Source organism: Castor canadensis, chromosome 12 (genome assembly GCF_047511655.1).
Source record: "Castor canadensis chromosome 12, mCasCan1.hap1v2, whole genome shotgun sequence".
Classification (NCBI taxonomy): Eukaryota; Metazoa; Chordata; class Mammalia; order Rodentia; family Castoridae; genus Castor; species Castor canadensis.
The window spans coordinates 113143539-113215627 of NC_133397.1; the positions used below are offsets into that span (position 1 = coordinate 113143539).

Genomic DNA, 72089 nt, shown 5'->3' on the forward strand with positions numbered 1-72089 from the left:
CTATGTTTATCTTTTGGATCTATCTTCCACATATGAAAGAAAACATGTGGCCTTTGTCTTTCTGAGCCTGGCTTACTTTACTTAACATGATGTCCTCCAATTGCATCCATCTACCTTCAAACCACATGTCATTTTTCCTCATGGCTGAGTAAAACTCCATTGTGTGTATATTCCACAATTTCTTGATCCATTCATCAGTTGTAGGGAATCTGTGTTGTTTCTGTAGCTTAGCTATTGTGAATAGTGCTGTGATGAACATTGGTGTACAGGTGTTTCTATTGTATTCTGACTTAAATTCCTTTGGGTAGATGCCCAGGATCCATATAACTGGATAATATGGCAGTTCTATCTTTAGCTTTTTGAGGAATCTCCATATTGCTTTCCATAGTAATTATAATTATTTGCATTCCCACCAGCAGAGTATAAGGGTTACTGTTTCATCACATCCTTGCCAACATTTGTTGTTGTTATTGCTCTTGAATATAGCCATTTTAACTGGGGTGAGATGAAAACTGAGTGTACTTTTGATTTACATCTCTTTGTAGCCAGGGAAGTTGAGCACTTTTTCAAGTATTTACTGGATATTTGTACCTCTTCCTTTGAGAATTCTCTATTCAATTCATGTGCCCATTTATTCATTGGGATGTTGATTCTTTGGGTGTTGAGTTTTTTGAGTTCCCTGTAGATTCTGGATATTAGTGCCTTATCAGATGAATAGCTGGCAAAGATTCTCTCCTATTCTGTGGGCTGTCTCTTGAACCTAATAACTGTTCCTTTTACTGTGCAGAAGCTCTTTAGTTTGATTCATTATTTCTCTTAGATGCTGAGCCTTTTGAGTTCTACTTAGGAAGTTGTTCCCCATACCTACATGTTCCTACTACTTCCTGGAGTTATTTCAGAGTTTCAGGTATTTGATATACTTTGGGTTGATTTTGTTATAGGGTGAAAGACAGGGATCTAGTTTCAGTCTTCTACATGTGGATATCCAGTTTTTCTAGCAACATTTAGTGAAGAGGCTGTCTTTTTTACATCATGTATTTTGGGCTCCTTTGTCAAAGATCACTTGGCTGTAAATGTGTGGGTTTATGTTCTGGGTATTCTATTCTAATCCATTGATCTTCATGTCTGTTTTCATTCTAAAACCATGCTGTTTTTATTGTTATAGCTCTACAGTATAGTTTGAAATTGGATATTGTGATACCTCCAGCATAGGAGTTTTTGCTCAGAATGGCTTTGACTATTTGAGGTCTTTTGTATTTCTATACATTTTTCAGGATTAATTCTTCTATTTCTGTGAAGAAAATCATTGGAATTTTGATAGGGATTGCATTGAACATGTAGATTTCTTTTGTAGTATGACCATTTTTACAATAGTGAATCTACCAATCCACAAGCATGGAAGATCTTTCCATCTTCTGATGTCTTCTTCGATTTCTCTCTTCAGTGGTTTTTGGTTTTTATTGACAAGGTCTTTGGTTTCCTTCATTAAATTTATTCCAAGGTACTTTGTTGTTTTGAGGCTATTGTACATAGGATGGTTTCCCCAATTTCTTTCTCATCTGTTCATCGTTGGTATATAGGAGGGCTACTGATTTCTGTATGTTAATTTATATCCTGCTACTTTGCTGAGTTTATGATTTCTAATAGTTTTTGGCTTATAATTCATTCATTTTGGCTTGTAATGCTCTTTTATGCTGTATTTCATAGAATCATGTAACTCCCATTCTAAAAGCAACTTAGTTACAAGGTTGAATGCCATGCACAGTGTTTCACTCTGGGAATTGAGTCTGCATTTCATAGGATTTCTCCCCTCAATTTGGAGAAACATTCATTTTGGCTCATTATGCTCTATTATGCTGTATTTCATAGAATCATGTAACTCCCATTCTAAAATCAACTCAGTTAAAATGTTGAATGTCCTGCACAGTGTCCTCTCTGGGAATTGGGTCTGCATTTCATAGGATTGCTGTCATCTATCACTGTTTTCATCTTGGACAAACATTTATTTTGGCTCATAATGTTCTAATGTAGTACTATGTATAGCCCATTACACATAGTAATGGTCTCAAACTTGTGATATTCCACCTCCCAAGTGCTGGGATTACAGGCATGTGCCACCACATCTGGCTTCTTTTCATTTAAAAGATTAATTTTAACTAGTACATTAATTTTAGCTTTGAATTCTACTTTGTCATATATGAGTATAGCTGCCCTGTTTTGTAATTCTATTGCTTGATACATCATTTCCCATCCTTTCACTTTTCATTTGTGTGTGTCCTTGCCAGTGAGGTATGCACCTACAACAAGATCTTGTTTTTTAATCCAATTGGTCAGTTTGAAACTTTTAATTGGAGATTTAAAACAATTTATATTAAGAGTTATTATTGAGAGGTATTTTCTGATTCCTATAATTTTGTTTTTTCCCTCATCAATTAAGCACTATTTGTTCTTTCCTTTCTCCCTTAGTCATATTAGAAGTTTGATCATTTATTGAAATGATTATATTTGATTCATTCTTAATTCTCAGTTGTTTGTCTACTTCTCTCATGAAGTTTATTCTTTCGTGAGCTCTTGTGTTTGTGGTGACTTTGTCCCTCATCTGTGTGTAGGATTCCTTTATTATCTTCTGCAATACTGGCTTAGTGGTGATGAATTACTTTCTTTTGTGCTTATCTTGAAAGACCTTCATTTATCCTTTGATTTTTACAGCATACCATGCTGGTTATAATAATTTTGTTTGGAAGTTTGCTTTCAGGACTGGAAACATATAATCCCATGCTTTCCTGGATTTAGGGTTTCTGCTGAGAGTTCTGCTTATTCTGAGTAAGTTAGAAGCTTTCTCTGTTCTGCAGTCATTGCATTTTAACTATAATGTGTCATGTCTGGTCATGTCTACTTGAGGCTCCTAAATGCTTCCTGCACTTGGGCTTCTATATCTTTCCAAAGATTTGGGAAGTTTTCTGCTACAATTCCATTGAATATATTTCCAATGCCATTAGTTTGTGTCTCCATTCCCTATTGTGCTCCATGGATTCTTAGATTTATTCTTTTGATCATGTCCTAGAATTCTTAAAAGTTGTGGCCATGCCTGTTTACTTTTTTGCTTATTTATTTATTTTTCTGTATTGTTGTTTGAATGTAATATCACCTTGATGTAGTCTTCTTTCATTGGTGTTCTTTCTTCTGCTTGATAATCTTTGGGTGATGCTTTCAACTGTGCTTTTGACTTGATTTGAGTTTGTTATTTCCAACATTTCCATTTGTTTCTGTTTTCAGAATCTTGATTTCTTTTTTGCTTTGTTTATTTAAAATTTAATGTATAATACTTTTCAGAATCTCGATTTCTTCCTGAACTTTTCATCCAGATCTTGAATTGACTGCTTTACATTCCTCTGTTTGTTTGAATTCTCTTCCAAATCATTGATCATTTTTAAAACTAGACTTTTGAATTCTTTGATATTTCAAGAACTTCAATATGCTTGGATTTGGTTATTGAGGAGTTATATTTTTGAAGGAGTCATATTGCCTTGCTTTTTCATACCTCTTGCATTTTTGTGTTGCAATTTACACATCTGTTGATATGGATATCTTAGTGTTTTTTAATTTATGGGGGGGTCTTCTTTTTTTAATTTATGGGGCAATCTTCTGTTGGGGCTCTGACCCCCCAATACTACTCAGAGGACAGATATAGTAACAAAACTATAGTTGAATGTTGTAAAAAAAAAAAGAAAAGAAAAGAAAAAGAAAACATCAACTACACTTCCAATAAGGATAGAAAAGAAAGGAACTAGGACACGTATAGGATGAGTTAGGAGTTTAAAAAGTATTAAACTTAAAGGTATTATAATTAAGTAATTAAAAAGGAGGCATGGGGGAATGAAAAAGAGAGAAGAAGCAAAGTAAGAGAGAGATTCATCACTCGTGTGTACAATCCTAGCTATTTGGGAGACTAAAATCAGGAGAATCATGTTTTGAGGCCAGCCTGGGCCAATAGTTTGCAAGACCCTATCTCCAAAATAACCACAGCAAAAGTGAACTGTTGGTGTGGTTCAAGTAGTAGAGCAACCTGATTTGAAAGTGCAAAGCCCACCCCACTTCCACCAAACAAAAAAAAAAGAGAGAGAAAGAAGAAAGTATATGAGATGAAGGTATAAGAAATAATAGTAATGGAGAACATAGTAAATACAAAAAAGACCACACAATTTTAAAAGTCACTAGTCAATAAATATGTCTCCCTTGCCGAGAAGAAGATGGGTCCCCCTTCATCCAGGCATGTCTTTTTCAATTTAATTTGTGTGTGAGTGGAGCAACCATCTTTTTTTCTAGAATCCAAAATAGAGCAGTTTGCCTGCTGGGCCTGACTTACCTTCCCTCCTGAGTTGAATTTCTGTTTAGAAGCTGCTCTCAATCTGTTCCTGCCAGATGAACCTGAGGACCCCCCATTGAATGTCCTCTTGCACCATAAGCACCCTGCCTTTGTGGATTTGGTGTGGGAAATTCCTGAGCAGTGGCTCTTTTCCAACACTTTCTGCAGTCCTCTGATTGTACAAAGCAATCAAACCAAAGAAGTCTATGCTAGCTGGGAAAAGCACAGGACTCTGTTTGATCCTTTGTACCTTGGCTTTGCAGCTCTCTATCTTTGCACTCTGCTGGTACTCAAACATTCTCTTACCAGAATTTGGGCTGTAGCCCTGCCAATGTGTTTGCCCTTAGTTTCCTTCTGCAGTATGGTTCCTGGCTTACACTTCTCACACATGTAGATCTGTGTCCATGAATCTGAGTCCAAATCACAAGTTTTCTTGGTCAACACTGATTCTCAGGGTGGTTGCTTACTTATTTAGTGGAGGATATTTGGGGTTTAGAGATTTAAAAAAATGCAGGATCTTCTCCAATCCTCAGTGGAGTGAAAGTCCACTCCTAAAATAATTCCTCTCAACAGCCCCAATAAACAAGCTAGGAATTGTAAGAGGCCCCTTTTCTAGTGTCCATTTGCTGAACAGAGATGGAAGACCCCTTAGGTTAAATATCATTTTATGGAGTGCCAGTTTGTGTGTCTTTGGAACTCTCTGAGACTTTCCTTTTTTCTTTTGCTTGCAACCCTGCTGGAAGTAGGGACTCTCCTCCTTCCCTAACATTTTGCTTGGAACTCTCTATATAAACATAAAGTTTAATATTTCTTGATTTCATGTGGTCTCCACTCATCTTTCCCTGTAGCCACATACCTGATTTTTTTTTCTCATATTCATGGAGATTCAGGAGAGTTCTGGATGTCTCTAATCTTCCATCTTCCCCTATCAGCCCATATTTTTAGAATTTCATTGAAGAAGAATCTGCTCTTAGTAAACATATTCAGGTTTTTTCTGAGAAGGTGTCCATTTCTCCTATGTCACTTTTTTTCCTTCTTTTTCTTTTTTGGAGAGACTAATTATCCCATTTTACCCAAGCTGTTCTTTAATCACTGGGCTCAAGTGATCCTCCTACCTTAGCTTCCCAGATGCTGGGATTAAAGGTGCATACCACTACACTCAGCTTCACCTAGATAGTTTTTTTTTAATAACATGGTATCATTATGTAACCCAAGCTGGTCTTGAACTCAAAATTCTCCTACCTCAGCCTCTCAGGTGCTGGGATTACAGGCATGCACCACATACACAGCACAACCTATATTCTTGAGATAGTTTTCATTATGTATGAAATGTTATGCTGACCTTGATTTTCTCCTACTACATTAAAGTTGTGCATCTGTCATCAACAATATGTGACAGTCTTTTAACTCCTTACTATTGGTTATTGAGAAGACTGTTAACAATCTGTTGACTTTTCTGCAGTTAATTTTTTTTCAATTGTCACTGCTTTTATTTTTTAATTCTTTTAAATTGTGAGATGTAACAAAAATATGAATACAAGTATATTTGCCACAGGTTTTTTTGTTTGTGTATGGTATTGAGGATCAAAGCCAGGGCCTTACATTTGTTAGACAAGTGCTCTACCACTGAGCTACAACCAGAGTCTTATGTGTGCTATTTAACAAGTGATGACAAAGGAAACACTGGTCTTGTGTACAGCACTCAGCTCAGCAATGGAACATGTTGGTTTCCCAAAGCCCTTTGCATGTTCCTTCATGATCATAACTTGTTCCCTACCCCCACAGATGGCCACTGTCCTGACTTCCTGACTTTGCCATAGTGGTTTCCTCCCTTTTCTTTCTGATTTTATTGGCAACAAATGAATCCCTAGGTAATATAGTCAGTTTTGTCCATTTTATACACAGTAAATAGATTTTTTTATTTATTACTTTTTATTGCTCTATATTTTATTTGTACAGTTCATCTAGGTTGTTGGAAATATTTACCATTTATTTTTACTATTGTATTACATTTCTTTTTTGTGACTCTACTATAATTTATTTTTTCTTGTCATGTTGGTTATTTCTAGGTTGGGCAATCATAAACAATTCTGCTACTGACATTTTTGTGCTTTCTTTTGATGCACATAAACATGTATTTATGCTGAATGCATACATAGAGATGGAAATTATTGGGTCATGTCTGTAGTTCTGCTATATAATAGCACATTGTTGTAAAAAGCAGTTATAACTCATTTCTGCCAGCAATGTATTAGGCTTCCTAAGGCTCCGTACCCTTGGTAAAATTTGCATTATTTATCTTTTAATTATTCATTCTTCCAATGTGAATATGATGGTTTCTTACTATGGTTTTTATTTGCATTTTCCTGGTGGTTAGCAAAGTTGTCATTATTTCATAAATGGATTAACCACTTGTGTTTCCTTTTTCATGAAGTGATTGTTTCGTTCTTTTGCCCCTTTTTGATTGTCTTTTTCTCATTGGTGTATAAGAGCTGTCTTTATGTAATGTGATGGCAAATCTTTCGGCAGTTTAATATATCTTCTCTTCTTGGACTTTTATTCACATTTTTTCTAAGCTATCTTTGGCAACCTCAAAAACCTTAATTTTAATGTAGCTTAACTTCTCAAACTTTTCTAATTGATTAATGGCTAGAAACCATGGTAGAATTTGGTCAAGTCTTTGACACCTTTGTTTGAAGATGTTACATACAAAAATTATCTTTTGTATCTTTCAGTGTGGGACTCTTTCTGAATTTGGTAATCTATTCCACTTGTCTGCTAATTCTCCAAACAATACAAACTATAATGATTGTTATAACTATTATAAATATAAATTTATAATTTAAAAATATATTCATAATGTATATTCTTTGATGAAAACCTTTGTGCATCTCAGTAGTTTGGGCCCTATGTATTTCCACATACCTTTTAGAATCACCTTGTCCAAGTTCCACCAAAATATTCTGTTGGATTATTTACTGGACTTGCATTCAACCTATAATCCAACTTCAGAAGAATAGACATATAAAATTTTTGAATATTTTCCATATAATGGTCTTATATTTCTTTCTCAGTTTTAGTTTGCTTTGTGGGGGATTTTTGATGCCATTATAAATGGTGGTGTAACTTTATTTTCTGTCTATAGCATATAGAAATGCAGTTAAATTTTAGTTTATTGCCAAAACCATTGCCAAGTTCTCCTATTAATTCTCATAACAATATTATGGCAGGAATGTGGGGAAAAGGAACACTTAGAAATTGTTGGTGGGAATGTAAATTAGTCTAGCCACTATGGAAATCAATATGGAAGATCCTTCAAAATTAAAACCAGAAGTACCATAGATATGATCCAGTTATATCACTACTACCCAAAGGAATCAAAGGCAGAATACAATAGGGATACCTGCATACCCTTGTTTATTGTGACACTATTCACCTTAGCCAAACCATGGAATCAGTCTAGGTACTCATCAGTGGATGAATAGATAAAGAAAATGTGATGCATATAATTATTATTCAGAAGAACAAAATCATGTCATTGTCAGGAAAATGAATGGAACTGGAGATTATCATGATAAGCAAAATAAACCCAGACCCAGAAAGACACATATCATGTGTATTTCATGTGTTCATCTCTTACGTGGAAACTTTTTTTAAAAGATATGAAAGAAAACTATTGTGAAACGAGAAGGAGACTGGCAGGAGAGGTGAGGGGGATAAATGTGGATAGTGGGGGCAATAAATACAATTAAGGTACCTTATATGAAAATGTCATATGAAGCTACTCTTTTATACAATTATTTATACTAATTGAAACATTTAAGACAAATTTTCTTGAGTTAATTTTTGTTAGGTAAATTTTCTAGAACTTAATCATCTCATGTAAATATTCAGATTAATTGTCACAATTTATTTATAATACATATTTATATTTCACTAAATATATTTCATTAGTAGTCATAAAAGATGTTTATATCTGGTCTTTTACCTACTGGAAACATAGTTGGGTTGCACTTTGCAGTCATGTGGGGCTGTGTGACTCATTGGGACCAATAAGTTGTGAGCAAAACTGATAATTCACTTCTGGCCTGGGACATTTAGTTAATTTGAGGCTCTCCCAAGCTCTGGTACAAAGATTTCAACATTTCATATGGTAGCTCCCTCATCAAAGACTTTATTATTTTAATTACCATATGTTAATTGTACAAAGTAAGGGGTTTCATTGTGACATTTCAATGCATGCATATAGTGTTCTTTGATCATGTTCACCTTCTATTCTTTTCTTTTTTTTTTTGCATACTCGAGTTTGAACTCAGAGCTCTGTGCCTATTTCCTACCATCACTGGAATGACAGATGCACACTCCCCAGCTATTGGTTAAGATGGTGTCTCACTAACTTTTTTGCTTGGAGCTGTCATCTTCCTGATCTCAGCCTCTGAAGTACCTTTGATTACGGGTGTGAGCCACCAACACTGATTCACCCTCTAATATTCTTTCTTATCCCTCTTTCCCCTTTTCACCTCCTCTTCTACCTTCTCAGCAGTCTCCCTTTTTTTATGACCTTGTTCTTTTGTTTGTTTGTTTGCTTGTTTGTTTTTGTTTCCCTTAACTTCTACAAATGATGGAAAACAATCTTTGTGGGACTGATTTACTTCACTTAAAATGTATGGAACACTCCAGTTCCATACATTTTCCAGTAAATGATATAATTTTATTCATCTTTATGGTTGAGTAAACCTCCATTATGCAATTTTCTTTATTCATTCATCCATTGATGGGCACCTGGACTGATTTCATAGTTTGGTTACTGAGAATTGTGCCATGATAAACATATGTATGCAAGTATTTCTGTAGTAAGCTGACTTTGATTCTTTTGAGTGTACCTATACCCAGACATGGTGTGCCTGGCTCATATGGAAGTTCTATTTTTAATTTTTAAGGAACATCTATACTATGACCTATTCCATATGGCTGGACTACTTTATATTCCCACCAGCAGTTGATAAAAGTCCTTTTTCCCCTTCCACATCAATGAGGGCTTTCTGAGTGATTTAGTGAAATGACATCCTCTGCCAGTGATGGACATCTAACATAAGAAATGAACTTTTGTGGTTTTAAGCCATGCAGAATTTGTCTTTTACAGCAGCATTTTCTAGATCATTCTAGTAGAGATCCTGTTATTATCCGTTTAATGTCATTGTGGTATTATATATGGAGATTTATTTCTTCATTTCTGATATTTGCTCTTCTCACTCTTCTACCCCCACTCCCTAGTCTCACCAGAGTTTGTCAATGTTATTAATCTTTGCAAAGAAGAAACTATGTGCTTCACTTTATTTTTTAATTTTAGATTTTTGTTCTTTAATTTTTATTCCTCTGGTTTAAAAAAGGGGTTATGTGCTTTTTGTTTTGGTTTTGGTTTGTGAGATGATAGCCCATTAACTTTCAACCTTTCTTTGTCTTCTAATATATGTATTAGAAGAAAGATGACAATTTCCCATAAATATTTGTGTTATCATCATTCAGTTCAAAATATGTTCTAATTTCTGTTGTGACTTCTCCTCTGATCCACTGGGCTTCTAGGAAGTGTATTTCTTAATTTCTAAATATATATGAAGATATTTCTGTTATCTTTTTCAGAAGAGTTTTAACCTAAGTGAATTATGAACACAGGATATATTCTGTGTAATTTTAGTTCTTTGAAATTCTAGATATTTCTTACAAACAATATGTAATTGGGCTTAATTTTGATCTGTTATGACAACTTTTGTCTTTTTGACTCATTCATGTAGTAATTAAATTCATCAGTTTAATTACTGATGAGTTAGAATTTCAAAAATAATTTGTTCTTTACATTTGTCACATGTTCACTCCATTTTCTCTTCTTCATTGACTTTTTTAACTGACCACGTATTGCTTTATCTCTATTCTTTCTATTACATTACTCTATTGGGAATTTTTAGCTATTGTCTCTTCTTGTGCTCTCTACTCTAGAAATTTTAACCTGTGCACTTCACTATTCACAGAAGGAAATTAGTCAAAATATTTACCCACCTCATAGGTACAAAAGAATACTTTAATTTCATTTATTCACTTCTTAATTTCTTCTCAACAACTTAATTATCTTACAGAATCAATGTTCATTTACATTTGCCACATACTGACCACTTTTTTCTTCTTTTTGATCCTTTTAGAATTTCATATTTTGGGGAGGTGTTGAGGTTTGAATTCAGGGCCTCATTTGAGCTACTCCACCAGCCCTGTTTTGCATGGGTTTTTTCGAGATAGGGGCTCACAAAGTATTTGCCTCTGGCTGGCTTTGAACTGCAAATCCTCCTCATCTCTGACTCCTGAATAGCTAGGATTACAGCTATGTTCTCTTACAGATTATATTCTCTTCTAGTCAAATTCTCTTGACCATTAATTCTCAAAGAACATTCTTATCTCAACTTCAGCACTTTGAGTCCACCGTCTTTCAGAGGGAGTTACTTCTGATGGCCAACTTAACTATCATATTTCAAAAAATAATATCTCTGATTCTTAAGATTTTTTTCTCTACCATTGGTTTTCTACAGTTTCCTTATGATGCTTATGAGTGTGAATTTATTTTTTATCCTTCTTTGAAATAAGGTAGACATTTAAATCAACATGTTGGAGTCTTTTATCAGTCCTTTGATCTAATATTCAGATATTGTCTTTGGATTACTTGTCCTCACTCCTTTGAGGGCTCTCATCAAATGGATTCAAATTGTATTCTGTGCATGTCTTTCCCTCTCGACACTTTTCAGTATTTTTCTGTCTTTGTGTTGTATTCTCAGTATTTTCTTCTGGTCTATATTACAGGTCACAAATTTTTTTTATGTGTGATCTGTTGCCAAACATGTCTATTGAATTTTTTTATTTCATTTAGTTTCATTTGTAAGACATTGCTTAGTTATTTTGAAAGCCTATGACTTTTAATGGTTTTTAATACCTTGTAGAAACTTTAAAGCTTGTGGTTTTCTTTTATAACATTATAAGCATACTTGATTTGAAAAGTTCAACATCTGAAGTCTGTGTGTATCTAGCTCTGATGACTTTGGTTTATGTTATATGTCTTTTGCTCAAGTTATATTATTTTCTTTCAGGACTCAAACTTTGATTGCTAATTGGTCATTGCACTTGAAAATTTATTTGCATGAATTTTCTTAGGCATAAGATGAATTTTTCCTCCTTTGGAGAAGTTTTGGGTTTGCATGTCTCAGGTCTCTGGGGCATGCTTATTTGGGACCGCTTCAAACCAAGTATAAATTCTGAGTCACTAATCCAGTTAGGCCCAGTTTACCTGGTGTGCCAAGTCACAGGATATTTGGTCTATCATCAAAGGAAGTTTCCTTTGGCTTTTCCTGCCCTTTTCCCCTCTCCTTTTTGAGTTCAAAGATACAGCAGCTCATTCTGCAGTTCTCAAGAGTTTCAAGGAAGTGTGATGGGTCAGACTCTGACTCAGTTTGTTCTGACTCTGAGAATGGGTTCAATATGAAGATTTCCTCCATGGTTGCCCCCAATTCGAAAAGGTAGGTTCTGTCAAAGGCTCAAAAACCAAGTATTTGTGACATTGGCTCATCCCTTCTAGACTGAAATAACTGGTGCTCTAATATTCCACTTCTGTTTTGCCATTTTTAGACCCACAACTTACATGGATTTTTTTTTTTTGATGATTGTTCTCTGAGTTTTTATCTGGCTTCACTATAAGGCATCTAAGTGTGATTGTCTTTTCTCTCTTATGAGAGTGCTTCATTGACTTCTTTTCTGGATTGCACCTTTTATCAGTTCTGGAATATTCAGTCATTGTAACTTTAAGTATTGTGTCTATTATGCTTTATATTTTCCCTCTTTGGGCTTCCAAGTTGTACTTATGTTAGATTCCCTAACTCTTTACTCATTTCTTCAGCTACCCTTCATCTTATATGAGTTTCTAGAGCTGCTGGAACAAATTGTTAAAAATTTGATGGCTTTAAACAGCAGCAATTTATTCTTTCCAAATTCTGGAGAAATCAAGCTGTCTTCAAGGTTGGTTTCTTCTGGATGCTCTGAGGAAGAAGCCATTCATGTCACTCTCCTGGCTTCTGGTGCTTGTTAGCAGTTTGGCCTTCCTTGGCTTATAGGCCTCTGCCTTCACATGGCCTTCCCCTCTAGGTGTTCTCCTCTGTATCTGTTTTTCACTGTTTTTCCTTTCTCTTTTAATGAAAGCGGACATTGGATTTAGGGCACATCCAAAATCTAGGATGATCTCACCTCAAGATCCTTAACTTAATAACAACCACAAAGAATTTATTTCTAAATAAGGCCACATTCACAGGAACCAGATGTTTATATCTGGACACATATCTGGGGATGTACAATTTAGTCCACAATAGCTACATTTGGATTCATTTCCTCATGTAAATCCTCCTGCTTATTAATCTTTTTCAGTTGCATCATATTGGTGCTATACATCACTTAAGTTTTAAGGTTTCAATTATTATATTTTATTTTTCAAAATGCTTAATATTTCTTTAGTTTTTTTAATATACACATGTTTTAAAACTATTTTTAACTCTACAAAATATTCCTATTTTTGTATTTTGAAAATATTGCTATTTTGTAACCCTATTACCTGAAGCTTTGTGGGTCCTTTTCTGTTACTTATTGTTTCTCTTGGTTCATTGTGCCTTGTTTCTTTTTGTTTTCTTAAACCACGTACTGTGTTATGATGGGCATTCAACAAGTTGTACATATTTAATATATGCAACTCTATAAGTTTGGAGATAACTATATACCTTTGAAACCATCACTATAGTATATGACATAAAATTTATTGTCTCCAAAGTTTTCTCCTGGCCTATTTATTTATTTATTCTTCTACTTATTTGTGATAAGAACACTTAACATAGACCTACCGTTAGAAAATTTTTAAGTATGTACTACAGTATCACTACTGTGGGGATTATGCTAAAAGTGTATCTCTAAGACTTAGTCATTTTGCATCATTGAAACTTTGTGCACTTCAATTGAAACCTCCCCATTTTCTCTTTCCTGTAGTCCTTGGAAATCACTTGGAATCAGAATCAAAAACAGTGCTTCTCTCCTCTTCTGGTCAATCTGATGAATCACTTCTAAGGAGTAGAGTACAGCAGAATTCATGTCATAGCATTTTAAAGTTAGGTTATAATAGGACTGTGTCTTCTGTTTGGGGTGCTGCATCTAATACTCTGTCTTGGATGTTTCACTGTGGGGGAAACTTGCTTCATATGTGGTGATGATCTGTGGCCTGTTAACAGCCGCATGAGAGCTTGATGGTGGATTACCTTCTAGTTGAGACTTGAGATGACAGTAGCCATGGCTAACCAATTGATTGTAGTTATGTAAGAGACAATAAACCATACTCACTCATCTAAACAGCTCCCAGATTCCAATCCCTAAAACTATGAGATATATGCATGATGGTGCATACCCATAATTACAACATTCAGAAGACAGAGCAGGAAGGTTACAAGTTTGAGGTCAGCTTGGGCTCCATAGTGACACCCTGTCTCAAAATAACTCAATAGGTAAGGAGTGGAGACAAGAAAGAGTAATAGAGGGGGTGAATTTCATCAAAGTACATTATATGCATGTATGGGAATATCAAAATGCACCCCCTTTGAACAATTAATATATGCGGATAAAAAGAAAATTTAAAATGCTCTATATTTTGGGCTAACTTGTTAAATAGCAATATCTAACTAATATACTTGGCTTGCTGACAGGACAGTCAGGCTCAGTCACAGAAGAAGTGTTTGAGGTACAAGAATAGATCATAAGCTATTTTATTTATTGAAGAAAATAGCACATTAAGAAAACCTTATATGACAGAGAAATAATACCAAGACCCTTCTGAATGTGATTATCAGTTAACCCACCAGAGTTACTAGTGCTTCTGGGTTCCTTCATGGCTAGGAGACTGGCTGAAGTCATGGGAGGAATCACTGGATACTTTTCAGAAAAGACTTAGAATAAGTCAATAAGGCATTTTAATAAAGAAATTGAAATGAAACCTTGTCCTTTGAAAAAATAATATTCTGCCATTTCTGTAGCTGAGGCCCCTGGTCAAAAGGAAACAGGTTTGTGGCACAGATCTAGTGAGTCTGGCTCCAGATCTCCCTTCAACTTGTCTCTTGTATGACTTTGTAGAGTAGACGGGGCATGAATTCAGAGGCTAGAGATTGATTTGACAACATGAAGACATAAACATTCAAATCCTGGACCTACTCTTTATCTCAAGTCATTCAGTGCCACAGGTTCTTGTGGCCTTTTGTGTCTAAAAATCACTCAGGTGTGTTTTTGCCACCTTGAGGGACATGGCTGCTGCCATCAGTGAGTGAATGGCTATTGTGTGTCTGAGACAGAAAAGGACTGGCTGATACCCTGTTCTCTGATTGTGTAAGACAGGGATCCAAACAGGGAAGAGGTGAGAAGAAGACACAGAGCCAGTCCAGCAGGTGATCATTTGGGGCTTCATGCTATGAATGGTTTGGATTTGCAGAGATGAAACAAGTCTCTCCGACACAGGGCAGGTGCAGATCACAGCCCTAGGGCCTGGCTGGTTTTATCAATCTGGCAGTTCAGGGTCAGTGAAAAGGACATCCCCAGCACCTGAAAAAATAATTGGGAAAGTGTGAGGTCTTCTTTAGAGAAGCCATTTCTCTCACAATTCCAGGGATTGGCTCCAAGAAAAAGAACATACCCATCACATTTTGACCACTCCTCTCACCATCACTTCCTATTCAGGAGTTCTCTCTTTTAGCTTAAAGATAACAATGGGAGCTGGGCACTGGTGGCTCACACCTGTAATCCTAGCTACTCAGGAGGCAGAGACCAGGAGGATCATGGTTCAAAGCCAGCCCAGGCAAATAGTTTGTGAGAACCTATCTCAAAACAAACCCATCACAAAAAAGGGCTGGTGGAGGGGCTCAAGGTGTAGGCCCTGAGTTCAAGACCCTGTACCATCAATCAATCAATCCATCAATCAATAACAATGGAGAGAGACTAGAGACAATGATAGAAAGAGTGTAAAGTACAGTCATGGAACATTTTTATTTTCTTCAGAATCATGGAAGATCTGCTGGTGGTATTGTCAAATTCTGCTTACTTAACCCAGTGCAGTGAGTCACCACTGCCAATCCCTGTGTCATTTGGTTTCCAAGCAGAGAAAAAACACTTGTCTCTGAGCTTCTCGGTTAAGTCATAAATACTCGAGTATAAAAATGTTAGAAATAACACAGAGCAAAATGAACACAAAACTACCCCCAATTTGCCTCCATTTGTCAAACTAAGCGTGGAAGCAAAGAAGAAAATGATTACAATTTTCGTTACCGATTCCTCTTTAGCATACAAGATAAATTTTTCAAGTGGACTATTTCATTAATCACAGTCTTTCAAGACCAGCAAGGGACCAAAGAGAAGTTCTTGCTGGCACTTGTAATTTGACTGTGAATCTCTACCTTTGAGGGATTCATTGACCATACAGATGTCCTTACAGCATATTGTCTGAATGTCTCAAGTCAAATAACTAATAGCATCATTTGCTACTTGACTGCAGGAACTCAGGAACTAAAACAGTACATGCAGTACTGTTCTTAAACTTTTTATGATTTAATTCATTTAATCTTCAGAATAGTCCTAGGATTAAGCTCTTACCTGTATCACACATACACAGATGGTAATGATTCCAATATATAAGAAATTGGAGTAAAACCACATTTGCAATTTCATATAGCAGCCCTAGAAAAAAATTACAGATACAAATAGTACTACTTTATAATTCAACTTTATCAGGAGGATGGTTTGGAAAGATAGTTTGTATTTTTCTTTATGCAACACAAAAGACTTAAGCTAGGTATTACATTATTATTTTATTTGTATGGATCAAGAAACACGCATAAAGTACTTTTCTGGTGGTGTTATCATTATACTGGCACCTAATGCGGAAGTCCTATCTTGAGTCACTGAGTTAAACTAGCTCCCAAGAAGCAGGTCAGCAATAGATGTTCTTAGGTCCTTTGAATACTCAGTGATGATCTAAGGTTAACAAATGAAATTTTAGGTGATGCAATCCTACAATAGTTTGCATTTCGATTTCTGCTTCAAGAGCCTACCAAGCTCCAGGGAAGCTATTAGTTGGATCTTAAAAAAAGAATCTCTGGTGATTTCTCAATAAACTGAGGAGTGGGTGATGGGTGTAGGAGAGGATTTTTAGGATTTGACCTACTTGTAAGATGACTTTGGAGGCTTCTCTGAACCTATTCCAGAGACCCAAATTAAGTGAGCAAGTGCTTTCAGTTCTATCAATTCTTGCCCAACTCCTCACTCCTTCACTCATGATTCATTTCACTATGGGGATAGATCCTATCATCTATCAAGGAAGAACAGAGAAACAGGTAGAGGGATAAGCTCTTCTAAATTCTACTTTCAACCACAAGGAGACCTACTTCTTGCTCAAGAAATATCTAGACAAAACCTTCTGCCATTTTCATAAAACTCTTAATTAACTGTTACTAATAATAGTTATTAAGAATAAGCTATTAATAACTCTTAATGAAGAGCTTAATATAGCAAGAATCTTCATAGTATCTTTAGATAAATGAGTTTACTACTCGATTTCTGTTTTTAGTTATCTGAGGTTGTCATCCGGTTAATCTTTTGATGAAAGTAACATTCCTAGATCCTGTATGACACGGTTTCCAAGGTAATTAAAGTCTAAACACAGAAGTCAGTAACAAGAAATTTTCCAATAAAATTACCTTAACTTGTGGATCTTGTGGGCAAGATGCTGGTGGGCCACTCATCCAATCACTTGTGCCATTTATACCACAACAATGAAACTAAAAATCCAAGCCCCCCAAAACATAACGGTTAGAAAGTCAACAGAAAGAAATTTGGAACTTAGAGGGAAGAGTGCCATTCAGACATGACTCTAAAGCAGAAAGTCAGAATTGACCTATTACTTTTGATCCTTGGAACAAAGTTCTTTCAAATCTGTACCATTTTATTCATATAAAATCTCTTCAAAATAGACAGGGCATGTTTAATTTATTCACATTTTACAGATTGATAATTATATACCCAGAACACATTATAATGGAGAAATTAGGCTACCATATCTAGATCCACCGACTTGTCTTAAGATCACAGAAAACAAAACAATTAGAAGTTATGTACCTGCTTATATGATGCAACAGGAGGTACCAACTATGTTAGTCTTTACTATAAGGAGACCTCATCAAGCCTCTTAGATTCACAGGGCTTGAGGGAAATGAAAACTTCCTGACACCAAAGGAACTAACCATATCCAGAAAGTAGGGAAATCTAAGAGACAAACAACCTAATTTCTGTCCACAAACACATACATAAACAAAGAGGATACTGTGGCAGATTCAAAGAAAATTAGAAGCTGAGTGTGGTAGTGTACATTTGCAATCTCAGTACTCAGGAGGCTGAGGCAAGAAGATCATTAGTCTGAGGCTAGCCTGGACTACACAGCAAGACCTAGTCTCAAAAAACAAACACACAAAAACCAAAAGTCAAAAAGAAAATTATGGAGGCATATAATACAGCTTTTGTTTTTGGCAGTACAAGAGACTGAACTGAGGACCTCACTAAGCAAGTGCTCTACCACTTGAACCACACCCCAGTCCCTTCTCTAAAGAGATTTGATTTGAACCAATGAATTGAAAAGAAACTGAGAAAGTTAGGATAACTTGATTATAGACTGTTTAGTAGTTAGACTTTTAGTGGGTGAGATGGTATAATGTGTAGTATTCACTTTAAAATATTCTAGTAAATAAGTATAAGAAATAAGATGCAATGATACTTGCAAAATGTCATCTGTGCTGTGAAGCCTGTGGCATGCACTCAGAAGGTTGTTTTGCTAATATTATCTTTACTTTCATATGTGTCGAAGAATTATATGTTAAAAGAACTTTTCAACTACATTGAAAAGAATAAAGACCTGGGATCTAGAGAGGTTAAGTGACTTTCCCAAGGCTACCCAATTCTGGTCTCCACGCTCTAATTCCTGTGATATTTTTTATGGCTACACTAAGCCAGCATGTGGTTTCAGACATAGATTATGCCTGTGCACGTCTCTCTACCCTTCTTTGTCCCCCAACATACCTAGGCAGGAATGCAGTTAATATATATGTTTGCCGGTGGGGAGGAGGCATGAGGAATGGGGCACTAGAATGCTATGTAACAAGCCTAATTTGGGTAACTCAGATTTCAACATTGACTTCTTGTATTGTACAACTGCACATTTTAGTAAAAATTTGGAAGATACAAGAACTAATCCAATAGGATATATTCAGGTCTTCTTCAAATCCCATGAAGGTTCAAGCAATGAATCAGTAAAGAATGAAAGAAAGAATATAAAGAACTTTGTACCAATCAGACTGTTTTCTGTGCTTCTGTTTGTGATAGCTAAGGCATTATTCTAGACTTCAAGGCTGTGGACCTTAGAATCTGAAACTTCCAGAAAAGGAATGCTGGTTTCCAGGGTCTGAGGCTAGAAATGAAGTCTGGGCTGATCTGGGGAGGATTTCATCTGTACTCACAATTGACTGGATGGAGTCCCACGCCACCTTGGTGCTGTTGTCTGAGTTGTAGCGTTGGATGCTGTCATTCAGGCCTTGAAGCACATAGTTGTTCAGCTAGGCAGGGCACATTCCAGCAAAGGAGATATTGTAAAACTCAGGTGAATTCAAGGAAGAAGGAATTTCTGGTAAAAGTTAGTAGATGGACTTGTTCTTCCCTTCCAAGTGGTCTGCTCACAATTAGGGAAGTGAGGGCAGGGAGTGTAAATATAGAAAGAAGTGCTGAGGGTGAGGTGACATTGAAGGAAGATGAACACAATGAATTCTTGTATTTCTAAAACTGTGACTTTACAAAGGAGGAAAAGGGATGATGACAGCAAGAGCTATCCATAGGCATGGAGACAGATACAGAGGAAAGTGAACAGGACAAAGATAAGTTTGTTTTACTGTTCCTTTCACTTATCCTTGAAGGCACTCAAATACAATTTCCTTGATGGTATTTGTTCCTCTCCCCAATAAAAATTTATCTCTCCACTTCATTGCTATCTTTATTATAGTACTAGCTTCTCCACTGCACACTCCTCACTTTCAGATAAGACAATGAGCACTGCTCTTTATAACTCACCTTGTGTTCATACACGAAGAGAAGGATGGCCAAGGTCACTTCAGCAAGGAGGATAATCAATAGAAGAACAAAGAACTGAAGCAAAGCAAAGACATGCTCAGAACAGGATCCTGGTTTCTGACCTATCCCTCTCTATTCTGGCAGCATCCAGACAGGTCTTTGTACACATACAAGATTCTCCTGTTGCTGCCTCCTTGGGGCTTTGTAAGCTCTCTCTTGTTCTGAGAGAAATGTGTGTTCTTTTCTTACAACTGGACTCTAGAGGGCAGATTTAAGTCTTTTAACTTTGTGCTCTCTCACCCATCATGACTATTAGAGTAACTTGCACATAACACATAATACTATTTGTTAAATAAATGAAGGAATTTTGCATCAGCCTATGAGCCAAGGGCCAGTAAACTAAATCATGTATCTTTAGAATGTGTCCTTTTCACCATATCAAAGCTAGTTCAAGATGGAGGGTGAGTGGTGATAAAAGTTGAGAGAAACCCTATAAAGATGGGGGAAAGAAAGGTCCTAATCATCATTCCAACTTATTTTTGTCTCCAACTTTAGATACTTAGTCTCTTTATGCCATTCACAAGCAAAAATATTTTTTCATTTATTCCTTCTCCATTTTCCTTTTTACTGCGACACTAATTTTGATAGCTTATACCCTCTACCCCAAGTCTGATATCTCCTATTTTTTGTTAGCAGCTTGAGAACTATCTGAGAACACAGACTTGTTTTATTATTATTATTATTATTATTATTATTATTGCTACTATTATTATTTCTCATGGTTGATCTACAAGGGAAAAAAGAAAGAACCAAGGTGATTGGGAACCCATACCTATGGAGAGATAGGCATTATTATGACAAGCTGTGTCCCGGGCACATTAGAGAAATGTGGAACTCATTTCTCTAATGCTTCTCTCACATTAGACTCAATGCCTACAACCAAGATCCTCACCTAAGCTGGGTCACTTATGGAGTATGCTGTGCAGATATGAGTTAAGGAAGCATGCTTTGCCATTTGAGAAGGGACACCAAACTCAGAAGAGTCTTAGTGACTCTGAGCCAGATCCTAAAGTACATTCTAACATGAAAATTCAGGCAGAATTTATTTCAAACAGATAAGGAGAAAAAATAAGATGCTAGTAAGGGAAGATATAATGACAAAAGTCATTATTAACAGTGTAAAATGGATGCAAGGAAGGACAGCAATGTCCTCTCCTGCCTGTCCCTTGGATCCCAGTCAGAAGCAAAACTCCACTGATCTGGACGGACTTGGTTGATGTGAGGTTCAGCTTCCGTATGTTCCCTTGTCTATGGATAGTCTATGAAGAAACATATTGCCCTGGATTTGAGGCATCATCAACTCCCCTCCCACATTACCCTACTCAAAGCATCACATCTGCTGTAAGACAACTCACCGACATCAGCAGGCATTTGTTCTCCTTGATAGAGCCCATGCAGCCCAGGAAGGCGACCACCATGATAATGGAGCCCACGATGACAAGTACATTGCCCAGCGTGAGGAAGGGGAGATCATGGAAGAGCACCCCAAAGCTGTTGTGGATCAGGAAGTAGATCCCAAAACCCAAAATGCAACAGCCACAGAACTGAAAGGAAGAATTCCACAACATTCTAAGGCAAAATATGGTTCCTGAGTATCTCTTCACTCATATTCTTGCCTTCTTGAATCAGGATCACCTGATCCATTGGTTCAATGAACCTCTTTACCCAGCTTCCCCACGCTCCTAGAAGAGAGGCAACCCCACCTTTCTCATATGCAGTCCCACTCATATCTTTCCTACCCATTTCTAGACACCAAGAAAAGGTCTCCCTTTTGAGCCATACTTCACTATATAAAAACCTAATTTCATGCTTCAGTCATCCCAATTCTTGTCCCTCAGTTGCTCACACATGGTCTTCCCTTCGGAAACCATGACCATGTATAAGATGGCCCTGCTTGAGGAAGCTCATCTGCTAGGCAGAAATTAGAGAAGCCAAACTTATAAGCATTTTCTCATATGCTGGACATGGTGGTACATGCCTGCAATCCCAGCTACTCAAGAGGCTGAGGCAGAAGGGTGGCAAGTTTCAGGCCAGCCTAAACAAAATTAGTGAGACTGTGTCTCAAAAACAAAATAAAAACAAAAGGGGCTGGGGATACAGCTTCAGTAGTAGAGCACTTGCTTAGCAAGTGTGTGGCTCTGAGTTCAATCCCCAGTAGAGTTGGGAGGAGCAATAGAATCTTCTCACAAACACATGAGTACTAATCCATCCTATATCTGAAATTCAATTGCTAAATATGGCACAGTAAAATATCCCCAGAAAACGCCACTTCTCTTTCAACTAGCTATTCTTCCAAGGAATCCAGAAAAAAATGAAAGGAATTGAATACCCAAATTGTAGTTTGCTTCTCATCTATAGATGTCAGCTGTGAGCAGTAGTATCCTAAAGCCCCCAGAAACAACACCCCCACTAATAACTGCATTGGTACCTTTCAATTTTATAGACTTATACTGTGGCAGAATGGGAAGAAAAGAGAAAATTATTACTGCTTTGTTTCTATGTTGGGTGTGCTGAACATTACCCAGGCATGTTGGGGCTGCATTCCACACCAGACTCTTTAGTAGAGGTCAGAAAAGGAGAGCTTATCTGGTGGGGGGAGATTGCTTCAGCCATGCTCAGAAGAAACATACTTACCCAAAAGAGCAAATTGAAGACAAACAGGATATACTTCAGCAATTTCAAGGTACTCATGCCTTGGGATATTCTTGTCCTAAAAAGACGAAGGAAAAAAAGAAAGGAAGGAAGTTACTCAACTCTGCAAGTTGGCACCAGAGACTCCAAAGCACAATGTTCAAGGTTCAAGGATCATTAGTACCACCTTGGGTTTGAACTATGGTTTTCCTCTGGAAGGTGATGTTTTATGAACTGAGATACCAATTGCTTTCTCTCTCTCTCTCTCTCTCTCTCTCTCTCTCTCACACACACACACACACACACACATTCTTAGTGTATATTAATTGTACAGAAGGGTTTCATTGTGATATTTCCATATATGTATGTAATACACTTCAATCATATTTAAGATCTCAATTGGCTCATCTTGAACATTTACTTTTGCTCCAATTCAGCAAGCAATATTTGACATTGAATTAAACAGTGTAGCAGAAAACAAGAACCATTCTTGGAAGAGTATACTTCATAGTGACACAGACTAGGCCAGTGTTTTGAGCCCATGTGTTGCATTAAAGACCCATTACCGGACCAGGAACTAGAGAAAAGGTTAGATCAAAAAGAATTAACCTAGAAGGTAACACCCACGCACAGAAAATCAATGTGAGTCAATGCCCTGTATAGCTATCCTTATCACAACCAGCAAAAACCCTTGTCCCTTCCTGTTATTGCTTACACTCTCTCTACAACAAAATTAGAAATAAGGGCAAAATAGTTTCTGCTGGGTATTGAGGGGGGGAGAGGGAGGGGGCGGAGTGGGTGGTAAGGGAGGGGGTGGGGGCAGGGGGGAGAAATGAACCAAGCCTTGTATGCACATATGAATAATAAAAGAAAAAGAAAAAAAAGAATTAACCTAGAAGGTAACACACAAGCACAGGAAATTAATGAGTCAACTCCTTGTATAGCTATCCTTATCTCAACCAACAAAAACACTTGTTCCTTCCTATTATTGCTTATACTCTCTCTTCAACAAAATTAGAGATGAGGGCAAAATAGTTTATGCTGGGTATTGAGGGGGTAGGGGGGAGATGGAGGGGGCAGAGTGGGTGGTAAGGGAGGGGGTGGGGGCAGGGGGGAGAAATGACCCAAGCCTTGTATGCACATATGAATAATAAAACAATAAAAAATAAAAATAAAAATAAAGACCCATTACTTAAGAAGTCAGTCCTTGAGATCAAGGATAGTTGGGCTGAACAATTGACCAGCCATGGAGAAGACCAATGGTGTGGACAGCTGTTCCTTAAATCCCTTGATATATACATATATATAATATATAATTTGGTATTTTATATATATATATACAATTTGGTATTTTATATATATATATATATATATAAAATTTGGTATGTAAACCTCTGCATAAAAGTGAGAGTGAATTTGCTTATGCCTCACTCAATCTTTTGTTGCACAAACATCTATGGTGTCTTCTGTTCTAGATGTCCTGGGAGATGTGACCATGAATAAGTTTTGAATATTGTCCAGTAGATGTCAATCTTACAGCAGAGCTGAAACAATCCAACAAATATGGAATGCGGAAATGAAGAACAGCAATGTGAGCTTGATCTTTTTAAAGAGAATATCATTTTCTCAATGACAACATCAATGCCCCAGATCTCTGGTTCTGGTCCTTAATTCTAGACATCCAGATAGAACATATTGAGTTTTCTCCCAAAGGTAATGAGATTCTATAGAATTACTCATAATTCGAAACTGTTCATAAGATTGACATACAATGCAGAATGTCCATTTGCCATTTTTCCTATTAAAAGTATGCCATTTCTAGTGCACGAGTTGCTTGAAAAATCCATAATGTTTTTTTTGCAATGCCAAGGTGCCCAAAAAGCATATGGTCTTGAGAGAGAGTTCATCCAGGATATAAATGAGAGGTTCACAAGGGAATAAACGCTGTTGTTTGTACTTTCCCCCCTCCCCTTCTGCTTTGAACCTCAGGAGTATTCTTGAATTTATACCACTATGTCAATCACATTAAATAAAATTAATTTGATTGTAAATGCATTTGCATATACTTTCAAGATTATTTCAGAAACAAACCAAGAAAAATCAAAGATTGTAAGATACATAAAAGCAGAAATAATTTCTGACCCGTAGATCCACACTACAAGAAACATTGGAAGAAATCCCAAGTGGAAGAAAAATGAAACCATATGGAAGCACTGGTCTACGCAAAGTCCTGAGGAACACTGGAAACCACAACTGCATGAATAAGTATGCAATTTTTTTCTTGTTAAGCGTTGTGGCTTGAACCTTAAATATCACACAAGGCTCATGTGCTGAAGGTGCTGTTGGGAGGCTGTAGAATCTTTAGAAGGTGGGGTTTGGCTGGAGAAAGTCGGTAATTTGGGGTGTATCCTTGAAAGGCATATGGGAAACCCAACCTCTTCTCCTCCTCCTTCTTTTTCTTCTTCCTCTTCTTTTCCTCTTCCTCCTCCTCTTTCTGTCTCTCCCTCTCCCTCTCTGTTTTCCTCCCAGCCTCCAAGAAGTGAGGACTCTTGCTCTGCCTCATACTCCCCACCATGATATTCTGCCTCATCATTGCCCTTAAGTAATGGAGCCAAATGACCAGACTGAAACCATGAGCCAAAATAAACCTTTCCTCTTCTTAAGTTGATTTCTTCAGGTATCTTGTCACAGTGATGGAAAACTGACTAACACATTATTTAAATATCTTTAAAAGATACTGAGCTATTTAAGTAAAAATGCTAACAATATTTGTGGGGTTAGTAACAAATGTAAAAGTAAAGTTTGTGATAATACATTGAGGCGGAGGGGAGAAATGGAAGTTTATTATTGTAAAGTTCTTATATGTGGAGTAGTAAGAGCATTTGAAAATAAATTGTGATAAGTGAAAATGTGTAGTAAAAAACATATTGCAATCAGTAAACTATCAAAACAAAAAATTACAACTAATGATTCAGTGAAGAAGATAAAAATCATAAAATGCTGGATTAATCAAAAGAAGCCAGAAAAAAAAAGAGGGAAAGGAAAACAAAATACAAGAGGAAAAAATTGAAAACAAATAAGCAGGTGAACAAATAGAAAATAAATAAGCTCATAGCTAACTGCATCAATATCCCAGTAATCAAAATGTTCTAAATACTCAAAATATGAACAGAGATCACCAGATGGACTCAAAAAGCAAAGACCTAATTATGCTGCCTTTTCAAATGTGTTTGCATAGTGCCTTAAGTGACAGAGCATCTACTTAGCAGACATGAAGCCTTGCGTTCAAACCCCAGTACTGCCTCCTCTCCAAAAAACCTTTCAAATGTAAAGAAACAAATATTTATGAAGCAAAAGTGTGGGGAGATATGTACCATGTAGCATGCTAAAATTAATAAAAGAAAAATTTGAAGAGTGTATATATTAGTATATGATACAGGATATTACAGAGAAAAATTGCTAGAGATAAAGATGGTGACCTCATAATGATAAAGGGACTGATTGATTTAAAGGATAGAAAAAATCCTAAGTGTTTTTGCACCTAGTAACAAAGCCTCAAAATTTATGAAGTAGAAGTTGGTAGAGCTGAAAGAAGAAATTGACAAATACACAATTATACTTGAAGATTTAACAATGGATAGAATATTAAATGTATAATTGATAGAATAATAGATACAAATTATTTGAACAACAGTATCAATCAACTTGAACTAATTGAGTGTGATTCTCTTTCTTCCCCCACAACAGTTGAATACTTATTCTTTCCAAGGTGTATGAACAAGATAGACTGTTCTGGATCATAAACCAAGTTTCAATAAATTTAAAAGGAATTAAGTTAGAATCAATAACAAAAACATCTCAGCTGGGTACCAGTGGCTCACATCTGCAATCCTAGCTACTCAGGAGGCAGAGATCAGGAGAATCACAGTTCAAAGTCAGCCTGTGCAAATAATTCTCAAGACCCTATCTTGAAAATACCCAACACAAAAAGGGCCGGCAGAGTGGCTCAAGGTGAAGGCCCTGAGTTCAAGCCACAGTACTGCAATAAATAAATAAATAAATAAATAATGTGAAATCCCCAAAACATATCTAGAAAATCTCCCCAAATTAGAAAACTAAATAATATACTTCTAAATAGCCCATGGGCCAAAGAAATCAAAAGAATTTTGAACCAAAATAATATTTTCTTACATTGTAAAGTATTAATTTAATATAAATAATTTTATAGTTTATACAGAAGTGAATAGAAAGTACAACAAATTATTTTCACCTCTTTACAAAATTTCATACAGTTTAACCAACACATGGGTTCAGCATTCTACAAACATGGCCACATACCAAGATATGAACATATTCTTGTTTTAAACAGGTAAAAGTTAAGGCTGGGAGCCACAAACTGTGAATTAAATTAAATTCCAAGGAAATACTGCTGCTTTGGTAATGTGAAAATTTTGACTGTACCAAACAGTCCATTTTACTTTTTTAAAATTAAATAAAATTCTTCCTATGTTACTTTTCTGCTTGTTTCTGGGTAAACAGTTCCCTATGGAGCAAAAAGGAAACAGGAAAAAAAGACAAAACATAAAATTGGGATTTGCTACTTTTATATCACTTTCCCTTCCCCTCCTTCACTAGTGTTCTTTTTCCTTTCTCTTATTTATTTATTCCTTTCTCTTATTTATTGACCCTTTCTTATTCTCAACTATTTTCTTCTAGGATTACAACTTAAGTCAAAAGAATATGTCAATTTTATAGTCTTGCTTTTTTTCTCTTTTGATGTGCTAGGGATTGAATCCAGGGCCTTGTGCAAACTAGGCGGGCTCCCTACCCCTGATCCATCCCCTAAAACCAACTTTACAATCTTAACACTATTATTAACATTGCTTAGGGCTGAGAGCATGCTCAAGAGGTAGAGCACATGCCTTGCAAGCATGATGCCCTGAGTTCAGATCCCAGTGCCACAAAACAAGAACAAAACAAAAAAAATTGCTTAGCTATGCCATTCTCTAAGAAAGTTAATAGCCCAGTTAAAAGCACCTACCTAGATCCCTTTCACAACAAAGCAACAAAGTTGGCTTTAAAATAGTTTCCATGTTTCATGAATTAGCAGTCCCTTGGTAGACTGGTTTCAGAATTAAATGTATAAAGAACATTTTTTTCAAGCAACTTGGGAATTGAATTACTAGTAAATGTTAATTTAAGTAAGTATTCAAGATAATCTACTCAGAGACACAGGCAGATTTAATACAAAATGCAGGAATCAAATCTATCCTAAAAAACAAAAACAAACAAAAAAATCTATCCTAGTTCCTGCCCCATTGAAATAATTAAACAGGGGCTCTGTTTATGATAAAGGTCTTGGAATAATCCAACCCCTATTGACATCTTCACCTTGGGAAAGAAAGCCAAAATAATACAAAGGCTATAAATGGGAATGAAATTATTTTAAAGAAAAAGACTTTTTCATTTTATTTTAGAAGTAGAAGAGAATGCAAATACAAAATGGACTCACTGTGTCTTTACTGATATATGATTTTTCATCAGGGAATTGACAGTCCTTCATACTAAAGTATTAAAGACAAGAAAACCTACCTTTAGTTGTTTTGGTTAGGTTTCTTCATTTCAATTATTTGCAGGCTTTAAAACTTGCCTTCTCTTCTGACTAAATAAGCTTCTCTGGGAAGTGAATGAATAATGCAAAAATGTACTTCTAAAGAAAGTTTTCACAAATACACAATGGCCAAGCTGGGAACCTCGAGCATTCATGTGATGAAGAAATGACACATACTCCTTACTGACAGAACATTAAACCAGAGCAGATGCCGCCAGGGATAGGAACAACTTTCATCTGTAGAAGCACACATGCACATGAGCAACAGAAAACTTAGAATGAAGCTGAAAAGAGGCAGGTGCTGATAGAACATATTTCTATCGTGACTTCCAGTATCCAGTGGCTTCTATGAAGTCCTGGTCCCCCAGGCCAAGGGTCTGGCTAAGTGAATTCAGAGATGTACATGACTTATAAAATACCAAGATCACCTGCCAATCAAGTAAGCAGCTCCATGTGCTGCTTGACTGTTGTTGATTACTTGGTTTCCAAAATCAAGTGCACTTTTTAATTAGCAAAAAAGGCATCCCTAAATTAGCTCTTATAAATAATTCATGAAACAACCTTCTCTTCTGGTTTCTCTCAACAGTATCATGTTACTCCAGGAATTCAGGGTATTGGTTGAGTGGCTGCCTTGAAGTCATGAAAATGTATACTCATAAATAAATATTTGTCTAAACCTTTAAAAATTCAGTACATTTGAACAGTTTGTGTGCAGAGCTCTTGCTGTAAGAAGCAGTCCTTCAGCTTCCTTTTATGAGTGGTTACTTGAGAACCTAAATCTTCCTGCTTTCTGCTTTTCTTCATAACGCTGCACTGCTAACCAGGAAAACCACAGCAATGAGTGCAAATGAACTGGCATAGACCAGAAACTGGTGGTAATTTCTAAGCCAAGGTTACTGACACCTACTGCAGAGTGAGCAGACTCTACAGTGCCAGGGCAATGGAGGTGTTTACACCAAACCCGAGGGTGTGCAGTTCCCTGCTGAGATATGCAACAATCTGAAAGGTTGCGATTGTGATGAGTAAAATGCAGACGATTTTGAAGACAACATAGGATGTGTAGCACATCTAAATGTTACCAGCAGTGTCCATGATATATGCTGCAGTAGCAGTCAGGAGAGAACGCAGAGATAGTGTTATTTCCCCCATGTTGACCAGGATGTCTTTATCTAACCAACTCCCAGCACAGTAACAGCATCCAGTATGGTTGAAATGGCCTCCACAATACCACTGTAGATAACAGTAGAAGACATCATCTTCTCCCACAGGCCCTGTGTGTAGTTCATGACTTAGAAATAGCCATGGGCAGAGAGGCCAGCCACATGGACAAACAGAGCAGCAGGTAGGAGGAATAGCACATTAAGAAATCATTCCATAGTACCTTCAACATGAGGAGATGGTTCCTCCATCGGAGGGTCCTCCAAATTTACAGGGATTTTTGACTTAATATGCTCCCACCCAGGAAGTGGTTAGAAGCTAGGGTCCCAATTATGATGCCACCATTTTGTGCCTTGATATGATTCATTGTCTGGCAAGAGGAAGAAGCATGGTGAACGAAGAGGCTCTTCTGCGGCACTGGCAAAAGCCAGGCAACAGCAAAGCCACAAAAACACAGGTAAGACAGATGACATTCAGGATGAACAGACACTGCCTGCCACTGAAACCAGGTTTGCCCTCAGACAGCATCCACTGTGAAGTCCACCTCGGAGGCACCTCACAGTAGCTGGGATTTTCTGGTACATGCCCAAGTCTACCACATAATAGATATAAGAGAAATAGCCAATTTCAGTGGCTGTGGCAATGCTGTACAAGAATTCCAGGAACTGAATGGCCAGTCATCCCTGGCCATAGAGCAATATGAACCATGTAGCAAGAAGGCTGAGTCCCTGTAGTAGAATAATAGGTTTGTAACAGAGCTTCCTGTGGCAAGGAACCCAGGAAACCTCAGCGCCAGGTAAGAGTAAGTCCCTACTGGATAGATTTCATTGAAGACCTCCCTTTCGGTCAGGTTCTTTCTGGGTTCCAAGAGGTTGGGTGGCCAGTAAGGTCTCAGAAGGCCTGATGCTGGTGAAGAAGCAGCATTGGTGAGAATCAGCATGGACCTGAGCAGCATGCAAGAGGAAAGTGCTGCTGCCCCTAAAAATATCCTTTAAAACCATCAATTTGTCGGTGTCAAAAAAGTCACTAAATTTAGAGGGAAATTCATACCACTAAGTGTCTATATTAGAAAGAAGAATGGTCTCAACAAATGACCTCAGCTTCCATCTTAAGAAACTAGAAAATGAGGGCAGGGGATGTGGCCCAAGTGGTAGAGCACTTGCTTGGCAAGCATACCAGGCTCTCAGTTCAAACCCCCCAGTACCACAAAAAAAAAAAAGAATAGCAAATTAAACCCAAAATAAATAGAAGGAAATAAGGTAAGAACCAAAATCAATTAAATAAAAATCGGAAAATTAATGAAGTCAAAACTGGTTCTTTTAGATCAATAAAACTGATAAACTTCACAAACTATCAATGGAATATAACAAGCACAGAAATCCCAGCATTAGGAATGAGAGGTAACAACTCCACAGATCTACAGATATCAAAAGGATAGTAATTACATGGGATGAACAACTTTATGCAACAATTCAACAACTTAGACGTGATAGATAAGCTCCTCAAAAGAAATAAATTAGGGATGGAGGACTAGCTCAATTGGTAGGGCACTGCAAGGCCCTGCGTTCAATCCCCAGGAACACCAAAAAAAAAAAAAAAAGTGAAAGAAACAAATTACAAAAGCTTATTCAAGGAACAGATAGCCTTCCCATAAAACTACTGCTGAGGTGCCTTACTGATGATTTTTTTTATTAAACACAAAAAGAAGAAAATATAAATTCTATTCAAACTATATCAAAACTTCCAGAAAATAGAAAAGCAATGCACAATTCCTCAATTCACCCTGAGTCCAGAACTAAATCTAGAGAAATATAGTATTATAAGAAATAAAACCACAGACCAATATTCCTCATGAACATAGATGAAAAATCAGAAACAATAGCTGGGCACCGGTGGCTCACGCCTATAATCTTAGCTACTCAGGAGGCAGAGATTAGGAGGATTAAGATCTGAAGCCAGCCTGGGCAAATAGTTTAGAGACCCTATCTTGAAAATACCCAACAACAAAGAATTGGTGGAGTGACTCAAGGTGTAGGCCCTGAGTTAAAACCCCAATACCACACACACACACACACACACACACACACACACATACACATACACAAATATATGTATGTGTATATATATATATATATATATATACACACACACAATACTTTACTTTTTAGTTTAAAAAAATCTAGCAATATAGAAAAAGCATAAGAAATTATGACCAAGTGGAGTTAATCCTAGGAATACAAAGTTATTTTAACATTTGAAAAACCTAGAACCAGGTATGGTGGTGCACACCTATAATCAGGCAGAAGTACTCAGGAGGCTAAGGCAAGAGGATTGTGAGCTGGAGACCAGCCCAGCCTATAGAAAGTTCAAGACCAGCCTGGGATACCTAGCAAGACCCTGTCTCAAAAAAAACTATTTAGCTAACTATATTAACAAAATTAAAAGTAAGGAAAACCAATAATTATCTTAATAGATGGATAAAATTCATTTGACAAAATTCAACATCTATTTCTGATTTTAAAAACTCAGCACAAAAGGGATCGAAGGGTACTCAACTTTATAAGGGCATCTATGAGGAACAGAGCTGGCAATAATACTTAATGATAAAGACTTTCCCTTACATTAGTGGTCAGATCTATCCGCACTTACACTTTTATTCAGCCAGTGTAATAAAGCATGAAAAAAATGACATCTAAATTGTAGAGAAAAAAAGTAAAACTGACTTTATTCATAGATGACATGATTGCCTTTATAAAAATTTAAAGAAATCTATGAAACATCCACTAGAACTAGTAAGTGAGCATAGTAAAATTTTTGTACTTGATGTGCAAGATCATTAGTATCACTATACACCAGCAGCAATCAAATGAAAAATTTAAAGGCATTTAGAAGTATAAAATACTGACAAAATATGTGAAAATCTTGTATTCCAAAGCTATAAAAAACATTGTTGAGATAATTTGCAAATGATATGATAAGTGGAGAGATATATTCATGGGTCAGGAGACAATACTGTTAAAATCAATCCTCAGATATATTATCTATAGAGTCATTGTAATCCCAGTCTACAATATCACAGCAGACTTTTCTATAGAGAATAAAAAAATTAATTCTAAAATTTATTTGGGAATTCAAAGGACTTAGCATAGTAAAAAATGAATTTGATAAAAAACAAAGTTAGAGATCAAATACTACCCAAGTCCATTACTTTCCATAAGGCTACATTAAAGACAACATAGTAATGGTGTTAAGATTAACAAGTAATCAATGGAACAGAACAGAATCCAGACATATATGGACTACTGATCCTCGACAAGATGTAAAGACAATAGATTAGAGAATGAAGGATACTCTTTTCAACCAACAATACCACAACAACTGAATATCAATATGCAAAAAAATGACAACAGCCAGAAAGTCTTTCATTATATCCACCATATCTGCAATAAAGTTCAGTGCATGACTTATGTTACAGAACACTTGCTTATTGAATGCACAAGGCAAGTGCATTCTATCCCCAGTATTAAAAAACTATCTGAAAATGGGTCCCAGATCTGAATGTAAAAGCCAAAAAGTATAAAATTCCAGAAGAAAATACAAGAGAAAATATTTGCAAACTTGGCTAGCCAGAGTTCTGAAATAAGACATCAAAAACAAATGGATAAATTGGACTTCTTCAAAAGACACTGTTTAAAGAATGGAAATCACACATGAGCTAAGAAAGCTTGCGCCCAGGCCAGACATGGTGGCACATCCCTGAAGTCCCAACTACTTTGGGGGTAAAAGACTGAAGTAGGCGGGTCACTTTATCCCAGGAATTCAAGGCCAACCTGAGCAATACAGTGAAACTCCACCTCAAAAAAAGAAAAAGAGAAAAATAAAAAGATTGCATCCATAGTACATAAGGAACTCTTAAAACTCAATGATAAGGAAATAACCCAAATTAAAAATGATCAAAAAAATCTGACACTTCACCAAAGAAGTGTAGAATGGCAAGTAAGCAGATAAACAAATTCTCTACTTCACTACTCATTAGGGAAATGCAAATTAAAGCTACAATAGGATACCACTCCACACCTTCTAAAATGGCCAGAAGTTTTGTTTGTTTGTTTGTTTTAAAACTTAACCACACCAAGTGTTGGTTGCGAATAGGAAAACTGAAGCTCCTATACCCTATTGTGGGAATGTAAAATGGTATATCATGTTGAAAAAGTTTGCTGGTTTTGTAAAAAGTTAAATGTGTACTTATATGATCCAACCATTCTACTCCCAGAAATTTACCCAAAGGAAAAGAAAGCATAAGTTCATCCAAGGACTTGTATAGGAATGTTCATAGCAGCTTTCCTTATAATTGTCCTAAACTGGAAACAACCCAAATGCCCATCAACAGATAAATGCATAAGTGAACTGTAGTGTAACTGTACAATGACTAACTCAGCAATAAAGTGGAATGAAAGATTGAAGGCAAAAGTGAGTCTTAAAGTGAGCGAAAAAAGGCTAGACAAAAAAGTACACACTGTATGATTCCAGTTATATAATACTTCAGATAATGAAAACAAATCTATAGCAATAGAAAGCAGATCAATGACTGCATGAAGACATGGGGAGGGGTAGGAGAGTAGAAGAAGACTGTATGAAAGGGATTACAAGGTGAGAGATGAGGATGAGAAATTTGTTCATTGTCTTGACGGAGGTGATGGATTTATGCAGGTACACATATGTGGAAAGGCCCCTTCCTTCTTGTCCATGACTCCAAACTCATGGCAACACTCCCTGTTGTACACATATTTTAAAATTTAGCAATCAACCTTACACATTTGTTCCAGCAGCATCTTTCTTACTTTTGTTCATGGTTTTTGCTGAAATTTACTCTTTTCTCTCCTTTGAACTTCTGATCTGGTTAATCACTAGTCATCCTAATGATTCAGCTCACATGCCACTTTTCCATAATATCTTCTCATAAACTCATCACACTCAGCCCTCACTTCCCCTAAGTTGTTCCTTGGTATTACACTAGAATGTGAGCTCCCTGTGGGTGGGAGGACCTCTATTCATCTTTGAATCCTGAAGCCAAGTATAGTACTAAAAACTGTAGACTAAAAAAAAATAAGACTGTAGAATGAACAAATAACCTGACCTTAGTTCAGTAACTCCAAATAATCTGATATGGTGGAATAAATATGAAACTGCAGAGTCAGGAGCCTTGGGCTCTGATTTTTTTATTCTGCTAATATAATGTTTTAGATTTACTCATCCATAACAGAAAGAGATTGGTCCAGATACCTCCTAGAGTCTCACAAACCCCAGCATACTAGGACCCTGTGACAGCTGCTTCAGGCTCATTTAACTTCACTGTCTACCAGTGAGGAGCCCACAAATCTGGAAATATCCTCACCAATCTTGTCCTTCACAAAAGAAAATTACTCTTCTTCCTCCCTTCCGGATTTTCTGCTTCCTCAAAATCCTGCTAAGTTCAAGGAGAAAATCTGCCCACTTGGTGTCGACAGTCACTACTTTCACCACATGCAATGATGGCCCCATTTTCACAATCCCTGAGACAATGCTGGGTTTCCCCCTATCCTTTCTTCACTGTTACTGGCCAGTTATTACACCTCCCATACTTGGAACCACTGTCCAGAGGAACTGACATAACCCTTATAGTTAAAATCTGCCACTCCCAACTCCTATGACTCATGGGATGTGTTCTATGCAGAAAGCCCCTGACGTCAATTTCCAGGAAACCTCTGTGACCAAACCACACTTAGCTGTGACCACCTCCCAGGGCCCAACATGGAGGCCAGGAATGAATTTCATCCTTTAGTGTCCTCCAAGCAAAGAATTTGGGCTGGGAAACTGTCTTGTGGATTTCTAGTTTGATCTCTCTTTGATCTTTCTGTGCTTTCCTGTACTTGCAGTACTATCTAATCTAGTCCTGAACTTAATTTAGAAAGGATTAGCATTGACCACTGTGGTTCAAGCCTGTAATTCTAGCTACTCAGGAGGTAGAGATCAGGAGGATTGCAGTTTGAAGCCACCCCAGGCAAAGAGTTTGCTAGACCCTATCTTGAAAAAACCCATCACAAAAAAAGGGCTGGTGTAGTGGCTCAAAATGTAGACCCTGAGTTCAAGCCCCAGTACTGCAAAAAGCAAAGCAAAACAACAACAAACGAAATGGTTGCAGTTGGATAGACACTTCAAGAACCTCTCAGTTCTTGAGCTCCAGCCTTATCTAATCCATTTCAGAAGCCAGTCTGTAGCTATGGCAGGCAGCTTTGTTTTTATACTGACCATTATGACCAGATATTAGCAAATGCTTCTCAAAAACAAAAACAAACAAAGCTGTAGGGAATGAGAATTTTGGCAGTAAATGAGATTAAGTAAAAATAAAACAAAAATGAAAATTTTAAATGAATGACTTTAAGAAACTTGTTCTATGTTAATGTACATTATGGGTCTCTAAAAGAAAAGTCTATTTAAATAACTATAAATCTATTCTTATACTGAAGATTATTTATTCATAATCCTTGTGTTCTTATAATAATTCTTGCACATTTAAATAGATTTCTGCCTCTTCCAGTCATTGCAAGTGTTCTTTAAGGGTTAGAGAGCTTTGCTATTTAATCTAGTCTGGGATTCTGGACAGACTGGCTGGTAGCAATGCCAGATAGGCAGACGTTGGTGTGGGTGGGTTTCTCCAGTTGATATGCTCCACGCAGAGACCAGCACTAGTGTCTGCATCTCAGCCTAGAGCAGGCTGCAGGAAGGCATTGAGGATTGATGGAGTCACTGCTCTGCAGCCAGATTGGGCAGGACTAGAGGCTTCTTCCTTGGATAATTGCTGACCTGCAGCTGCTTCCTGGCCTGGGGAAACTTAACGTGAGTACTATAATTTAGTTGGTGAAGATGACTAATTAAAAGTTCAAAGAACATAGTGTTCCATGCATCACAGTCTGGTAAACACTTGGAATCAGGCAGGCCTAGTTAAGTGTGCCAGCACTGCCAAATGTCTGGCCTGAGACAACTTGCTTAACCTGTCTAACTTTCACAGCTTCCTCATCTTTTCAATGGGAATATTAACACTTATCACACATGTGGGGGGTGAGTGAGATTATTTCCTGGATGGCTCAGTAATGAGCAGTTGGTTCAGTAAATACTGACTAAAAGATCAAGTTCAAGCCATGTGTGGGTGCTCCATGCCTGCAATCCTAGCTACTCAGGAGGTAGAGATCAAGAGGATTGAGGTTCGAAGCCATCCAGGGCAAGATAGGAACAACCCTATCTTGAAAATCCGCAACACTAAAAAGGGCTAGCAGAGTGACTCAAGTGGTAGAGCACCTGCCTAGCAAGCATGAGGCCCTGTGTTCAAATCCCAGTACCACCAAGAAAAATCAAGTCCAGTGCTTATCTTTAAGTCTATTCCTAAGTGTGACCCTGAAACTTCTAACAGATTTTTTAGGAATAAAATACAACCAGGGCCAGAAGGTCTTTTGTTGTTTGTTTGTTTGTTTTTTGCAGTACTGGGGTTTGAACTCAGGGTCTACACCTTCAGCCAGCCCTTTTTATGTGATGGGTTTTTTTTGAGTTAGGGTCTCACGAACTATTTACCTGACCAGCACCTGGCTCCAGAAGGTCTTTAATAATCCTTTGGTTTTCATTTATTGGAAATAATTCTTAAGTTTTGTTTGCCCTTTATAAAAAAAATCGAGAAATAAAGGAGAGGAAAGGAGAAAAGAAAAAGTAAGGGAAAAAGACAAACGTAAATATCTTGGAGGCTCACTTCCATTGGTGAGTTTAGCAAGATGTTACTAGCACCTGACCTGTGACACAGATCTTTACAACAAGGTTACACAGTCAATAAAGTTCCTCTGTTCTTATTATCCTAAAAATATGTAGAACTTTGTAGGACAGGATCCCTCTCCTGTAAGCCTATTCAAGGCAACTTATGCTCATTTTTTTGAAAATCAGAACTTAATTCCTTTTTATTGCCGAATAATTTTCTATTGTTACCACATTTTCTTCATCAGTTAGCTGCTGAACTTTTGAGCTGTTTCTACTTTAAGGCTATTATGGGGTTTTTTTTGGGGGGGTGGGGTTTTTCCTTCCACCTATTTTTATTAGCAAATATTAATTATACAATGTAGGGGATTTCATTGTGATTCTTCCATAAATACACATAATATACTTTCATCAAATTCACATCCTTTATAACTTTTATCTTACTTCCCTTTCTCTCTCTCCATTCCCATTTAATCTTTCTTGCAATTTTTTTTTTTTTTGGTGGAAATGGAGTTTGAACTCAGGCTTCGAACTTACAAAACAGGCACTCTACACTTGAGCCACACCTCCGGTGGATTTTGGTCTGGTTATTTTGAAGATGAGGGCTCTTGAACTATTTGCCCAGGCTGCCTCAATCCAAGATCCTCCTGATCTCAGCCTCCCAAGTAACTAAGATTCCAGGCATGTACCAGCAGCGACCAGTCTTTCTTGCAGTTTTTAAATGGGTTTCATTATGACTTTTCTCACACACACATACAATGTGCTTGATCATATTCTCCCTCTTACTATGCTGATCTTAAGCAAGGAAAACCACTTCTATGGTAATTCTATCCAAAGTTTGATTAACCTGATTCTAGTCATGACAAAACATCAGACAAACCCAGAGGGGCATTGCAGAAAATAGCTGGACTTTATTTTTTTGGAACATCAATGTCATGAAACTCAAAGAAAAACTCAGGTACTGCACAAACTAAGAGACTAAGAGACCTAGCAGTGAGAGACAAGGGATACCCACTCAGAGAATTCCCTTACTGCAAAGGAAATTGATGGAGTAATTGGTGGAATCTGAATAAAATCCACATATTTTAATAGCATTGTATCAGTGTTAGTTTCTTGATTTACATCACTGTTAAGTGGCTATGTTAATAAATGTTTTTGTTTGTCAAGATGCACACTAAAGTATTTAGGAGAAAGGACCTCATGTTAGCAATTACAGTCAAATGAGAGGGCCAGGGAAGGATAAAGCAAATGTGGTAAAATGAGTATTTGGGAAGCATGAGTGAAGGGAGCTCAGAAATTCTTCATGTTCTTTTTGTCAACTTTTCGGTAAGTCTGAATATTTGTCAAAAATAAAAAGTAAAAAAAAAAGTTGAAAATGAGTAAATGATACAAAGGATTCTGATTTTAAAATCATTACAACTTGAGTTCCTAATGATACTGATGTAGTATAATAAACTGTTTTAGAGTAATGAACCATGGAGTAATTTTAAGGCCTGCATTTGTTCTTGATATAGAGTGAATATTACTCAGACAAGTTTTAAAAGACATGAAGCATAAAGGAAAGGCTACTAAAGGGTGAAGAGATGGCAGTACGCTACATGTAACATATGAAGACAGCTTAACGAAATCCACCAGACACTGTGTGAAAGAAGGAGGAGGGGAGTAGGAATATAATGGAGGGGTGAACTTGTTCAAGGTCATGGTACAAATCCCCTCATATTATTAATGTATGATAAATCCAAAAAAATTTTTAAGTCAAAAAAAGATGAGGCATAAAAATCATTTGCTATTCTTATTCTTTAATTTTCTGAAATGTCAAACAAATGTTTGGCAAATTAAATATATATATATGAAATATTTGATTTGCTAGCATACTTGTTTCACATCAGTTAGGTTTACAATTAAGTTAGCTTATGATAAAATGCACTAAAAATTTCTTTATAGAAACAAAGAACACGGTCTAATCTTGCCTGTTTAGAAAGAAATCTCTAAGAAAAGGGAATGTAGAATTATACAGTGTGGAATAAAGAACATTCCATCCAGAATCAGAAGGCATTTTAAATAGCTAGTAAGTAATTTTATGATTTTGGACAAGTCACTTTGAAAAATAAGCAGATAGGGATGTTATAACAGCTAACATTCATTGAGCTCTCACTATAAATTAGATACTTTATTTGAACAATAATCTCTGGATTCCTTCTAAGTATCAACATTAACATAGTACTCTCATTTAAAATGATTATAGAAATGTGGTATCTTTTCTCTTACAACAATTCTTGGCCATAGCTGTCATGAACAGAGAGGACTCATCACTACATTCCAACATAGAGATTCTTGGCTTCCATTCTGAGCTCTCACCCCTGGTTTTAGAAATGCATATCTTCCTCTTTCTCAAAACCTATTTTCAGACAGTCTTCCTAAACCAATTGCCCCAGCAGCCACCCTGGAGGCCACCTTTGGCCTCCAGGTCAGCTGTCTGGGTTCTCTGGATTCTTTTGATTCAGCATCAACACCTGCAGTAGCAGCTAGTCCTGGGAGCTTCCTGATTGCAGGTGCTCAGTCCATAGGGCCCAAGGTGAGCTACACAAAGTGTATGTTTCCTGGATAGATAGAAAGAAGTGCTGTGGGATGACTAATCTAAGAACACAAACCAAACTACTGTAACTAAATTAACATGGCAATTCTTAGAATGGAAGCTGAGAGAAAGAGAATGGCTGTGCCTTCATGAAAGTGCCATCCTTCTTTTTGATGTAGGGGACTCTTCACCTCATTTAAAGCCACATTCCATCAACACTGTCATGTGGACCTCTGGAGAATCACTCTGCCCAGGACTAGAGCCAGGACCTATCTGCTCAGTGATTTTGCCATCCACTTCCTTTTTTTAATTAATTAATTTTTTATTGTTGAACTGGGGGTACATTGTGACATTTACAAAAGTTCTTATATATTGAGATAAATTCACTCCCTTCATCATTCTCCTTTACCCCCCCCTCTCTATTCCTCGAATAATTTCAACAGGTCTCACTTTTCCATTTTCATACATAAGTATAAATATTTCCACCAAATTCACCCTCCTGCATGCTATCCACTTTCAAATGCCATGTACACAACAGGGCTTGTCACTTCCTGTGGTCATGCGATGTATTATCCTATTGCTTAATTTCATTTCCAACATGTTTGGGGGTTCATACTTCTTTGACCTTGCATATACAATGCCCTCTCTATCTGGAATTCCATTGCTCCCAGTTCCCAAGAAAACTCATACTTCTTCAAAGCTGAACTCAAGCAGTCACTGCCTCTCTTGGGGAGTCTTTGGCTTACTCCTACACTGCCCCTCCATTGTGTGCATGTTCTCCTTACCTTACAGAAAACAGCATGTTGTGCTGAACTTGTGTATCGCTGTGTCTGCCCTCAGTGGTAAACTCTTTGAGACTGAAAACTCCATCAGTTATCCTTCTGTCTCCAGCACTGAGCACAAAACCTGGCCATTGGCATATTGCAGGGTAGCAGAGAATGGGAAAGGAGAAAAGGAGACTGAGGGCCTTTGGGCAGTCAGAGCTTAACCAGAGGGCATAAGAAACTAAGGACCAACAGAGTTTTCTTTTCTAGTTTGTGCCTCCTGTCAATGGACAAAGCCGACTTCACCTGATGGTAGTAATGGTAGCTGTGAAGGGATATGAACTTTGGATCATTTTCTGTAGGTGTAAAGGTACCCGATCCTTTGGTTTAAAAGCTAAATACTCTTAACTGGCCTACACAGGAAACTTCACAGGAAATCATGTTTCAGTTCAGCATCTGTTCCCATTCAACCACAGTTTCAAAACAGTACAGATTCCGCTCAAGATTGAGAAAGTAAAACTTTATTCGGCCATCAGCTAAGATTCTTCTTTAGCTCAGTGTTATATCCAAAGCACGTGTATAAAGTGGTAGGTTTTGTCTCCCGTGAGAGTTCCTTAATGGCAGGACTACTGCTGGATAAAAATCCCCCTTCTACCTAACCTCTCTTCTTCCCCACCAGTACCTTGCAATGCACAGTGTGTGGCCTCAGGCGGTACCTAATCCTAGATTGTTAAATTATTTCATTGAAAAGTCTGGTCTTTCTAAATTCCAGGTTCAGTAGTCCCTGAGGTTCTTTGGGAAACTAGAACTCTCTTCCCCAGTCCCACCTATCATTCTTAGGTGAGTAGGTGTGGTCACAGGGGACTTTCCTCTTGCTCCTCCAGGACATAATCAAAAGAGAGTCTCAACAGGTCTTGGGTGGAGAAAGACCTGATAAAGACTTTCCTGTGGTGACCAGCAATTATTGTTGTGATCACAGAAAGTCAGAACTTAGAAGGCTGGCTATGACTTGGCTGCAACCTCATTAATTATGGCACATGAATTAGAAATCATCACTGTAATGCCAGGCGCCATTTACTCACACCTACAATCCTAGCTACTCAAGAGGCAGAGATCAAGAGGATCACAGTTCAAAGCCAGCCTGGGCAAATAGTTCATGAGACCCTATCTCGAAAAAAAAAGCCATCACAAAAAAGGGCTGGTGGAGTGGTTCAAGGTGTAGGCCCTGAGTTCAAACTCTAGTACTGCAAAAAAAGAAATTACTGGATCTTGTAGGTTGCCTTTCATAAGTGCATTTTGTGGTACATATATATATTTAAATTTTCATGTTTTATGTACCAAGGGTAAGTTAATTTGGGAGAGCCCTACAAATCACAGTGTTCTTCGTAAGCCTCCCTTAGGGATCTAGCCCTTCACCTCTCTCTCTCTCTTTTTTTTTTTTAATGGCGGTGCTGCAGTTGTACTCAGGGCCTCACACTTACTAGGCACAGATGCTCCCACTTGAGCCACTCCAGCCTTTTATGCTTTAGTTATTTTTGAGATAGGGTCCCACTTTATGCCAGGCTGGCCTGAAACGTGATGCTCCTGCTTATGGTTTCTGTGCAATAAGTTGAGAGACACACCCCACCACACCCAGATATTTCTGTTGAGATGAGGTCTCACAAACTTTCCATCTCTGACTCCTGAATGGTTAGATAGCCTTCACCTCTAAAGTACAGTCACTGAGCACCTCCAATGTTACAATTTTTAGCCATTCTTCCATTTAGTGGCTTTGAGGAGTGACAGTGGGATTCCCTTACTTTACTTTTGAAAATTTCTCAAATGGAAAAATCCATTTAAAACCACAAGACCAGCCAGGCACCTGTGGCTCACTCCTGTAATCCTAGGTACTGAGGAGGCAGAGATCAGCAGGATAGTGGTTCGAAGCCAGCCTGGGCAAATAAGTTCATGAGACCCTACCTCAAAAATACCTGACACAAAAAGGGCTGGTGTAGTGGCCCAAGGTGTAGGCTCTAAGCTTGCCCAGGTACCGCAAAAAAATAAAACCACAAAATCAGTTTTCTAAAGACAAAAGCAGGTAGGAAATCACCCCAACTTCATCTCACACAGAAAGCTCCAGGCATCAGAAATCGTCATAAAAAGTAATTTTAGTTGTAATTTAAGAGTGTGAATACCCACATCCAAAGAGGTATCAGATAATGGAAGTAGGTTAAGTCAAAGCGTTTATGGCCTGAATGCCTTCAGGAAGATGTCACCAGATATTGATAATCTAAATATTTGTGAAATTAGGATTCAAAAGTTACTAGAGAGGTGTACGGAGACCCTTAAGAAAACATACCCTACATAAAATGGTTCAGAGCTTTGCCCTCAAACCAGATTAAAAAGTTATTAATCTTACCTTTTTGCAGGCACTGTCCCTCTGTCCTTTAAGCAGAATTTGGTGATTATCTTTGAGGTGACCACGGCAAGGCTGGTAACACAGATGTCCGGGGCTATTTGTGTAAAAGGAGAAGTGAAGGGAGAAAAAAATATAATCTTGCCGTGACGACAGGAAGCCCAAATGAGAAGACGGAGGAAGTAAGGCTGAGTCCGCCCTTTTAGCCTCAGAAATTCAACCCTTCCCCAGTGGCTTCTTAGAAGCTTCCTTCCACAGCTCACTTTAAACTGGTTTCTGAGAAACAATGGAAAACCTGAAGAATAAGTTGGTTCAGGAACCAATCTGAGTCCTAGTGGGCTCTAGGTTGATTCCGGTGATGGGTTTTGTCTAGAGAAGATCTATGCTTCCCAATCAAGGTTGCACCTCAGAATTACCGGTAGATTTGTTCTAGAATAAATATGCCTGGCCCCACCACCAGAGTTCCCATTTAAGTAGATTGACACTGGAGTGAAACACAAGAATCATTATTTTTAAAAGTTTTCTAGGATCCCATTCTTAAGACTGTCTATCTGAAGACATTCTATTCTCAACTGACTCCCACCAGCTGGCTTCAGGTAGTCTCTTGGCTCCACTTTGGCCACCATTTTCTGACTTCTCAGTCTCAAAAGCAAGATTGTCCTAGATGGGGGTGTTGTTAGGGGCAGTCTTGAAGGCATGACCCCCATGGGGAGCCAACGGAAATGATAAAATTGGTAAAGAAAGCACCAGATTCAGAGCCCTAAGATGTGGGTTTCAATCACAGCTCTAACTTTGAAAATTGGACCCTCTCAACCTGGGTTGATTAATAGTGACATCTAATAGTAATCCTCTACTTTCTGTTCCACACCCACTTATAGGTGAAGGAACAGGAGCTCAAAGAGATTTAATAATCTGCCCAAGATTATATAATTAAGAAATGGCAGAGTCCTCACAACCTCTATTTCAAAGTTACAGAGAATGGAAACACTCTGAGAAATATATTGTAAAAAAACATGGTTCTAATTTTGACTTTGTTGCATCTGCTGGACCGTTTTTAGACTGGAAAGACAAAAGGACCTGGTGACAACTCAAATGTATTACTAGTCAGTTGTGATATTTGGAACTAAATATCAAGCACCATTTTCTTCATCTGCTACATAAATAGATGGGTGATGCTCTCCCCAGCGCTTGACTTGAAAGAACGCATCTGAAGAAGCTAGCTCTCTCCCTCATCCTGTAGCATCCAAATTCTGAAGTAACCTACTATGAGGGCTGGCTCCTGAGGAAAACTGAATTAAACATTTAAAACAAAAGTTTCCTTACTGCAGAGATTGTCAGTCCTTAGTATTCTCTGAGCAGGGAATACAATAAGCAGATTTCCCAAACTCATGTGACCATGGACTAATCTTGCATTCAAGATCCACCTTATATATACTTCAAATCCAGCTTCCAAATTCAGTTCAGTAACTTGGCTTCAGTATGTTCCTTCCCCAGTGCCCACCAGCTCAGGGAAGCCCTGAATATGCAGCTGCCTAAGTCAGAGCCCAGGTATCCTCTTAAGTTACCCTCTCACCCTCTATCTATTATCTACCACCAAGTTTTATAAATTATCCATGCTCTATTTCTCAATCAGGACAATTCCTCCAACCCCATAGACACTGTATTAGCCCTTACCTCTTACCTGGGTTACAGGATCTTCTTCTCTCTCAAAATAAGCTTGGCTATTTCTTCACTCTTCCCACAGGAGGCAAGGACAGCCTTCTAAAATGTAAATTTAACCAAGTCACTCCCCAGCTTAAAACCCTCAGCTGGCCACTCCTTCCCTCCCTCCACCCCAAGTCCAGACACACTAGATAACACTGGACAGTGATAGGACATTCCTTTGAGTTGCTTGAACAATTTACCTTGTTCCTGTCTATCTGTTTGTCTGTCTCTCTTCTCCATCTTTCCCTTTCTCCCTCTTCTTTTTTTTTTTTTTCTGGTACTGAGGCTTGAACTCAGGGCCTTCACCTTGAGCCACTCCAACTCCACCAGCCTATTTTTGCAAAGGGTTTTTCGAGACAGGGTCTCGAGAAACTATTTTACCAGGATGGCTTTGAACCATGAGCCTCCTGATCTCTGCCTCCTGAGTAGCTAGGGTTACAGGCGTGAGCCACTGGTGCCCAGCTCCTTTCTCCCTCTTCTATCTCACTTTCATGGCCTAAGACTATCCTCTCACCTCTTCACCTGACTAATTCTTACTCATCTTCCACATCATAGTTCCTTCAGGAAGCCCTTCATACAGGACTATGTAATCCTACTACATGCCCACAATGCACACACACCACCTTACCTCCCTATCGTTCATTGTCTTTGTTTCCTACTAGAATCAAATCTTTGTAGGTCCTGTGTTGCTGTGTTGCTCTGTGTATGTTGAATGATCTTCCTCATTGTTGTACATTGAGTGCCTAGTATTGTGTCTACCACATAGGCAGTAAATATTGGAATAGCTTCAGGTAAGGAGAGGCCTGAAAGTTAGAGGACAGAGGTTTGAGACAGAAGGAGAGAGCAAGAGGCAGAAAGAGATAAATAGAATGAACATTTTTGGAGGGGGAAGTGGTTGTTAAAAATGAGATCTTCAGATTATTTCAAGACGAGAATTGCTCATAGTAAAATTGAATGACCATTTTAGCAGGGAAATTTTTTTCTGTACATATTTGTTTTCATTACCAGCTGGAAAGGACTAATCGAAGTACTTGTCAACCAGAGGTGGTTGTGGCCTGTGAGTTGGGGTAGGGCAGAAAACTGTTTACTCACTTATCCCCAAACTTACCAGATTTTATTGAGAACAAATACTGTTCTGACTATTCAGGTTTGCAATCCATTTGGAGGAACGAGAACAAAAATAAATGGAGAATAAGACAATGTCAGGGCACCCCATGCTGTTGAGTAACCCAGAAGAATGCTCAAAAACCTTGAAAAAAAACTAAATTAGAAAAGGGATTTAGCAGAAGTTCAGACTCCTGTTTTGGTCTTCTCACTTCATAATAGGTTGGTCAACTATGGTAGGTGATAATGGAACCTGGAATTTAAGAGAGTTGAACTTGGCTTAAGTTTGGGAGTGTAAATCATTGATGTTCATTATCGCTCAGTAGTACCCGCCAAATGACATCCTGAATGGACAAAACACATGTGGATATGTTGAAGGAAATGGACCACTTAGGCCATTTTTCCTCCTGATCCTTTTAGATGAATGAGTCTTGTAAGTTACATTTTATGCTTTTATCATTAGAAAACAGTCACTACTGAAATATGAGGAGAACACAGAAGCTTGTTTGAGCAAATCGCAAAGGAAACAAGAATATTGGAGTTTAAGAGGCTTATGAAAATTGCAAGATTAGGAGTTTCAGATGGGAGAATAAATTTAACTTATAGCACATTATAAGGGTAAAGTTTTGAAGTGAATATAATAGAACAATTTTGTGTGTGTGTGCAATACCAGGGATTAAACTCAGGAGCTCACCTTGCTGTGTAGGTACTCTACTACTTGAGCCACTAATCTTTTTGCTTTGTTTTTTTCCTTCTTTTGATAGGGTCTCCCTAACTTTTGCCTAGGCTGGTCTTGAACCATGATCCTCCTGTCTCTGCTTCTGGAGTAGCTGGGATTGCAGGTATGGCAATTGAACATTATTTTAAAAAGCAAATTATTCATACAAATTGATTACTCTTATAAGTTGCATCTTATACAAGTGCTTAAAATTCTAACATTTCCCTTACTGAATATAACTAGTATTTTTAAAAAATTCATAATGAGAAATTAATTAAAATCTGGGTCTTAAGGATGAGACATATATTTTTGAGAGCCTATGTCATTCTTAGGGCCTAAATCAAATATCTATAACTTATCACAGACAATTGTGCCAGTAGAAGGCTACCATGAATGTAAGCTTGTATCTGTGCCACACTGGGTTAAGCCCCAGAGGCTATTGGTATTGTAGCTCTAATAAAAAAGAAATCTACCCAGAAGATAAATACTGAATTATGAAATCTTAAAACTAAGAGTACGATGTAATGGAAATAACAGAGGGTTGGAAGCCAGAAGTCATTCACAAAAATACTTTGAGAAAGTCATTTCACATTTCTGAGCATTAGTTTCTTCATCTGTGCCATGGGGGTCATTTCTAATTCATAGCCAAATGAGGACCAAATGTTGAAGTTTTGTAGAGTCCAAAGTGAAAGGTAGTGTTGCTCATTACCATCAGTTATTCCTTAGAAAGCACCTAGGCAAGATTTCTGATTATTTTCCAAATTTGGAGCCTAAGACCTAAAGTGGATAAAGAGACTCGCCCTTGACCTCAGCTCCATAAGAAATAAGCAGATATCATAGTCCACCACTCGCTTAGTGCTTAGAGGAAAGGCAGACCCCAAAAGAAGGCACAAGAAATTTTCCCCTTGTCCTGAAGGCTCAATTTCAGCATGAAAGTTGTGACTCTGAAAGTTCTATTTTCTTTGAACTCAAGTGAGTCAGACTAGAAAGAAACCACTAAGACTCGATGATATTGTAGCTCAAGTTGGATGGGCTTTCATGCCATCTTGACTGAACTCAAAGAAAGCAAAGTACAGGTCTCTCAAGAAACACAACTAATTCTTGTGATGACATCAGTGGCTCTGAAATCTCCCTCCTGTACCCCCCAATCCAGCTTTGACAGTACATCTGTATCTCTTCCCCATCCATCACCAAAAGAGTGCATAGCCATGGAACAAGAAAGAGCAACTTATAGAATGTAGCATTCTCACCTTTTGTCATCAGAAAGGAATCTGTCCATTTGTGCAGGGCTTTTTGTGCAGGGCAACCCACAACTGAGTCTGAAGACCAGATATGTCAAAGTGGGTCAGTACTAACTGGGAGTATCCAGTGTCCCATAGGGACAGACATCCTTGATAAGCCAGGCAAAGTCATTGGCAATTGTTGCTTTTAGACTGAACTTGCATGCGTGACTGGCATTCAGGAGTTTTAAAAAATACAGATCTGATTTCATATATTTTGGCTATTGCAAATAATGCCATAATAAACATGGGCATGCAGATATTTCTTTGACATGCCGATGTCATTTCCTTTGGATATCTACCCCAAAATAGGATAGCTGGATATATGGTAGCTCTATTTTTAGTTTTTAAAAAATAGCATACTATGACTAATTTACATTACTACCAACAGTTTATAAGTTCCCTTTTCTCTGTATCCCCTTAAGAATTTATTTTTTGCCTTTTTTGAGAATAGTCATTCTGACTGTAAGAGATGACATATCATTGTAATTGAAATTTGCATTTCCCTGATTAGTGATGTTGAACATTTTTTTCATTGGCTGCTGGCCGTTTGTATGCCTTCTGTTGTCAAATGTCTATTCAGATTACTTGTCCACTTTTAAATAAAATATTTGGTTTTTGTTTGGGAGATTTTCAATTTTGTCATATATTCTAGATGTTAAACCTGTGTTAGAGGAATAGTTTTCAAACATTTCTCCCATTCTATAGATTGTGTCTTTACTTTGTTGTTTCCTTTGCAGAAGCTTCTTACTTTAAAAATTTTCTATTTTTTCCCTGTGCTTTTGGGATCTTGTCTAAAATCACATATACCAATGTCTTGAAGCATTACTCATAACAGGGTTTTTTGGTGGCATTGGGGTTTGAACTCAGGCTTTACTCTTGCTAGGCAGGCACTCTACCACTTGAGCCACTCTGCCAGCCCTTTTTCAAAATAGGTTTTTTTCAAGATAGGGTTTCCCAAACTATTTGCCCAGGGCTAGCTTCAAACTGTGATCCTCCTGATTAGCTAGGATTGCAGGCATACACCTCTGGTACCCGGCTCCTATAATTTCTTGTCAGATGTTTACATGTCTTACATTTAGGTCTTTGATCTATTTTTACTTTATTTTTGTATATGGTGAGTGATAGGGGTCGAGTTTCATTTTTCTGCATATGGATATCCAGTTTTCCTAGCACCACTTCTTAAAGAGGTTGTCCTTTTTCCAGTCAATCAAGATGTCCATCAGCAGAGGAGCAGATAAAGAAAATGTGGTATATATACACAATGGAATATTATTCACCTATAAAAATAAAGAAATTTTGTCTTTTGCAGCAACACGGATGGAATCACAGAACGTTATGTTAAGTGAAATAAATCAGGTACAGAAAATCAAGTACTGCATGGTTTTACTTATATGAGGAAGCTAAACAAGTTGATCTCATAGAAGAAGAGAGTAGAATAGTGATTACAAGAGGCTAGGGTGGATGGGAGAACAGAGGGAGGCTAGACAATGAATATCAAAATATGATAATTAGGAGAAAAAAGTTCTAGTGTTCTATTGCACAGTAGGCTGATAGTAGTTTACAACAACTTATATTTTATAAGGAACTACAATAGAGAAATTCATAGGCTTCCAACACAAAGAAATGATATTTAAGGAGAGGGAAATGCTAATTAGCCTGATTTGTTCATCGCACATTGTGTACATGTATCAAATTGTCACACTGTACTCCACAAATGGGTATAATTATTATGCTTCAATTAAAAGTAAAATTGTAAAGATTGCAGTGTTGTTATAGTGCTGGTAGCTATTATTTAAAGCGTCATCTACAGAAGCTGTTCATCCGAGGAGCTGTAGCCTTCTCCAAATGCCCTCCTTATTCTCCTCTTATCTAGAGCACACCAACTATCTTTGGCTTTTCAGGGTCTTGTTTTGTATATATTTTCCAGCAAAGAAACAAGGGAAGCTATAAAGAAAAGAAAGTTTTAGTTTTATTTTGTGGGCATATATAAGAGCAGAAGTCTATTCAAATGAAGTTTTAAATGGAACAGCAATAAATAAGATAGAAAAAGCAGAACTGTTCAGAGACCACATGGGTAGGGCTCAGAGACTGCTTACCCTCCCTCCTTTTTTGGTGACTTCTTAGGTAATTTTGCCCAACTCTAAGGCTAGAAAATCACTGGCTCAGGTGGTCAGACTTCTTGATTTTTTTGTTAGTGTTTGGGATTTATTGACAATGTAGGACTTCTCCAGTCTTACAGACCTCATTAATTTGGAAGGAGCTCCCAGGCTTTGTGTTTCAATTTTTCATGTCTTAATGGAAATAGGAAACTGATTCTAACCCAAATCTTCTCTTCCCTATTTGAAGGCAGGGAGTTGTGGCTTTCTGAAAAAGGAATAGTGGGGAAATATTTCTCCCAGATGGCAGTGGTTTGCTGACCACAAAAACCCTGAGTCTTTGTAACAGGATTCCAGGCTGTGACCTGTAGGAAGAGCACATTCTTGATGTACAATCAACATAACAATTGTCTTAATGACAAATTTAATTTTAGAGAAATTTTAGGTTCACGGTGCAATTGTATAGAAAGTGTAAAGAATTCCCACATATTCTCTGACCCTATAAACACACAGCCTTTCCACCATCAAAATCCTACACCCAAGTAGCACAATTGTTATAACCAATGAACTTATCATCCAATGTCCAAATTAGCATTCATTCTTGGCATTGTATATTCATTCTGTGGATCTGGACAAATACACAATGACACATATCACTCTTATAATATCATACAAAGTAGTTTCACCACCCTGAAATTCCTCTGTATTCTTCTTATTCATCCCACCCTCCCTGCTAACACCTGGAACCACTGATCTTTATATTGTCTCCATAGTTTTGGTCTTTTTTTTTTTTTTTGGTGCTGGGATCAAACCCAGGGCCTCATGCATGCCAGGCAAGCGCTCTACCACTGAGCTACATCCCAGCCTTTGTTCATCATCTTACCATTTTTGTCCGGCATAGTGCCTTCAACATAGTAGGAGGTTCCTGCTGAATATATGAACGAGTGAGTGAGCAAACTTATCAGTTCACTTTAACTATAGTCTTTTGACAAAGAATCCGAGACTGCTGGAGATGATGGTACAGAGTCTGACTTACTTAGAAACATATACACCCAGGACATTAGTTTACTTGAGACTATTGGAACTCAGCAGTGTCTGTGACCACTCTCAAAAGCAGCTGGTCAACTGATACAGCTCTTTTCCTTTTCACATCATCTGAGGAAACCTGGCTTTTTTCTCAATAACTTCTTTAGAGCTTCATAGATGTCTCTGTTTCTCAGACTGTATATGATGGGGTTGAACATGGGTGTCAGGACAGTGTAGAGCAGAGAGAACCCTTTGCGCAAACATTGGGAAGAGTTGGCAGAAGGCACCAGGTATGTGGCAATCAGTGTCCCATAAAACACTGTGACCACAGTGAGATGGGAAGAGCAGGTGGAGAAGGCCTTTCTCCGGCCTGTGCCAGATGAGATTCTTAAGATAGCAGTGAGGATGCAGGAGTAGGAGGCTGTGATAAGGAAAAATGGGACCAGAGTGACTGCAGAAGAGGTCGCTAAGGCAATGGTCTCAGTCAGTGAGGTGTCTTTGCAGGAGAGATGGATCAGAGGAGTGAAGTCACAAAAGAAGTGATCGATTTCATTACGTCCACAGAAGGTTAGTCTACACAGCAGGACCATGGTGATTGCTGTAAGGAGGAAGCAACAGAGCCAAGAACCAGTAGCTAACCTGATGCAGAGAGAGCCAGTCATGAGGATGGGGTAGCGAAGAGGTTGGCAGATGGCCAGGTAGCGGTCATAGGACATCACAGTAAGCAAGAGACACTCTGTTGCCGCCAGAGATCCGAAGAAGTAGAACTGTGCCAGGCAGCCAGCCACAGAGATAGTCTTCTGTTCAGCTATGATAATCAGCAACATCTTGGGGACGATGTTGGATGTGTAGCAGACCTCCAGAAAGGACAAGTTCACCAGGAAGAAGTACATGGGAGTGTGGAGGGGATGATTGAAAACAATGAGGAGAACAATAAGGATATTTCCAGAAATAGTTAAAATGTAGAGCACAAAAAATATCATAAAGAGGAAAATATTTAGCAGTAGGATGGAAGAGAATCCTTGAAGCACAAATCCCACTACCATTGTTTGGTTTTCCCTGGACAGGATTACCATATTTCAGCTTTCCCTAAAGCAGAACACACAGTGATAAAATACACAAAATCTAGAAGGTTCCAGGTACATGGAGAGCACAGACAGACAGCGAATGATTTGTATTTCCCACTCTGGTTTTTGGAAAGATTTTTATTTGAGTGGAGAGAGACCATCTTTTTGTTTCAAGGCCTAAAAGAGGAAGGAAAAGAATTTGGAATAAGAATGTGTGACTAAACTCCCCTTCTTCCCCTACCATGTATGTTCATTTCATCTGGAGCAATGGCAGTCTTTGGGGACAACAGAAACAGAAAAGAGAGAAAGGATACAAAGGGAGGGAGAACCAGAGAAGGAAACTCACTCACTGCATGCCCTTCCTGAGTATACTGTGGTGATCTGGGGACTTACAGAAAGGAAGACAAGAAGACCTAAAAAAGGAAGTGGAACAGAGAGGAAGATGAGGGGTGCACTGGGTGTGTGTGGGGGGGTGTGCTTATGAACTCTGAGAACCAAGCATTGAGACAAAGAACCCTCCGACCCACCTCAAGCACTGTTTAGTGTCAGGGAAATGGCCCTTATCAGATCAATTTTATTTTGCTTTCCCAGTTTCTCAGTGAGTTGGGAGGTTCTTATTTCTGTTTTGTTTCCATGGCAGTACTGGGGGGAGAGACAGAGACAGAGAGAGAGAGTCAGAGAAAGGAAGGAGAGAGGAAGAGGGAGAGAGAAAAGGAGAGAGAGGATCAAGGTCCCATGAGTTGTTTTTATTTTTTTTTGTTTTGTTTTGTAGAACTGAGGTTTGAACTCAAGGCTTCGTGCTTGCAAAGCAGGCACTTTAACACTTGAGCCACACCCCAGTCCAAATGTGAGGTTTGAGATTTTCTGATTCTGAGGTCATTCCCTATGAGTTGTAACCCAGAGGCAGGTATACCTTCTCTTACAGTGTTAAGTACATAAAATAAGAATCATTAAAAACATTTTATCTTCTGAGCGCCAGTAGCTCACACCTGTAATCCTAATCCTAGCTACTCAGAAGGCAGAGATCAGGAAGATCACAGTTTGGATTCAACGTGGGGCAAATACTTTGTGAAACCCTATCTTGGAAAAAACCATCACAGAAAAGGGCTGGTGGAGTGGTTCAAGGTGTAGGCTCTGAGTTCAAGCCCTAGTACCACAAAAAAAGAAAAAAAAAAGCAAAACTGCAGTAAATCAGGCAGAACCAGGCAAGTGGCTTAAGGCAGTTTGTGCAAGACACTGTGAGTGTAGGATGCTTTGGGCTCTTTTGAGGGATTGAAGGAATCTCACATCTCCTCTTTAGTCCCATCTTGGTGACTATCATTCACCCCACCACAGAGCTCCTTTCAAACACTGCTGTGGCCACAGCAGGGTCTGAGGCTAAGCCCACTTTACCCACTGGTCTTAGAGCTGTACTCCCTTGAGGAAGTTAGGGAGGGCCCAGGCTGTAAGAGGGGAGAAGAGGAAAGATGAGAAAACCTACCTGCCGGTACAGAACACACTGTGTGGGTATCACAACGAGGCAGTTGCTGTGAGAAGGCAGAGAATCTTAAATAAAGCCAAGGATTCTGCTTTATGAGTCAGACTTTGAAAACTTGTTGTACTTCTCTGAGACACAGTTTATCATCTGTAAAATGGGATAAGTGTTGGATATGCCTAGCATTTATAACAACCATATAAATGAGCAGATTGGGAAATCACTAGCTATTCAGAGCTTCAGACATTACTGAAGTTTTACTAAAGAATTGCCCTTACTTTGAAGGGCCATCGGAATCAAATCCAAGTTTTCTTTGAAGTATCCTGCATTTGTGTGTTCTTGGAATTGAGTAATTAAGATGTTCCTGCCACCTTTTTCACACCAACTGTGACAATTCACTGATCAAGTTTTATTTTTTTTTATTTTTTACAATTATATTTGTCACCAAGAGATTTAATCGTTGGAATGCAGAATGAACAAGTAATACATCATCTGAAAGTAGGTCTCTGTTTTTTTTCTTTTTAAATTTTTTGTTCATTTATTCACATGTGCATACATTGTTTGGGCCATTTCTAACCCCCCATGCCTTCCCCCTCCCTGCTGTCACCTCCCTCTCCCTCCCACCCCCCTTACTTCCAGGCAGAACCTGTCTGCCCTTATCTTTAATTTTGTTGAAGAAAAGACATAAGCAATAAGAAAGACAAAGTGTTTTTGCTAGTTGAGATAAGGATAGCTATACAGAGAGATTCCTAGCATTGCTTCCATGTGCAAATGTGTTACAACCCAAACTGGTTCATCTCTACCTGACCTTCTCACTAGTTCCTGATCCCCTTCCCATATTGACCTCTGTCGCTTTAAGGTTTCTGTATCAGTTCCTCTGCAGTGGGGACATCAAACACTTTCATGGTTTGGGTTTCCTACCTATCCCCATACCTCCCGTATGTGATCCCACTTTAAAACTGATCCAGTATCTTAGGGACCACCCTGTGGAGTACTAGCTCCAACATTCTAAGTGACTTCTATAAGTCACCTGGAATCTCTGTTCCCTAGGTATCCTGGTGCCCAGAGGATGCCCAACATCTGGTGGTTCAGACTTGAGCATGGGAAAGGAGTCAAGAGAGGGCTTCTCCACCCACTGTGAAAAACATATGTGAGGTCTCAGAGAAAGGGTTTTAGTTATGACAGAACACAGCCAAACTTGAATGTTGCTGCTAACGATGGTGCTGTGACATCCCTCGTAGTCTTCTAAGAGCTCATGTAATCATCACCACAACCCTGTGTGGCGAGTACTGTTTCTACAGATGCAAGTGCACTCTAAATAGCTACCCATCCTATCAGCTAGGAAGTGTCAGTGACCAGATTTAGGCTCACCATGGATCTAGAAACTACCACTGCCTCTCCTGGGACCTGGCTACGAAGGCTGGCTCATGTGATCTGACAGAAGTAAGAAGAGGCAAGTTTCTACAAAGCAACCTTGGATCCCAGTTTTAACTTCAGGGGAGAGCGTGGTCTACTTCATTGGTGAGGCTGTGATTCATAAAGAGTTGTACTCTCTCTGACAGCCTTCTATATTACCTCCTGGGCTTGCTTTCATGACGCTAGTTTTATGTTCTTTCTTTATAATCTTAAATTTTTCAGGATAATCTATCACCTTAAAAATTATAAGCGATCTGGGCATGTGTGTCAAGTGATAGAGTGCGTGCTTAGCAAATGCAAGACTGAGTTCAAACCCCAGTGCCATCACTGCCAAAAAAATATCATTAGAATGAACTGGGTGTGGTGGTTTAAGTCTGTAATCCCAGCTGTGCTGGAGGCCTCATCTTAACCAATAAACTGGGTGTGGTGGTGAGCATGTGTCATCCCACCCACAAGGAGGCCTAGGTAGGAGGCTCTAAGGCCAGCCCCATGCAAAAAAGCAAGACCCTACCTAAAACATAACCTAAAGCAAAAAGGGCTGGAGATGTAGTTCAAGAGGTAGAATGCTTGCTTAGCAAACAGAAGGCCCCAGTATCACCAAAAAAAAATTTACAAGAGCACTTTTTTGAGAATGTGAACAGAGTTACCTCTCCCTCTCTACCAGGCCATTACATTGCTGCTACAGGACTGCTTCACCACCTGAATGCAGCACAGAGACTCCAATGGAGAAGCCAAGTAAAACACAGGAGAGACATAAGTAGAAAGACAGTGAACCTGGTTAAGAGCTTGTTTCGCTAAACAAGCTGGATTCACGTTCCTGCTCAACTACAAAAATACCTGAACAACCGCAAGCTAGATAACCTTGACGGGAGGAGCAGTGCTGAGGTTTCCAAGGACAACAGAGATGTGGATGATACTGACCTCTGCTAGCCTGCAGTCAGTTTCTTTCCCTATCCCCCGAGCAGAAATGAGGAAATCAGTCAAGTGTGGTGGTACACACCTGTACTCTTAGCACTCAGGAGGCAGAGGCAAAGGGATTGCGGCCCAAGCTACAGTGAAACTCTGTCTCAAAAAACAAAAAAAAGAAGTGAGGACATTTTTAGGGAATTGTTGAAAAACTAGCAGTGCAGGCTCTACTAATGTGCTGCTGTGTTAACTCTGCTCACACACGCTGCTTGTCTCCAAGAACTTTAAGTCCAACACATCGCACAATATGTCTTGTAAATCTTGTTTAGCAGAGCTAAGCCCAGAGAATGTGCTCAATGTGTGGTACTGCTTTTCCCCTTGCTCCTCCCTCCTCCTTCTAATCTTTTTCTCCCTCTCTTTCCTCCTTCGTCTCTTTCTCCATCACTCTCTCCTTTCTGCCCCAGTCTTGCCACTGCAGTTAGTGATGGTAGATAGAGTGTTTTGGGAAGGAATCTGCTCCCCTTCATTGGAGATGTTTAATAAAAACAGCTCATGAAGACAATTAAAGGAGACCAGAGCATGGGAGAATTATTTAATTGATGATCTCATTCATTCGTTTGTTTTCTGAGACAGGGTATCATTATGTAGTCCAGGTTGGCCTCAAACTCTTGATCCTCTTGCCTCAGCTTTCCAAGTGCTGGGATTATTATAGGCATGAACCACTCTGCATGGCTAGGATTGATGGTTTTAATATTCCTCTCAATCTTGAGGGTTTTCTTCTGATTAGGAAACATTTAATTCCTCCAGAAAACACACATAAAACAAGTTTGTGGGAAAAAAAGAAGGGGCTTACCACAAAGCAAAGTAAAAACACAAATACTCAGTGAATTATGACAGGTTTTGTTACCTTCACTAACAACCACAAAAGTAAAACGGGAAGACAGGAGGTGACTCAGGTGCTATCTGAATGAGATCCATTCTCTGAATTGAATTTCGGGGTCAAATAACAATCAGCCAATTCAAGCCACATAAAGCTGATGATAAGGACAGTTGACTCATGCCAGGTGCTAGCCTATTCAGAATTGGATAAACAACTGGATAGATACATAGTTTGACACACTAAACTGCCAGTCGATTTAGTAAATTAGGGAATTGTGCCCTGGTCTCATCTTTCAACAGACAGACTCAAAACAGAAATAAATAAATAAATAAAGTGAAGAATAAATGAGCTTTGCCTACCAGTGCCTCGGAGGGGTCCACTGCTATTTTGCTGGGCCAGAAAATAGAGACTATTAACACATCCACCTCTCCTGGATCCAAAGAACTGAGGTAGACATCTGGAATCTTGCTTTTATCCAAAAATATACCTCCCTGAGCACTTGACAAAAACTAAGTTTGGGCTGTCTCTCCCTATGAACCTGGGAGCCCAGATGAGTTTTGGCTGTATTTCTCTTCCCTTTCCTGTGTGCAAACTTCAGTCCCTCTATGGGCAAAGCCACAGAGGTGATCATGGCCATTTCCCAAATGACTCTAGCAAATTATGTGAAACCAATTCACCTTAAAGGAAATCTCTCCTCTCTTGCTTCGTGCTAAGCTTCTACTTTGTTAATGACTCTTTACAAAAAGAGACTTAACTGAAAATGCACAATTGTGTTATGTTTTAGTAGAATGGATTAAATTAATAATTTGAAGGAAGCACTCAATTTGTTCTTTTCCTCTAGAAGAACAATTACTGTTCATTTCCTTATTATGGCAGGTTTGACAAGGAACTGAAACAGTCTACAGTAGTAGACATTTGTTGTCAAAGCCAGCAATTAGGATTCTAAAGAACTTGTGTTCTCCTGGATTCTTGTCATGATGAAAAATAGCAACTGAGGCTAGTCCTATTCTAGAAAATGTGAATTTCTGGGTAGGAACTATGGAATTAAACTTAACTAAGGCATTGTCTGGCAGGCATCAACAAACTATAGAGACATTTGCTTAGTGTAACATATTAATACAGCTCTCCAATAAATGAAACAATTATAAAATAATCAACCAATTGAAACTCTTATTTGTTCTGTGAAACTGAAGCATTTTCTCTGTCAGACTCCATGTAATCTCGTTCTTATTGATGTTGGTTTGTGAAGTATCCAACATGTGCCAGGCGTTGCACTAAGTATAACTATCTGTAACCTTTACAGCTGTTTTGTGCATTGCCCATTTGATGAATGAGGAAATCCAGGCTTTGACATGAAGTAACTCATTCAGTTTCCCAGGCAGAAGAATACGTGACTGCTAGGACTGACTAAAAGCCCTTTAAGGGCAGAACATATTCCTTTCCACACTATTCTGTGCTCAACTTCCACACCAGATCCTGCCACAAAGCAACATTTTAAGTAAATACATATCAAAGGAATGAACAAATACATGAACCAATGTCTGACCTCAAATACAATGTCATTGCCATTTTAACAAGTGTCTTTCCTTTCCTCCAACCTCACAAATGGTACTGTTATGGTGTCAAGTTAAAGGAAGGACCCTAGAACCTGAATTGAGGCTGAAGAGGTGGTAAAGTGGTTACTAATGCTAATTTTTTACTGGAAAATAATACTTTCAAAAGTTCAAAGACCACTGACAAAAACGACAAAGATTATTTTACTTAGAACAAAACCATTTCAAAGGAAGCCTGCTTCAGTATTTCTGTCATTTGTTTTGCAGAAAGTTATTTTGTAATTTCTAAGAGATCATGAAATCCATTTTCTTAGAAAGCAAAGGTATTTTGTTTCTAGAAATCAAGCCACTAGTACAGATGCATTCTGGATGCAAGCTTCAAATCTATTTTGCAGCTGGCACAGATTCAGGTAAATTCTTTAGTTTATCAAACCATATAGCCCAGGACTGGAAGCAATTAGAATTCTTACCCTTTGACCTCAAGAAGAATTTAAAGTATAATCAGTATATACCATATGTCTAAAAAAGGTGAAAATTTAAAAAATAATAATAATAAAAAGGTTAAAATAAGAGCATTTTGAGACAAATGTATTAACTTTAGTTACATCATTGGGAATGTGACTTTGTGGATATAAGGAAAGTTAACTGAATTTTGACTTCCTATTACTTTTTCTTTTTTTTTTTTTTGCCTTCCCTTGTCCCTATCCCATAAGAACACCATGGCTATTGACCATTTCTCCCATTAGAATATCATCCCACAAGAGTAAGGAGTTCTTCAATCGTGTCTGATTTATATTCCAGAGCTGAGAACAGTATCTGGCACATGGTAGAAAATAACTAGTTTCAGGAAATAATGGAAATAAAAATCTATAATATTCACATAAAGTTTGCAGTTATCCTTAAGAATTGGGTTCCCATAAGGGCACTAGTGACTCACATCCATAATCCTAGCTACTTGAGAGGCTGAGATCAGGAGGATCACAGTTTCAGGCCAGCCCAGGAGAACAGTTTGAGAGCTCCCCATCTCCAAAATAACCAGAGCAAGATGGCCTGGAGGTGTGCCTCAAGTGGTAGAGCACCTGCTTTACAAGTATGAAGCCCTGAGTTCAAACCCCAGTACCACCAAAAAAAAAAAAAAAGACTCGAGTTCCCAAGACCAACCCTGTAGAGATTGATTACTTTCCTTAGGTACTTTTCACCCAGGGGAAAAAAAATTATGCTTATGTGACTAACCAGCTGAAAGCTGTAGATCACAGACAGAGGAAATGTGAACGAACCAATCATCATCCTCCTTATCTTTTCTGGAAAGTCTTATTTAAAATAGATATGCAAATATTGAATAAACTGTTTGTGTCACACAAAATTTAAGTAAAGATACAGATTTAATTATGTATTTATATACACATGTACACCAGCTATAGGTTAGTCCCACATAGGTTATCTTCATTATTATCTGGACCTCAGTGACAAAGTTCACCTGACTTTTCTTGAAATGTCAGAAAACTGTGGGTAATGTAAAAGCATTTGGGTGGCAGACTCCCTTGATAAATGACACAGTCCAGTCCTTCTTCCCTGTTTAAACACTGTGATGGAGAAGCCACAAATTTACCTCTCTCTGACAGATCATTCACTTGCATCCTTATCCTACAAAAGGGTTAAGAGATGGGGTGGGGGAAAACTCTTTTTGCTTTGTAAGACTTCATTTCAAAAATTTGTCTTTCTTGCTATTTTCCTTGTAGAAAAAAAGAGGGAACAGAACTATTTCTTAAGGTAACTCCTTGCACCTATACAACGGGTGGTTTGCTTCCAATCAGAAAAAGCTTTCTTGGCAGTCCTGTATCTAATTCACTCATTGCAAATTTATCTTAATAAACCTGTTCTCCAGATATTGTAGTTCAGACTCAGATGGAAGAGACTCATGTACCTACATAATTACTAGGCATCTGGGTTATGTTTGGCTTGTATCTTCATTTATTTATTGACTGTGTACTCTGTGCTAACTTGGTATTGCAGGCAGGAAATTACAAAGGTACTCTTTGCTTTCCTGTTATTTATAGTTCAACTGGGGAAGGTGATGTATAAATAGATAATGATAAAAAGAGAGGTATGTGTATCCAGTTAAAAGAAAAACTTGACTGAGTTCACCCACTTAATCATCAGCAGAGCTGCATGACCAGTTCTAACTTTAGCTTTGGTATGCAGGAGGTCACAAGATTACAAATACTAAGGAATCCACTGTCCTCTTTGTAAACCTCTTGTTACCAGTTTCCTATACCAGAGTTGGAGAAATCTTTTCCACAGGGAGATCATAAATCACTCTCCCACAGTTGGTTGTGTGTCGCTGTTTGGTAGTCAGAGCCAGAAAGCAGAGCAGAAGCAGACAGAACACCAGCAGGTCCTCACACTTGGGCCACCTTGAGGTCCCCTTTTCCATGAGAACGTGAGGCCACAGTATCTATGGTTGTCTTACCTAACTTGGATTTTCACCCTCAAGGTTACTAGATAGCAAAGACCTCATTTGAGATGTAAGTCTGGGTTCTTTTTATCTTTTGGGGTTTTTTGGTAGAAAATGTATTTATCTTGAGGTGACTGTAGATTCACATGAAGTTGTACCCTTCCCAGTTTCCTCCCAATGAACACATCTTACAAAACTATGGCATGATACCAAAAGTCTGATACTGCCATTGATGCAGACAAGATAAAAAAATTACTTACGAAGATCCCTCTGTTTCCATTTTATAGCCATTCCCTTATCTCTCACCAACACCCCTTCTAAATTCCTGGCAACTACCACCCTGTTCTACAATTCTGTAATTTTTGTCAACATTTCTAGACTTTATATAGGGCTGGGGGTGCGTGACTGAAGCAGTAGAACACTTGATTAGCCAGCGTGAAGCCCTGAGTTCAAACCCCAGTACCACTACCACCAAAAAAAAAAGTATTTACAAAAGCAAAAAATGTCATTTATATATATATATATATATATATGTTTTATACTCTATAATGTGTGCATATAATACATATTAGTATAACATACATTCACATAACTGTTATAACATGTATATTAGTATACATGTCTATATATATATATATATATATATATATATATTGCATATGTATATGTAAAATTCCATGTATCTAATCTTTTGGGATTGAGAAAACTATAAATAGTTTTCTGGAGCTTCATTCCCAAAGGAATCCATTCAGAGATGCCTCATGTCTCCATGGTTGATTTCATTTTACTGCTGAGGAGCAGGCTGTAGTATGAAGGTGGCAGTTTGTTTAACCATTCGCCAGTTGAAGGCGATCTGGGTGTTAACCAATCTGGGGCTACAACTACACAGCTATGAACCTAAGTGTTCATTTTTGAAGTAAATGCCCAAGAGTGGAATTGCTGGGTTGAATACACAGTATTTCAAGAATAATGTTTTTCCAGCGCAACTGTACCATTTTATGTTCCCATCAATAATATATTTGTGATTTGGTTCTCAGCATCCTTGTCAGTACTTTAGTGTTATCACTATTTTCAATTTTTTTTGTCAAGGTAAAAATCACATAACAAATACTTTGCCATTGTAACCATTTTGAGGTGTACAATTTAGTGGGTTTTTAAGACATTCACAGCATTTTGCAGCCATTGTTACTGTCTAATCTCAAACATTTGTATCTCTCCAAAGATTCAAACAAGCAGTCATGACCATCACCTCCATACTGCTAGCCATTTGCTCTCACTGGTTTATGTTTTGTTTCTATGGATTAGCCTATTCTGAACATTTCACATAAATAAAAATATTATACTATGTGACCATTGGATCTCTTTTCCCCTAGTATAAAGTTTTAAATATTCATTATATCATAGCAGATACCAGTACTTCATTCTTTTTATGATTGACTAATATTCCATTGTGTGGATACATCACAATTTTATTCATTTTTCAGTTGATGGAAATTTGGGTTGCTTTAAATTATGAACTGTTATGAGTAATGCTGATATAGCTATTCACACGTTTTTATTTGAGCACTTTTTTTGGTGGGACTGGGGTTTGAACTCAGAGCTTCACACTTGCAAAGCAAGTGCTCTACCACTTGAGCCACACCTTTAGTCCCATTTTTGCTCTGGTTATTTACTTATTTCTTTTAGTGGTACCAGGATGTGAACTCATGGCTTCAAGCTTCAGTGACAGGCACTTTACCGTTTGAGCCACTCCACCAGCCCACGCTCTGGGAGATGGGGGGGTCTCCTGAACTGTTAACCTGAGAAGACTGTGATCCTCTCCATCCCAGTCCCCCAAACAGCTAGGATTACAGGCATGAGCCACCTACTTGTAATTCTCTACATTTGCTGGGTAAGAGGATTGTTCGGTTTAGCATTTTGAGAAACTGCTAACCTGTTTTCGACAGTAACTCTTTTACATTCTAAGTAGCAATGTTTGTAGGAGCAAATTTCTGCACATTCTCATTCACACTTTGGTTTCCTTTGTTTTCATTATTATTATAACCAACCTAGTGAGTGTGAAGGGCCGCATTGTATTTCTTTGTTGGTGGTACTGGGGTTTGAACACAGGACCTTGTGCTTGCTAGGCAGGCACTCTACCACTTGAGCCACGCCTCCAGTCTTGGGGTTTTGTTTTGTGATTCCCTAATAAGTGGTGGTGTTGAGCATCTTTTCATGTGCTTATTGGCTGTTTGTATTCTTTCAATGGAGAAATGTCTATTTTAAAATTTAGGTTGTTTAGGTTTTGTTCTTATTGACTTGTAAGAGTTATTAATAAATATTAAGCCCTTATCTGACCTGTGATTTTCAAATACCTTTTCCCATTCTGTGAGTTATCTTTTCAGTTTCTTGGTGATACTATTTGATGAAGAATTCTTTAAAATTTAGCTGGACATGGTGATGCATGCAGGAGGGTTACAAATTTGAGTCCAGACTGGGTTACCTAGTGGATTTGAAGCCAGCCTGGACAATATAGCAAGATCGTATTTCAAGTCATTGTTAATTTTATGGAGCCCAACTTATCTTTTTTTATTTCATATTTTATGCTTTTGATGTCATATAAGAGTCTGGGGTAAATCCAAGGTCATGAAGATTTGCCCTTCTGTTTTCTTCTAAGAGTTTTATAATTTTAGCTTTTCTATCTAGATCTTTGAACCAGTCTGAAATAATTTTTGCATGTGTTGTGGGGTAAGGGTATAATTATATTTTTAAAACTTTATTTATTTATTTATCTATTTTAGTGATGCTTGGTTTTGAACTCAGAGACTTGCACTTGCTAGGCAGGTGCTTTACCACTTGAGCCATCTCTCCAGCCTCAGTATCATTTTTAAAAAGAGGATTTCTTTCCCCTTTGTAATCTTGGCACCCCTGTCAAAAATGAATTGACCACAGATGCAAGGGTTTGTGTTGGCTCTCTCGACTTCATTCTGCTGGTCTGTTTTCTCTACTCACACCAGAAGCACATTGGTTTAAAATGACATTGGGATTTTGATACTGAGCATAATCAATCAGTGTATCTCTTTGAGGAGCGCTGTCTTCTTTACAATATTAGGCCATCTAATCAATGAACATGGACTTATCATTACTTAAATCAATCTTTAATTCCTTTCAGCAGTGTTTTCTACTTTTCATTGTACACGTATTATCTTCCTTAGTTAAATTTATTCCTAAGTATTTTGCACTAATTGCTGTTACACAACTGATTTTTGTATATTAATCTGGTATCTTACAACTTTACTTAATTTATTAGCTCTAATTGCTGGGTGTGTGTCTGTGTTTGTGTGTATATTCTTTAGGATTTCCTTTATATAAGATCATGTCATTTGAAAATGGAAATTGTTTTTCTCTCACCTTCACACTTTTTATGCAATGCCTTGTATTTTATTTTCTTACATAATTGTCCTGCGTAGAACTTCCAGTACAATGCTGAGTAGAGTTTGCCAGGATAAATATGATCATCTTGCTCCTGATCTTAGGGGAAAACCTTGTGAGCCTTAGGCATTAACTATAATGTCAGCTATGTTTTTTTTTTTTTAATATGGCCATTGTCATATTGAGGCAGTTCAAGTCTGTTTGTTCCAATTTCTTTATATCTTCACCAACATTTATTTTCTGTCTTTCAGTTTTGGTATTTTGGGCCATGTAGGTGAGTTTGAAGTAATACTTCATTGTGGTTTTGATCCGCATTTCCCTAATGAGTAGCAATATCAAGCATATTTTCAAGGCATTGACAGTCGTCTGTGTATCTTCTTTGGAGAAGTGTCCTTTCCATTAAAAAGACTGGGGCTGTTTGCATTTTTGTTGTTCAAGAGTGAAAGTTCTTTATATATTCTGAATATTAGATCCTTAGAAGACATTTGATTTGCAATATTTTCTTCCATTCTGTAGGTTGTCCTGTCATTTATTTGATGGTGTCCTTTGAAGGACAAAAGTGGTCTGTGGTTTTTGTTGTGACTGTTTTGTTTTGGTTTTGTTTGTCAGTACTTGGATTTGAGGGCTTCATGCTTGCAGGTGCTTTTCCACTTGAGCCATGCCTCCTACCCTTTTGCTTTGGTTATTTTTTAAACAAGGTCTTTCTTTTTGCCTGGGCTGGCCTGAACTGTGATCCTCTATAGCTGGGATGACAGGCATGCACCACCACACCTACCTTTTTTCCATTGAGATGGGGTCTCACAAATTTCTGGGTTTTTTGTCCAGACTGTCCTGAAACCATAATCCTCCTGATTTCAGCCTCTCACAAAGCCTGGGAAGACAGGAAGATACCACTGTGCCCAGCTATTGATTGAGATGAGGTCTAGCAAACTTTTTGCCCTGGCTGGCCTGCAAGAGCAATCCTGCTGATCTCAGCATCCCAAGTAGTTAGTATTACAGATGTGAACCACCAGCACCTGGCTTGTTTTTTAATTTAATTTAATTTAAAATTTTTGAGACAGGTTCTTACTATGTAGTCCAGGCTAGCCTTAAACTTGTGGTGATCCTCCTGCCTCAGCCTCCTGAGTGCTAAGAATATAGACGTGTGCCACACAAGTTGATTTTTTACAAATCAAAATCTGATTTATCTATTGTGGCTTTAACTGCTCCTTCTTTTATTAATCATAGCCAAGAATCCATTGCCACATCTGAGTTTGTAACAATTTACCCATATATTTTCTTCTAGTAATAGTTTTAGCTCTTAAATGTGGATTGTTGATGCATTTTTAGGATGTTTGTTTGGTTTTGGTAGTACTGGGGATTGAACTCAGGGCCTTGCACTTGCTAAGCAAGCAGCTCTACCACTTGAATATGGTTATCTAGTTGTTTCTGCATCTTTTGTAGAAGAGATGAATTTTTTCCTCCATTGTGTGGTTTTGTTGAGTGATTTTTAATCTGGACATATTTGTGAATTTTCATTCTTTTCTTATTGATTTGTAGCATCATTCCATTGTGAACAGAAAGGCATTTAATGTACCTTCAAGCTTCCAAATTCATTGAGGCTTGTTCTGTGACATACCATGTCACTGTGAGAGTCTAGGTCTGGAATGCCTTTCAAAGGCCTATGTGTTAGGGTTGATTGCCTGCTTGGTGCTATTGTGGTGTGATAGAAACTTTAAGAGGTAGGGCCTAACATGAACATAGTGGTATATGTCTATAATCCCAGCTCCTTGGGAGGTAGAGGTAGGAGGATTGCAGTTTTAGGCCATCCCTGGCAAAAGTGCAAGACCCTGTCTAAAAACAAAGTAAAACAACAAAAGGGTGAGGGCATGGCTCAAGTGGAAGAGCACCCGCCTAGCAAGCACAAGGCCCTGAGTGCAATCCCCAGTACTGTCAAAACAGAAAAGAAGTGGGGCTTAGGGAGAGGTCTTAAGACAATAGGGTCAATGTGTTTCCAAAGGGGAAAGCGACACCCTGGTCATTTCCTCTTTCTCTTTCTCATGCCCTGGCCATGAAGTGAGTAGTTTTGGTCCATCACAAGTTTTCACCATGACGCACTGTCAAAGCAATAGGGAAAACAAATCATGCTCTAAAGCCTCCAAAACCATAAAACACATCACACCTTCCTTGTTAGAAGTGATCGTCTCAGGTATTTGTTCTAATGCCGGAAAGCTTACTGCAACCGAAAATTGGCAACAGGAGGAGGGTTCATTACTATGACTACTACCTGATGATGGGTTTAGAAGGCTTTGGAATTGGTTCATGGAAGTTTGCAAAAGTGTGCAAGAGCCTGGAATGTAGTAAGTGGAACTTAATGAACAATTCTGATGAGGACTCAGAAGACCAGTATACAGAGACAGTAAAAGCCAGACTGGTGAGATCTGAGATGGAAATGAGGACTCTATTGGAAAGTAGACCAAAAGCCACCCTTGTTACACTGTGGCAAGGAACTTGTATGAATTTTTTTCATGCCCTGAGACTTTGTGGGTGGCTGAACTTAAAGGTGACTTACCTGTTTCTCTGGCAGAGGTAATTTTAAGGCAGAAAAGTATTCAAGCAGTGACATGAGTATTGGTGGCTGCTTTTAGCAAGATTTATAGTGATAGTCCTGAGCAAGAAGAAGAATCTTCTCCCTCACCCTCTAAATTGAAAATATTACTTTTGGTCAGAAAAGGAGCATGTTTAAAAGTACAACCAAAGAGGGTACAGTTGTTAAAGAGAATAACACTATTAAAAAGAAGCCAAACACTTTGTGTCAGTGCAATAGGAAAGATGTTTGTAGGGAATCTCAGAAATCTCTAAGGCTACAGCCATCACAGGTTCAGAGATAAAGAAATGCAAATTTGCCTCAAAGATTTTTCAGGGCAGTATTTTGAGAAGAGAGCCCCAGGTTTCCCAGGACCCTCTAAAAAATCTTTGCCCCACATTCAGCCAGCAAGGTGCTCAGAGCCCTCTACAATTGCGATTCAGGTGGGCCCAAGTACAGCTGACATCAACAGCAGACCTTGCTGCTGGTTTTGCACATATGAAGAATGCAAGGATTTGGGGTGTCATGGAGGATTCTGTCTGTCAATATTTCAAAGGAAAGAATGAGGGTGTAGGCAGCGTATGGTAGACTTGGAGTTCCTGCAAGCAGCCCTTGACATGACGCTGTCAGAGTGAAGCTGAAGCTACAGTGGAGACCCTATGATGATTAATCTTGATTGTCAACTTGACTGGATCAAGAGATTCCTATATTAGCAAGGCACACTTCTGAGTGTGTCTGTGAGGGCATTTCCAGAGACAGTTACAAGGAAGAATCCACCCTAAATGTGGGCAGCACCATCCAATACATTGGGGACTGGGTGAAACAGAAGGGAAAAGAAGAAGCGTGGAGCACAGGCATTCTCTCTCTCTGTTTCCCAGCCACCATGAGGTGAGCAGTTTTCCTTTGCCATGATATACGGTCACACCAGAGGTTCAGAAACATGGAACCAGGCTGCCATGGACTGTACTTCTGAAACTGTGAGCCATAACAAATCCTTCCTCCTTTACATCGTTTTCTTGAGCATTTTATCACATCAGTGAAAACCTAGCTAACTCAAAGTCAGAGATGATAGGAATGGAGAATGCCTGCTGAGGGAAGCTGAAGGCAAAGCTAGTCGAAGAGAGAATCCATGTGTTCTGCAACCAGCAAAGCCATAGGAGCAGAGTTTCTCACCTCTTAGGAGCGCACATCCCATTGCAGTGTGCCCCAAAGGCCAGACGTGGAGTTAAAGAGTCTAATGCTTGCCCTGCTGGTTTCAGTCTTGTTTTGGTCCCATCCCTCTTTTCTCTTCCCCTAATTGTCTCTTTTAGAATGGGAATGTTTACCCTATGACATTGCATCTTGGAAGTATATAGCCTTCTTTTTTTACTTTTTTGCAGAGGCTCACAGAAGTGTTTGCCTTGAGTCTTAAAGCTTTTTGGACTTGGGCTTTTGAGCAATATTGGAACTCTTGGATACAAACTGAATGTTGTTTGCGTTGTGAAATGAACAGGGACATTTGAGGACTAGAGGTAGAATGCCATATTTGGATCTGGAATGTCCCCTAAAAGTCCATGTGTAAAAGGATTGGTTCTCAGCTTGGTGCTATTGGGAGGTGGTATAAACTTTAAGGTGGGGCTTAGTGTGCGATCTTAGGTCATTAGCAGTGCCCTCAAAGGGAATTGTGGAATCTTGGTCTCTTCATCTTTCACTGGTCTTTTCTTTTTTTTTTTTTACATCCTGGCCATATGGTGAATGGTTTTGTTCCACCATAAACTTCTGCCATAATGTGCTACCTCATCCCAGACACAAAGCAAAGGGGTCAAGGGGCCAGCCAATCATAGACTAAAAACTTCAAAACTGTGAGCCAAACTAAACCTTTTCTCTTATTTATAAGTTGATTTATCTCAGGCATTTGTGATTGCAATGGAAAGCTAGCACATGGTTTATCCTAGATAGAGAATGTTCCATGTGCACTTGGGTGGACTGTTCTATTATGTCTGCTAGGTCTAGCTGGTTTTTAGTGCTGTTAAAGCCTTCAGTTTCTTTACTCGTTTTATGTCTAGATGCCTTGTGCTTTAAGTGGGATTTTTGACATCTTTAACAGGTTTGTGTTTCTCATTTCACATGTGCCAAGGTTAGCATCATTTGCTTTGAAACTCTTTTGTTTGGGACATCTATATTTATAATTGTTACATCTTCTTGGTGAATTCGTCCTTTGTGGATAGTTAACAAGCGTCTTTATCTCTTGTAATAGTTTTGACTTAAAATATATTTTGCCAAATGTTATTTTTATGCAGCTCTCTTTTGGCTACAGTTTCCATGGAATAGTCTACCCTTTCACCTTTAAAATATTTGTGTATGTAGATCTTAAGCATGTATCTAATAGGTAGCATATAGTTAGATAATATTTTTAAGTAACGTTGCTAACTTTTGTGTTGGATTGGACAAATTTTATCCACTTGATACATTTACATTTACTGGGGTATTTAATTCATTCACATTGTTGATTACAAAAGACTTCTATTTGCTGTGCATTTTCAGTGTTTTTCCTGCCCAGTGTCGCTTTTTCTCAATTGCTGCCTTTATTTGTGTTGATTTCTATAGTGTTCAGTTTTTTTCCCCTTCTCCTTTTAGATACTTTATTAATGATTGTCTTTGTGATTGCAATGAAAATCCTAAATTTGTAACAATCTAGTTTGAACAGAAACCAACTTTGCCTCAATATCCTACAAAAACTCTGTCCTATACAGCTCTGCCCCCACTTTAGTTTAGTCACAAATTGCATCTTTATATATTGTTGGCTCAATGACAGATTCCCAATTATTTTATGCATTTGTCTTCTAAACCATGTGGAAACAAAAGTAGAGTTACATATGAAAAATACATTACTATATTTTTCATATTTACCCAGGTAGTTTCCTTGACTAGAGATTTTTATTTCTTCATTAAACTTCAAGTTACTATTTTCTGTCCATTTACTGCAACCTGAAGGACTCCCATTAGCATTTCCTGTAAGTTAAGCTTATGGTTGGTGAACTCCATTGGTTTTTGTTTATGAGGGAAAATCATAATTTGACCTTCAATTTTTAAAGTTTTGCTGGATATACAATTCATGGTTAACATGTTGTTTTTCTTCCCTGCACTTTAACTGTGAGATTCCACTACTTTCTAGCCTCTGTGGTTTCTGATGAAAAAAAAACAACTGTTGATCAAATTGATGATCCTATATACAATGAATCACTTCTTGCTTGTGGCTTGCATGTTCTGTCTTTGACTTTTGCAGTTTAACTAACATCTGTCTCTGCATGCATCTGTTTGAGGTTACCCTATTTGGAGTGTGCTGAGATTCTTGGATGTGTGGAGCCATGTCTTTCATTTTGTTCAGGGAGATTTGATCATTATTTCTTCAAATCTTTTGCCTCTTTCTCTCTACACTGTGCTGGGAATCTCCATAATGCATATGTTTTTCTGCTGGGTGGTATCCCATAGTTCTCTTAGCACAAGTTCATTTTCATCCATTCTTTTTTCTTTTTAATCCTCTCAATTTACTTCTGTATCCCAATTAACCCTATTTACCTAGATCTTGGACATTGTTGTTTATGAGTATGGATTTTGTTTTATTTATTATCCTTGCATTTCATTGTGCTTTTGAATCTGAATATGCGTCTAATTATATAAGCAATACTATGTGTTGTCAACAATTATTGCTACTATTATTAGTAACAGTTTTGTTATTATTATAGCATCACTCCATTAAATATAAGGACATATATAATGCTTTAGTTTTTATTCTTCTTCATGTTATTATTCTCCTGTATTTTAGTTTGACTTTTTGTGGTACTGGGATTTGAACTCATGGCCTCACACTTTCTAGGCAGGTGTTTTACCACTTAAGCCACATTCCCAACCTTTTTTAACCCTCCAAATTAGTCATTATTTTGATCAATATTTTCCATATTAATGTTTTTAATAACTGTTGTTTCTTTGTTGCACCTTTTCTTGTACATGTCTCTCTTTTTTGGGTTCTATTTTCTTTTCTATGAAATAGATCCAAAAAGGGTCTCAAAAAGTAGTGACTTCATTCACCACAGCAATGGTTATGAATCACTTTAAGAAAATATGTTCTACAAAATGACTCGATTTGCATGCATGCACACTTAGATTTGAAAACCATGGTTTTACACTCTTGGGGATATACCCAAAAGACTGTGACACAGGTTACTCCAGAGGCACCTGCACACCCATGTTTATTGTGGCACTATTCACAATAGCCAAGTTATGGAAACAGCCAAGATGCCCCACCACCGACGAATGGATTAAGAAACTGTGGTATCTATACACGATGGAATTTTATGCAGCCATGAAGAACGAAATGTTATCATTCGCTGGTAAATGGATGGAATTGGAGAACATCATTCTGAGTGAGGTTAGCCTGGCCCAAAAGACCAAAAATCGTATGTTCTCCCTCATATGTGGACATTAGATCAAGGGCAAACACAACAATGGGATTGGACTTTGAGCACATGATAAAAGCGAGAGCACACAAGGGAGGGGTGAGGATAGGTAAGACACCTAAAAAATTAGCTAGCATTTGTTGCCCTTAATGCAGAGAAACTAAAGCAAATACCTTAAAAGCAACTGAGGCCAATAGGAAGAGGGGACCAGGAACTAGAGAAAAGGTGAGATCAAAAAGAATTAACCTAGAAGGTAACACAGATGCACAGGAAATTAATGTGAGTCAACTCCCTGTATAGCTATCCTTATCTCAACTAACAAAAACCCTTGTTCCTTGTTATTATTGCTTATACTCTCTCTACAACAAAATTAGAAATAAGGGCAAAATAGTTTCTGCTGGGTATTGAGGGGGTGGGGAGTAGAGGGAGGGGGCGGGGTGGGTGGTAAGGGAGGGGGTGGGGGCAGGGGGGAGAATTGACCCAAGCCTTGTATGCACATATGAATAATAAAAAAAAAAAAACCATGGTTTTAGGCTGTGGGAACCTCAACTTGGTGCTTGAACGTGGGGAATCTGCGGCAGGAATGCAGGAGGGTCACAAAGTGTTGGGGGTTGTGCAATGACATGGGACTGGGACAGGGGGCTTACAGCACTGCAGCAGCTCCAGCACCTGGAGTCCTTTTATGAAAAACCTCCTCTTGAGCTTATCAAGGAAGATGAGGCTAAGCCGGAAGACTGTACCAGATGTACAGGGCAATGAGCGTGCTAGAAAAACTATAGCTCACACAACAACTAAAGGACTTTGGATGTCACTGGGGAGAGAGGTCAAAGTTATAAATTGTATGGTCACTGAACAGGTGACAAAGAATGCCCTTTCCTTATCAAAGACAACCAAGTTAGGACAGTTCAGAGTAGCACACAAAGATCCCATGTATGACATCCTTCAAGAGAATAAAAGACATGAGAAGGATGTGAGGATACAGAAGTGAAAAGGCTTACTGGTGAATTCCACCTTAGATGAGGATGGGCTCACCTCCAGAAACACAAGCAAAAGAAGAAAGAAAAGCATAAGGAAAGGAACAAAGAAAAAATGGAAACATAAATCTTCCATGTCAAGTGAGAGTTCAAACTCACAGTGACACAGACTTGTTCAACAATCTCCTCTCAAAAATCAAATACTGTGGCCAAAGAACAGAAGGAGATGTGGTGGGAGAGTAGCAGGACACAAAGACCCAGAAGAGCAGGACATCTGTCCTCATAGATGTAGATTCTCCCCATCGTCCAGTGGAGTCATTCCACACACACTGGGTTGTCTTTCCTTTCTAACTGCTAACTGGGGATGGTGGTTGATTCCAGGCAGGTGAGCTTCTTCATTGTCCTCCTCCTTGCTGGTCACTTGAGACCGAGTCCTTTGAAAGTCCTTCTGCAGGAAGGTAGGATGAAGGA

General features: G+C 38.2%; 2 protein-coding genes and 2 pseudogenes across 3 annotated transcripts; all 4 read right to left on the reverse strand.

Annotated features, from left to right (window-relative positions):
* Nucleotides 1-14177: 14177 nt before the first annotated feature.
* Cd53 (CD53 molecule) lies at nucleotides 14178-42889 on the reverse strand. 2 transcript variants are annotated; one of them, XM_074050787.1, is made up of 8 exons: nucleotides 42553-42889; nucleotides 22274-22349; nucleotides 20995-21183; nucleotides 19580-19654; nucleotides 18976-19071; nucleotides 17167-17247; nucleotides 16064-16147; nucleotides 14178-15019 (listed from the first exon to the last, which is right to left on the reverse strand). In XM_074050787.1, the coding sequence occupies exons 2-8, from the start codon at nucleotides 22328-22330 to the stop codon at nucleotides 14948-14950; spliced, it is 654 nt and encodes a 217-aa protein (XP_073906888.1). In that variant the 5' UTR covers nucleotides 22331-22349; nucleotides 42553-42889; the 3' UTR covers nucleotides 14178-14947. The 2 variants fall into 2 exon arrangements, with proteins under 2 accessions (XP_073906888.1, XP_073906889.1); XM_074050788.1 differs by lacking the exon at nucleotides 16064-16147.
* Nucleotides 28569-29271, reverse strand: LOC109675272 (thiamine transporter 1 pseudogene; annotated as a pseudogene).
* LOC141414939 (thiamine transporter 1 pseudogene) lies at nucleotides 29308-29994 on the reverse strand (annotated as a pseudogene).
* A 7716-nt stretch (nucleotides 42890-50605) lies between the features above and the next one.
* LOC109675271 (olfactory receptor 11A1-like) lies at nucleotides 50606-51556 on the reverse strand. Its single transcript, XM_020152026.1, has one exon. It carries the CDS (start codon nucleotides 51554-51556, stop codon nucleotides 50606-50608), a length of 951 nt encoding a protein of 316 aa, XP_020007615.1.
* Between the last annotated feature and the right edge of the window lie 20533 nt (nucleotides 51557-72089).

Excerpts from the sequence above, each read along its gene's own strand:
- Cd53 (XM_074050787.1), bottom strand. The coding sequence starts at position 22,330 with ATGAGTACCTTGAAATTGCTGAAGTATATCCTGTTTGTCTTCAATTTG. Across the intron at positions 17,248-18,975 it reads GGGACTCCATCCAGTCAATT|TTTCATTGTTGTGGTATAAA; the intron begins GTGAGTACAGAT and ends TTGGATTTTTAG. Across the intron at positions 15,020-16,063 it reads TCTGTGTATGTGTGATACAG|GTGCTGGGGATGTCCTTTTC; the intron begins GTAAGAGCTTAA and ends TTATTTTTTCAG.
- LOC109675271 (XM_020152026.1), bottom strand. The coding sequence starts at position 51,556 with ATGGTAATCCTGTCCAGGGAAAACCAAACAATGGTAGTGGGATTTGTG.